This window comes from Rhipicephalus sanguineus, chromosome 4 (genome assembly GCF_013339695.2).
Source record: "Rhipicephalus sanguineus isolate Rsan-2018 chromosome 4, BIME_Rsan_1.4, whole genome shotgun sequence".
NCBI classification, from domain to species: domain Eukaryota; kingdom Metazoa; phylum Arthropoda; class Arachnida; order Ixodida; family Ixodidae; genus Rhipicephalus; species Rhipicephalus sanguineus.
The window spans coordinates 114,915,787-114,987,875 of NC_051179.1; the positions used below are offsets into that span (position 1 = coordinate 114,915,787).

At 46.3% G+C, this 72,089-nt stretch overlaps 1 protein-coding gene and 1 non-coding gene across 2 annotated transcripts; one reads left to right on the top strand and one right to left on the bottom strand.

Moving 5' to 3' along the window:
* Positions 1-20,451: 20,451 nt before the first annotated feature.
* On the top strand, positions 20,452-51,803 carry LOC125756242 (uncharacterized). The gene is made up of 5 exons (XM_049414875.1): positions 20,452-20,548; positions 29,611-29,673; positions 29,753-29,827; positions 47,836-47,889; positions 51,693-51,803. Exons 1-5 carry the CDS (start codon positions 20,471-20,473, stop codon positions 51,774-51,776), a joined length of 354 nt encoding a protein of 117 aa, XP_049270832.1. The 5' UTR covers positions 20,452-20,470; the 3' UTR covers positions 51,777-51,803.
* Positions 51,804-64,276: 12,473 nt separating this feature from the next.
* Trnat-ugu (transfer RNA threonine (anticodon UGU)) lies at positions 64,277-64,349 on the bottom strand. Its single transcript has one exon. It is a non-coding gene; the product is annotated as a tRNA-Thr (tRNA).
* Between the last annotated feature and the right edge of the window lie 7,740 nt (positions 64,350-72,089).

The window sequence follows — 72,089 nt, forward strand, 5'->3', positions numbered from 1 at the left end:
TACGCCCCTGGAGTGCAGCCTCGTGTTGGGGCAACGCCAACTGTCTTGGAAGTTTTGGCTATCCGCAGTTGTAGCAATGTAACATTCGTAAGAGAAACTGCCAGCGCTCGAATGCTAGGCACACCGCTCTGTGCATTGCATGCCTCGCGAGCCAAGCGAAACGCCGAAAGCCTCGTTACGACAAGCGAAGCCTGCCGCAGTGCACGTGCCGGCCCTGCACGCGCACGAGCTCCGACCGAGGGGCCAGTGCGCATGACGGAGGAAGAAAGCGAGTTTAGAGGCGAGTGGTTCGTTATATCGACATACTCCGGGTTCGCTCACTTTCGTCCTCGTTCGCTTAGAAGAATGGACTGTTGGGCGAGTTGGTATTCCGTCATCATGAAAACTAGTGCTGTTCTTGTCTCCCTTCTTCCACGCTTTTCGCGCAGTTTTCATGATAACGTTCGCTCTATCGGTTACGTCAAGGACGCCAGCCAACGGCGACGCCGCACAACGCAGGAACGGGCGCCTAAGAGCAGCGCTGTAAAAGCAGTAGGTCATCCACGCCCACTCCATGTTTCGCTTGCCCCCATCTGCCCGATAGATTTTATAGCGCGTTTTTTAGGGGCGAAGCTCCTTAAGGCGGCACCCGTTCGTCCCTCGTAGTTGTCGCAGTCGTAGTGCGTAACCAGTCGTAACGCTAGTACCAGATCTTGACCTCCAAGGTGGTGCCGGTGAGAGATTTTTCCTGTGCGTTGTTGAACAATAAAAAAATCGCAGCGTGCGCGTTAACTAATAGCCGAATTCTTCTGTCTCTCATTCCCCATTAGCAGCCATTGGCATGTTCCAGTAGGAAACGTTAGTAGAAGTAGAAATGTAAGTGTTAGCTAAAAGCCGACTTCTTCTGTCTCTTATTCCCATTAGCAGCCATTGTTTACCTCCAAGGTAGTGCCTGGTGAGATTTCTCCTGTGCGTGATTAAACAATAAAAATTTTGTTCTAAACGCCGTTGATTGATGAAATAAACCAACGAAAGACGCCAGATGTTTTCTAAAAGCAAAACGAAAGAACGCCAGATGTTTCTAAAGCAAAACGAAAAGACGCCAGCTGCTTAACGAAAGACGCCAGATGTTTTCTAAAGCAGTGGTTTTCTAAATAATGAAAATTCACAGCGTACATGTAAAATTAAAGTGAGCTGCAAGTCGTCATAACTCATCGAACCTTTAGTATAAACGCGCCCGATCTCACGTCGGTGATGATGTACTGGGCAGAATTCACGGAAGATTCACGGTTTACCGATGAACCTCCGCAGCTTCGCCCACTCATCATCATTCACTCCGTGGATATGCTGTGATTTTTTTCCCAGGACCCTAGTGTGGAGAGCACAGCTACCTAGCCACTGGTTTGGCTCTCAAACGTAGTGTGTAGTGATATGTTATACTATACGAAGGACTTGCCAGTCAAGCAATTTTTTAACAGCAAAGCTGTTCTTAGTCTACCGTCCGCCATCGGTTGGCGGAACGCGGCCATGTCATGCACAGCAGCAGCGCTTGCAACGCTCCTCGCGTTCCACGCAGCCGTGAGGGGGTGAGTGAAATGGGTCACGGCCACACTGGAACGTTATCATAGCATTACAGTGCGCCGGCGAATGGGAATATCATCGCCTTTTAGCTTAACGAGGCGTTGGCTTAACATAGAGTGTGAAACAAAAGGGCAATGACACAACACAGAAATCCTTTGAAAAGACTTGGAAAACATACAAATACCTAGAAACACTTGTAAAAGACATAGAACGATAATAGCCTGGGTAATAGCCTGTTTTAGGTCCTGTCTTAGTTTTGGCCTACATTAATGACATCAGTTCTAATATCAGTGAATACGTCACTGTGCGTTTGTTCGCAGATGACCGCTTAATATACCGTAAGATCAATGACGTGAGTGATCAAAAATCACCGAGCGATGCCCTGGCTGCGATTGAAGCGTGGTGTGAAAAGTGGAAAATGAAAATAAACGAACAAAAACAGTTGTCTTCAGGGTATCCAAGAAAGTAAAGGACAAACTGGACCATAAATACTTTGTGAACTCCCAAATGCTCGCTACAGTTGATAGGCTCAAATACTTAAGAATAACTAACGCCACGAACCTAAGCTGGAAAACAGATATCGCAAATATCACAAGCGCTGCCGAAAATAATCTTTGGTTTCTGCGCAGAAAGTTGAAGCTTGAACCCCAATCTATCAAGCTAACCGCGTTTCTAACATATGTTAGGCCAGCTCTGGAATATGCAAGCATTATATGAGATCCCTTGCAAGTGGGCCTGATAAACGAACTCGAAAAGGTACAAAGAAGGGCTGCACGGTTTATTTTGTCTAAATATTCATCCACTGACTCGGTATCAGCGATGTTGAAACTGCCTAAACTACCACCGTTATCACAGTGGCGCCTAGTATCAAGATTAAAATTTCTATTTTTACTTCACAGAACCAATTTAACATTGATATTTCCCCCTACATAACGGCACAGCGAAACCGAATCCTCAGGAAAAAGCATGACATCATGTTCGTTGTGCCCCAACTACATATCGACGCATATGCTAACTCATTCATACCTCGAGCTACAAAAGACTGGAACGCCCTGCCATCATCAGTTGTGCAGTGCACCTCAGCAGAAACCGCAAATTGCATAATAGCGACAATAAAATCCTGAGTTCTGATGCTTTCTTATTCTTTTGCATAGTATGCATGCTTTTTCGTCTTTTTTTTTTTGCCACGCAGCATGAATTAGCTGCATCATAAACAACTCATGTTGCTGTTCAAGTACTTATTTGTTATTTCTTTTGGCTGATGGACTGACTTGCCTTTGTAATATTTGGTTCATATTTCAATAACTACTCTCTAAGTTAGGAGTATACCTGTATTTTCACGTTTGATATTGTATTGATGTAATTTGTATCGTAACACCCACTTTGTTGTTGTGAAGCCTTACAACCCAACCTGTAACGGCCGTATGGCCAACAGTACTGTGAATATATAAATAACTGAATAAAAAAACAAAGGCGGTGCATCGGCTTTGCTCTCTCGATGGCATTCACAAAGCGGAGCTGGCTGCATTTTTTTTTTTCTCATGGGAATATTTTTGTCATCTTGCAAAAGCAATGTATCACTGCACTATTCCTTTTAAATTTAAAAAGACTCATTCTTTTTCTCCTCATATGTCACTAAATATTACTACAGGTACATGAACATAAAGTAGAAATTCAGGGGAAGGTGGAAGAAAAGCCGCTTGTCGAGACGACGGCTCCAGCGCCCCCCCCCCCCCCCCCCCCGTGTTCCAAGGACGTTTCATCTCTACAGGTAAATTAGCCTTTTCACATTATATTTCCAATGACTCGCTGTTGGGTGAACAAGTTAGACGTCAATATGTAAACAATGTGGTCATGATTTTTCAATTTCTTGCTCCTTTTTGGTGTGCGAAACATAGCGAACTTGCTTAACTTAGAATATCGGAGTTGTAACCGCAATTTTCATGGCAATGTACAACCTTCTACTTCAGTTACTGTTGAACAGAGTTTACCTAGAATGCGCATGTGTCCTCGTGCCACAATGCGGGCGCTTCAAAGATACGTAAACGGGGCTCGTGGAACTCTGAGCCTTGAGCTAGTTTCGCCGGCTGTTACTGCACGATTACAACCCACCAGTAGGCGATGCGGTAGAAATCTTTGTCAAGGTCTGTGCTGCGACCCTGGAGTGCAAACATCTGGTAGCCGAAGCTACGAAGCCGGTGTTTTCTGAGGAAAAAAAAGGGTCCGCAAATTTATAGCTCGATGCACAATACAATTAGATTTCATCTGTCCTGTGAGGTCTCTTCAGCCACCTGCGCTCTATCCAAATGCCTCTTCAGGCCACGCGAACTGGGATTTCACTATTCGAATGCCACATTTGCATTCAATCGTTCCTGTAATGACAGTGTCGGTTAGCCCCTATTCTTTGTCCTGTTCGGCCGAGAACCAACATCGGCCCTAGACACATCCCTGCCGCCTACCGCAGAACCGGTCGGCGAATATGCACTTGACACCATCCCCGCAGCTTCCCAAGGACGGGAAATACACCGCACTCACATACTGACCTTTTATGAGGGTAAACTGACCACTGAATACACCAAAGCGTGGATTTTTCGCCTGGATTCTGGTACTTTTCTGGTCCCCGTACTGTCAGGGTAGCTTGTCGGAAAGCTGCAGTCTCGATAAAGGGGCCCATACTGAGGACTTCATATCGCGACTCCCGGGACATACGCAATCGTCCCCGTCGTCGCTCCGAATGCCTTATCTGCCGTGCAGTTCAGTGATATCGCATAAGCCGCATGCTTGAAGCCTCATCATCCTCGGGGTGACACCGAAATTTTGGCGCGCCGAGACGATGCTTGGGCGGCCAGGGACAATGCCACACACACACACACACACACACACACACACACACACACACACACACACACACACACACACACACACACACACACACACACACACACACACACACACACACACACACACACACACACACACACACACACACACACACACACACACACACACACACACACACACACACACACACACACACACTCACACACACACACACACACACACACACACAATTAATGTCATGCAGATTCTTCGCGTCACGGTAAAATACCACACACATATGCTGCAGTCTACAGCGGTACCGCTAGCCTCAATACATTTGTTTTTAGGGGCAGTCACCGTGTGTATTTCAATTTTATTGGGAATTCAATAAACTACACTTTTCTTTTTATATAAATAATGTTTTCTTTATTACACACGCGTAATGGAAATGGCCAAGTAAATATACAAAAAGTGAAGGCTAACTTCGAATTGGCAAACTAACTTATACGACGATTTCTACCAACCATTTGTGGCCTAAGGTGAGCATTTTCCCGTTTTCTTAATTCGTTCATTTTCAATCAACGACGCCAGTACTCTGCGCGGGTTACTAATTAGTTGATACCAAGCTGAGGAAAGGGAGTTAGGTTACCAAGGTAAGTTTATAATAATTTAGGTTACGTTTGGTTATGCAAGCGGGTGGTGCTTCAGACTTGGATCTGCTGTGCACCTGGGACGTCGAGGCTATAGTGTACTTACGGCTTAGATTAAGAACTTGCCTTACAGGCATTTTTATATCGTACGGAAGGCCATGTTCTCTGTTTTTCCGGCAAACATTATGTGCTTAAGAGTGAATTCAAAATGACGAAATGACTGTGAAAATCCAATGTTAGGAGCCATTTCAGGCTTAGGATTACACGAAGGGGCTATACCTGGCATTCGCTTTCAACAGAGTGCTGCGCCACCATTCGGTCATTTACAGACTTGCTGTTGACAGTTTTGTCGTAGATAATGCGTGAGCGATATGCGTTCTCCACAGTCGACGTCCAGATAAGCAAGTGCATCTGGAAGTCAATTTAGCGGAACACTGCCGAATGCCTTCTGAAGGATAACCTGCAGCAATTAACGCTGAGTTACATTGTACGGGCCACAGTATTTGAGGACGAATAGTGTCACTTGTCAACCTGTCATGATTACCATGCCCTCTATATAACACGCTTGAGATGGGAGCAAGAAAAAACAAACAAACTAAAGCTAATTCTAATTTGTGTACTCAAGCAGAACGTGCCAAAATGAAAAACAATATGCAAATTATAAAGTGACATTTTGAACAATCGCGTGCGGCAGACATTACTAAAGCGGAGAGACTCCTGTAAATGGAAGTGAACAAAAATGACGCATGGCGCACTTGAGCTCTGAAAACGCCTAGCGTCCCTTTCAGAGCCCTGTCCTCCACAGTTATGTACCAATAGACTCACGCACATGCGTTTCAACGACATAGTTCAGAAAGAGAATTGTGCATACTATTATATTCAATAGTAGAGCAAGCAGCGGAAACTATCACCAGGCGCAAATTCAATAATAACTTAAGCATTTGTCATGGCCGTTGCTCTTGTCTTCGAATGCATTCAGTGAGCAGTGCGCTAATAGAACCATAAATTAAAGATTTCCAACATCCATGCTACTCGGCCTACGTGCGCAAGTGTATTAACGTAGTAATTTGATGCCACTATAATACGCACGAGCTGTATGGATTAAGCAGCGAGTAACCTTTGTTAGCTTATAAAACGTGTAAATTGAACTCACAGAAAGCTCCGGACGACGTGGTTTTTAGCGGAAGCAGTACAGCACGACCACTGTTTCTTTCGGATTGGAGAGAGGATTTCGCGGTAGCTGCGGGTTCATTGGACGAGTTTTCCCTCTCCTATCAATGCGCGAACCACATTTCGCTCGTGGTGCTGCGGCAAGCTGCGCGCAGGTGTTTGTCGGCTGTCTAAGCACTTGCCAGCCACTGGCTGTAAGGCGCACCATAACACAGCAAACGGCCTCCCATAAAGCATTCAAAAAGCTACCTTGCGCCTGCAGAGAGCGTCTGATATAAAGTGCTCGTAAAGTTTAACGGTAGGCAGCCGCTGCCGTTATCGCACGCTTAGCGTTCGCGTGGTTTTGAATGAGAGCCAGAAATAAGCGATGAAAGGGCTATATGGCGTACGTGTCTTGAGCTGGGTTAAACTTGATGCCAGCGTAGCTAGGAGGGCGTATGGAGGTGGGGCAGGTTTCAAACTCCCACGTTAACATTAACATTCGTTTATGTATACATATTACACGCACACGCAGCTGGCTGCACACTAATGAGGGGCAGAAGAATTCTTGAAACAAAGTACCGACTACGCCCCGGGAACAGACTAAGCCTTTGATAATTATTTGACGCTGTTGTATTTATTTTATTTTATTTATTACCTGCCGCAGACAGCAATTCGGTCCTTGCAAGAAGGGCACGCGTATTGTGTACAAGCAAAGAAATACAATAGAAACATTGCAATAGAGTTAGTACATAAAAATAGAAATATTTCAATAACAAGAATTGTTGGAGGTTAACGTACCAAAATCACGATATGATTATGAGGGACGCCATGGTGGAGGGCTCCGGAAATTTCGACCACCTGGGGTTCTTTAACGTGCACCTAAATCTGAGTACAGGGGCCTCACGCATTTTCCGCTCCATCGAAAATGCGGCCGCCGCGGCCTGGATTTGATTCCGCCACCTTCGGGGAAATGTAAATATTGTGGGCATTTATCAGGCACTTATTTCTTCATAATCTTAACATTATCATCATCACACGGTGTTCTTCATAATCTTCGCTCCTAGGGGCACATCTCGATATTGTTCTGTGCCTCCCATGCGATCGGTTCACCAAGTCTTCAAAGCATATTAAAGGCGTATCGACTGCTACGTCACAGTATTTCAAAGCACAACAGAGAACATAGGTAACGTGTTTGTTTGGAACCGTTGATTTATTACGTGTCTGTCGTTGCGCTCCGACATTGTTCTAGAGAAGAAGGAAAATGTGGACGTATTTGTCCTGGAGAAATGAAGGGCTAATGCATATGTGTGATCCTGACGTGTGCTCCTTGTGGACAAAAGAGGTACATATAACGCGAGGTCTAAGGATAGGACCCGCAGCTCGCGGCATCGAATCCTGACAGCGGCGGCCGTATTTCCGGTGGAGGCGAAAATGCTTGAGTCCCCTGTACGTAGATTTCGGTGTACGTTAAACAGCCCCAGGTAGTCGAGATTTCCGGACCCTTCCACTACGGCGCCTCTCATAATCCCGTCGTGGTTTGCTACGTTAAACGCCAACAATTATTATTATTAGGTCTTGGATTACTTCATGATTAATTAACGACTGTAGGATATTGAGGCGATGCGTCTGCCTACGAGTTTCGAGGAGGGGAATGTTACTTTCCATCCTTAGCTGTGTGAAGCAAGAGAAGAACAGTAGCGATGTAATGCCAAGTTCACGCTTAGAGGACACGAAAATCGGGATATTTTGCAAAAATGCTTTCTTGCCTCTATACCTCTCTCTTTTCTAAATGTCCTTGAAGAAGGAAACAGCACGGGGCATTTTGCTGCCTATCTGAAAAGGCTAGATCAGCGTGCAACTAACGAGTTCCTCATCCTCCTACATTTCTGAAGAAAATAGCATTGCATTCATGAGGCTAGCCATATTGTGCCTATACACATTCTGAACGTTCCCTAGAGAATCTGTCAGCAAGGGTGAAGTCATGAGCAGTAGTTTCCAATAGGACTCTAATATTACTTTAAGGAGCATGTTTGTGGTAGCAACGAGGTGCTATAGTAATCTTGCCACAGTAGTCACTGTGGCGAGTCGCCTCGAATAGTGCCCCCGATAGACGCCCCCTCCCTCCCACCCCGCTTATTTTCAGACAACATCCTCATCCCTTGTTTTTCAACAGGACTAAAAACACGTTAAATTTTCAACTCGACTGATGCCTTGATTCTTTTCTGCTTAAACATACTGAAAGGATACGGTTCATCTCATCGTTCTTCTCAAGACACTCAGCATTGAACAGGTCTTATATCCTCAAAGAAAAAAAAAAGAATGCCAGTTTTTTTTTAATTGCGACGAATCTAGATACGTGATACAACTGGCGAACGGCCAGTAACATGGAATGATCACTGATTCGGCACAAAAGCAAGAGCACCACTGCTCATTTACTAGGAGGGATGGTAATGCGACGGTGACGATGATCGATTCATTGATGACACCCGTCCTCTAGAAGGATGGGCCAACAAGGGGGTGGCAGGAGGTTTGCGATAAGGAGCTTTTAAGTTAAGAGAAACTGGGCATTATTATAATTAAAATCAAACATCGAATAATTGAAAATAGTGAACGAGCAAGCGGTCAGACTAGTCGAACGGGCACGGAGCCTGAATGGCAACAGGGCGGACATAATTCACTGAACGCAAGAAACGTACCGATGTCGATGTCTCGTTGATGTCTCGTCGAAAGCAGAGAAGAGCCGCAGCGCCACAGCAGTGGTCGCGAGGTTAAAAGGGCGAGCGTACAGAGCATACAGCGCTCGCTTGTGCTCGCGTTTCTCGCACGCTTGCGCGAGCCTGCATTCCCCTATTCTGCCCCTTCCCTTACCCTCAAGTGCCGCGCTGACAAAGGTTACTGTGCACACATAGCGCAATTCCTCATATCTTCAAGAATCACTCTTCGTCCCTTTTGGAATCACGCGAAGTCGCGAACAGCCCGAAGAGGATCGCGGGAGACGCAAGCATGGGGTGTCAAAGCCTCGCGGTGTGAAAGTCTACACGTTGATGTTTGAAGTTGCGCTGCCTGTACTGCGATAAGGACGCGTGTAAAAGTGGTCGCCTGCGTTCGTGAGCCACGCTTTATGGCCGCGACACCGAACAGAAGGATAACACCGGAGGACCGTATATTCGCGTGCTTTGTCTTTTCACGTGCGCTTGTACAATCTGGGCTGAGCGCCCGTAGTAAGCGCTGCCGCGGTCATCGGAACATTAGCAGAGGTTATTCAGGTCCGCAATATTAAGACAACCCACCCGGAGGTTATCTTTCTTCCTGAGGGCTCACTCGAGCTCCAACTCATCACAATCTCTCCTCGGTCGGGCTCTGATCTGTTATCAAGGTGACTTGTAATCTCTCCTCAGCCGGGCAATCTCATCTGTTATCGAGGTGACTTGTAATTTCACGTTGCCATATTTCATTGCTGCCTGAAGGTGAACGCATGACCGTCGTTGTTGCCTGTAGCGACTGAAGTGTTGCGCTGCTAAGCACATGGATGACCAACTCCCGGGTAAGAGGAAGGAAACCGTTAGGAGGGATCATTGGGCAATACGAAAGAAATAAATAGAGAAAGAAAAGTAGTACGTCAGGCACGCATACGCCGAGCTTCGCTTGCTGCCATTTTCGCGATAGCGCAAGGTATCCTGAATTTCATGCCAAATTATTTCATTCTCGCGAGCAGTAACGAATCACAAGTGCCATCACATTCATTGGGCAGTGTTGCGACCGGTCTTAGCAGGCACCGGAGACTCGGGAGGAAGATGCAAAGGCAGCGTGAAGAGACTGAAGGGAAACTTAACGTGGTTTATGTACATTATTTACATGGCGAGCATTTCCTTACATGACGAATATCTCGTCTTACATGATGAAGATTTCCTGTCGAGTAAGCCCGCCAGTGCTGGGCAATATTGAAGATACATGTATCTTCGATACTATCTTAGATACTCTTTGGGTATCTTGTATCTGTATCGCGATACGTCTCGCAGGACTTGTATCGGTATCTGTATTTCTGTTACGTTGAAGAATGTATCGTGTATCTTAAGATACAAGATACTGCGATCGCAGCACCGCTGTGCGAAACAATAAACGTTGGCTGAACTCCGCTTCTGAAGCTGATACTGCTCCCACTAAGCCACCAGATTAAAACTAAAGACAATGACATTATTTTATCTTTCCGTCAGAATTTTCCGGCAAGGGCAGGTGATGAGCTCTGAGCCTCTCTATTGAGGGACAGAGTCACGTGGTGGCGCTCGCGTCGTCCTGACAAACGCGCGAACGTATACGCCCAGACGACATTTTGTTTTCACGGTTTCTTTCTTTTGTTCTTTTTCGTTGTGTCAGTGCTATGACTCTTGGCTCTTAGCTACTATCCTGTGCCACGTACGCCAATGCGCGCGGTGTCTTTTTCACAAATTGTGATGCCGCTGTAGTGTCGTAATCGAAGTTTCTCTTGCATTGTGCGTCGTTACGAAGTCTGAAGAATGCAAGAAAAGGGGTTGCTTTGCGTCTCGTGGCCTTCACACATCGGCGATTTGAACGACTTCGTCGATGCAAATAAGACTCTGACAGCTATAGCACCACCGGTACCGATGCTGGATTTAACAGAACAAGTATTCACTTAACAGAAGCTATCTTGGCATACGTGTGCTTGTCTTTTATTCAATGCGTTTTCAAAACCATAATTGTATTGTTAGCACAAGTTCTTCCTAAGGTGTGCTTTTTCATCCCAGGCGTCCCCTATCTCTTTGCATTGCCCTTTTCGGGTCTGCTTACGGCAAGATGTCTTTAATGTGCTGGCAACGTAAGCTCTCTTCATTATTCTTACTTTTAGCTGTCTGCAATATTTCTGCTACTGTTTACAGACCTATATTCTACTTAAGTTTACTGTTATGTCAAGGCGACGAGAACATATATATAATAATCTGCGCGTGCTTGGAGCTTACAGTAAGAAAAGTTCTGCTTACTGCTTAGTAAAATAGCGAAATTTTTCATGACAACGTAAATTATTAGGAGCCATCTCAAAGATGTTAGCAAAGGAATTGGAGAAACATTGTTATACAAAATGCTCCGTTTTTTTTAATGAGCGTCTCAACGAGTCGGTTTACGCTATTTTACATAGGCACTCAATTTTCTGTGGTCTTGCCTTAAATGCCTAATTGTCACGGCTGTTAGGGGTTAGCCGCCACGGTGGTCTAATCGTTGTGGTGCTTGACTGCTAACCCGTAGGTCGCGGCTGCTGCAATTCGATGCCCGTGTGCTTATATTTAAGTTTTATAGCACCACGTGGTCGAAATTTCCGGAGCCCTCCACTATGGCGTCTGTCATTATATCGTGGTTCTGTGGGACGTTAAATTCAACAATTATGATTAGCTCTTGGGAGTGCCGCCTGTATCGTGTTCCGATACTTATTCTCTGTGTTCGACACAGAACCGCGTTTCTATTTTACTTAGGTATATTTGTTTTTCTTTCTTAGTCTTCTCTAAATATTTTTACTGTTACTTATCACCAGGTAATCGGAGCATAAGTGGCAATAAAGTGTGAATAGCGGCGGTGTCATCCGGCACTTCAAGCAACTATAGAACGCATCTGACATGTTTTCTGGGCTGCAGATGTCCTCTCATAAATGAAAAATTGTTCGAAGATCGCGCATTACTAAGTACGTCGCTAACGAACACTTTACGGCAGCAGATAAGTAGAATATAAAAGTAATTGCAGTTTTATGTCATCTACGTAAACAAGATGCGTCGCAAAGAATGTCGCTGCCCGCGTTCTCACTGATGTACATCTGTCCGGTGATCGGGTATTGCGAAAACCGTCATACCGTTACGGGAAAGGTAGAACTTAACTGTATTTGCACCATTGTGCCGAGGCATCTTCTTGAAGATGGCAGCCCGCTAGCTGGTCAGCAAGCAGAGCATAGACTCCACCCAATTAAAAAAGCGTCAAGCAAAAACCGGTTTTAGCGAAGTCTACAAAGTGCTGTCACGGTAAGCAGCTAAAGCAACCCCAATAAGTTATTTGGGAACAAAAGTAATATACCTTCATCAAGAAATACGAATTGGAGATACTAACAGACATTTCATTTAAATGAAAGAAAATGGGTCGCAGTTATTAAACTTTCAAGCGAACATTTTCTGCATCGGCGTTTAGTGCTACATTACCGTATATACAGATATACATATAATAACAAATTTCCGAATGTACCAAAGTATCTTAAGATACAATTGGAATGTATCGTATCGGATACAATCGGCGTTGTGGTATCTTGTATCTGTATCTCAAATACTTCTTGCCTGACTACGTTGTATCGTATCGCGATACAATTTGAAAGTATCTTTGCCCAGCCCTGGAGCCCGCGGGGTTCATTTTAAAGAGTCTCTTTTCCCCAGATTCCTAGATGGCAGAACTGCTCCAAGTTGGGACGGTCAATCACGTCACACACAGCACTAATCAGGGCACCGCCCACACCCGCCCAGGTCAACGTTTTCCACTGGGGCGTGGCCACAGCACTCTGCACATGTGGCACCAAGGGCGTCCTTCCTTGCCATGCGAAGGCCGTAAGGCAATGGGTCACGCGCTCGGACCACCGGGTGCATCAACAGGTCCACCGCTCCGAAGTACCTTAGCATTCAATTAGCGGGACGGGTTGTCATCCGCGCTGACGCCGCTGTCTCTTCAAGGAAGATGTCGCGACCGGAGACCATTACAGTTGTCTGGTATCTACCTGGTGTGTCGGGCTGCATGGCGCTTCAGTTCCCGTCTAGGGAGGATAATTCAAGCGCCTGAACGGCTGTCAGCAGGCAAGCAGCCCATCGATGCCTTGTTCGAAGAACAGGGGACGCCGCTTCCTGTTCGGCGCAGGTGTCGATCGTAACAGCAGGCATCCTTCCTTATAACACGCGCAGTCTCTGGCTGTTCGGAAAACGTTGCATGGCCAGTATTACAAAATTTGTCATTAATATATCCCCATTGGGTGACGGCCTTCATTATTTTTCGTATATTTATCAATATTCGTCAATGGTGATGGAAATGGGGCGGTCTTTCTTCGAAGAACTTATCGTGGCAATGTCTGTCGCACTGACTTCATGAAGGTAATCGGACAGAGTTGATCACTACCTGGCGTTGTGCGTGCCGCCGGACACTTGCTTCGAAAGACGCTGCCAAGTGGTTCATCACCTGGTGCTGTGGAATCCCTGCTTCACAGAAAACTGGTGCATGAGCGATCACTCATACATCAACCAGTTTGGCTGATGCATCAATGGCCGCTAAGAACAAACCCTTTCAATAAATAACGGAGCAGGGTCATATTGGCCGTTAAGATCAGAGTTTATCCGATCAATCCGAATTGTCAAAAATTTGACCGGCGAGTGTACATCGGATTTTTTTTTGTCGGTTTTATCCGAAAACACGGATGGTGTGTCCAGATAAGATCGAAGACGAGGTTCCGGTCACCATGCCCGATTTTGGTGAAATTTTTACTGTAGGCCTAGGCATTGACACAGAAAAATGGTTTCGAAGTTCGTTCTGTGAAAAAAAATTTGTTCGTCTGAAAAAAAAAATATCAATTTTGGCCGCAAAAGCCACTTTTCCGCCAATTTCACGATTTCTGAAAGTTGAGCACACCGAGGGAAAAAACGATGCACATCTTGGTCATAATATTTAATCCCTCGAAGAACAAATGAAATAAAATCTTATGAGTTTAATATTTTCCTTACCTGTTGCTGTACTTCTGAAGAAAAAAAAAACACAAATTTGGCAAATCGCACAAAATTCCTATATTCCAGGAATTTACTGCTGCAAACAAGTTAAACTGAGGATTTTTAAAAATCGATACATATTAACATTGATATTTCCGCTCTTTTCAACAAAATTTCCGTGGTTTTATCGCGATCCATATCAAACCATAATTGTGCCGAAACGTAAGTGGTTTACCAAAAACGCCGAAGTTTGAATATAGTTTTCACAAAAAGGCCATTTTTCATTTTTTCAAAATCCCTCTGATCGAAGTCAAGGACGTCGTCTTCAATTCTGCGTAAAAGAAACGTTGCATTGTTTTGGTTGCTAACAAGTTATATTGCGTCACGTGTGACGAAGTCAGCCTAGCGGCCACCCCGTTCATTATGTGTGGAAAATCGAATACAAGTTGTTCAAAGTAATAATACGGGACATAATCACAAAACAGCAGCTCCACAATAAACAAATTTGCAGCCAGGTGTCATGGCTCAGCAAGCTTTGTGTTGCGATCAGCCGCTTGACAAACGCGCAGCAGCGGCCGCTCACATTACATGAGTGCCGCGTCGACAGCGGGCGAGCTCCGCTTGCGCGCCTAACTATGCTCATAGGACGAAAGAGATAAGGAATGCATCACGGTGAAAGTTAAAGGCAGAGTTTCGTTGTATGATATGCCTTTGTTGGCACTTAACAGCCTTGAGCTTTCACAGTCACGCATTCCTTATCTCGTTCGTCCTATGAGCGTAGTATGGCGCGCAAGCGGAGCTAACCCGCAGTCAAAGCGGCACTCATGCAATGTGAGCGGCCGCTGCTGCGCGTTTGTCAAGCGGATGATCGCAACACAAAGCTTGCTGAGCCATGACACCTGGCTGCAAATTTGTTTATTGTGGAGCTGCTGTTTTGTGATTATGTCCCGCATAATTACTTTGAACAACTTATATTCGATTTTCCACAAATAACGAACGGGGTGGCTGGTAGGCTGACTTCGTCACATGCGACGTAATATAACTTGTTAGCAACCAAAATAATGCAATGTTTTTTTACGCAGGATGGTAGATGACGTCCTTGACTTGAATCAGAGGGATTCTAAAAAAATGAAAAATGGCCTTTTTCAGAAAGCTATTTTCAATCTTCGGCGTTTTTTGTAAAGCACTTACGTTTCGGCACAATTATGGAGTGAAATGTAGCGCGATGAAATAACGGAAATTATTTTGCAAAGAGCGCAAATATCAAAGTTAATATGTACAGATTTTCATAAATCTTTTGTTTAACTTGTTTGCAACAATAAATTCCTGAAAAACAGGTATTTTGTGCGATTTGCCAAGTTTGCGATTTTTTCCTTCAGAATTGCTTCAACAGGTAAAGAAAATTATAAACTAATAGGATTGTATTTCACTTGCTCTATGAGTGTAATAAATATTATGACCAAGAAGTGCATCGTTTCTTCCCTAGGTGCGCTCAAAATTCAGAAATCGCGAAATTGGCGAGCAAGTGGTTTATGCGGTCAAAATTAATATATACTTTTTTATATATACAAAATTTCTTTCACAAAACTAACTTCGAGACCATTTTTTCTGGGTCTAATGCCCTGGCCTACAGTAAATTTCATCAAAATCGGGAATGGTGACCGGGACCTCGTATTCGGTCTTATCTGGACAAACCCTACAGTGAATATGAACTGCGTGTATGCTGTTATGAGACTGGGCACTTTCGAGGTTTTCTTTGCACTACCACACCAAGTAGACCGCGGTTCCCCATCACCCGAAAGATTTCGGCCAAACTCGGAACGCAGGCGGGAAACCGAAATAGAAATAATTGAACAGGTAGACCTGCGTTACACCTACCCTGGTTTCCTGGTACAGATGGCAGGTTTCTTGCGCTGAAAACGACGTAAGGATGTAGTGTGAGTATGTTTGTCTTTTATTTGAGGCTACCTAAATCTTGTCACACGAGGACCTTGCCAAGAATTTCTTTGTGGTACTTTAGGTTTCTGCGTTCTTGGTTCACATAATGCATCGGTATTTTCACTTGAATCACCCATGGCCAGTTCGTGTTTCTGTTTTGGTTCAAGACGTGCTGACCACACTGAGAATTAGAAAAAGAATTCGCTCTTTGTCATGGCAAATTCGAATAAGTTTGTTTTTATTCATACTAAAACGTAAAACAATCACTTTTTGAAGCCTTATTGTCTAATGAACACCATCAAAAAGCGTGCTCTTAGTCTGTAACGTTTTTTTTTTAAAACTACGAGTTTTAAAACTCGTAGTTTTAAACTCGTAGTTTTAAACGCCCACAACACAGCGCAGCACTTAAAAAGGAACAACATATAGAGAACTTTATTAGTTACGCGATGCAAAAGGACGCCAATTTCGTGTGTATACATTTTAACGTTTGTTGATAACACTATATTTTGGTTACCAAAACGCGGACGTCCAGATACAGTTGCGCACCGTATATGGACACGATTTAATGCAAAAAATATCGGGATGCTGGATTCTTCCAAGTTATTTTTCTGCATACCAGTTATAAGCAAATGTATTTAGGAGCAGTTTTTTTTTATGAGGTATTCCGAGAAAGGAGGTTCTCCTGCGAAAGAGCGCGACGCCATACGTGCACACGTTCAGTCAACACCACCGTTCGCTGCGTGCTGTGTGTGAAGGCGCCTGCTTGACACGAGAGAGACGCGTGTCCAAATATTTCAGCACTCAGACGTGCGAGAAGAAGACGGATTTCGGAGTATCAGCTGCGCTTGAACAAACAGATGAGCGATCAAAGTTACCTATGCACTGAGTAAATGCACTCATTCAAAGCGGGTCTGTCGTGAATAGAAAAAAAAATAGGCGTTGCTGTGAAACTGAAACTTCGAAGAGTAACATCTAGTCGCGCAATAACTACTCGTGTAGGGTTCCTAAATATATTGCCACGCCCGCTTCTTCTTTTATTTTGATGTGTTCGAGTTTGACCAGCAAGGACGGTTATCAACGCTCGACGCCGGCCGCGAAGCAGTGTTCGAGAAGCTTCTCGAACACTGCTTCGCGGCCGGCGTCGAGAAGCTTCTCGAACACTGCTTCGCGGCCGGCGTCGAGCGTTGATAACCGTCCTTGCTGGTCAAACTCGAACACATCAAAATAAAAGAAGCGGGCGTGGCAATATCTTGCGCGCTGTGTTTGAGTTACGCGTGGAAGTGGGAATTGCAGTACGTCCCAAAGAATGAAGTCCGCGTCGGCCTTGGTGGTGGTTCTCGCAATATGTCACGCGGCACGTCGGACGGAAGAAGAATTTCGTTGGTGCGGCGTAAAGTTGAGTGGGTAGTTATCAGCTGTATTATTTAGATCGGGGCATTGCGTCTAAAACAATGCGCCGGCACATCGCTTTAAACTGAGCCGACTGTGCGGAATATGAGGAAGTGTGCTGTTTACTTAAACATGTAGAAATATTTGCGCCCTGGATAGGGTAGATCTACAAATGTAATGGTTAATTTCTTGTAACTTGGTTATATTTCAGCTTCATAATTTCAATTAATAAGGGAGGCGCACAGAAAAAACAGCGCACTGTCGCTTGGATCGTAGGTTTAAAGCGGCGACGTAAATTTGCCTTAACTTTCCCCAGACGCAGCGAAACGATTAATAAGTATTAAAATATTTTAAATCAGGCGCCCGCCTGTACTACCATATCGTGGACCCTTTGTGATTATTCGCACAGACGATTGCTTCGCGCTGTAGAGGTCTAACCACAAGTGCCAAGCATCTATGGTTACACAGTGCGGCTCGCAATTAAAGAGGATATGATGATAATGGAACTTATTGGCAGCACGTTTTGAAACGGGGTGGCGGCAGACATTAACCGAGACTTTCTTCCATATTCAAAGCCTGCGCAGCCGCAGACGGCTGACCACGTCGTGTGCGCTTTCTCTGATCGTTATTTGAGTGATGCGGGAGGTAACGCGATACGTTGCTTCTCTTTATTTCTTTTTTCTGGACCTAATCACGCCGAAGTTAAAAAAAAAACCAGTGTTGGCGGTCATCCAGTGTGACGTTATCACTTTTGCGCACGCGCACAGGACACCAAGCAGTTTGATTTCATCAGCAAGCGAATGTTTAATGCAACGTATAACGCCGCAAGAAAGTACAGACCAACTTTTGTATAGCTCTGTGCAATGCACACGGCAATCGATATTTCGGCTTGACAACTCTCTGAGTTGAAGCCCCATTGTGCTCTTTCTTTCATGGATGGTAGATTTCCGGTTTTGCTTCATCGTCAAATTACATTGAAGGATGTTGGCAGGGTTTTTATTCCATTCTTGCGTACGTCAGTGTAGATCGCTTCAATAAGCTTATGAGTAACTGCTGTTGAACTTATATGAGTACACATTCCGCGAGTAAAAATCGCAATTATCTATTTTTCTGTAAATTGATAACGCCCATTTGTATTGCTATACTGCCGTTCTCTGAAAATCTCTTCCAGTGCCTGCTAGTAGATCTACGTGAAGCGCTTATATCAGCCCAAAGATAACAAGCCCTGTGATCACAACTTTATGGTCACAGGCATTCTCTTTTGCATACTTTGTCAAAAATATACGTCAGATAAATGAGAGCAGAACTCACATGTTCAAGTTGTTTTTTAAGCAAACGTTCTATGCGTTCAACAAGAAGCCTGAACTGCTGTGGAAGATTCTGTTCTCGATTAACTTCTGCCCGGGCACTGTATTTCAGAACAATATAGCAAGTTTTTGTATCTACATCGGCAGCTCAATTTTATGGCTTCCATTAACGCTTTTTTTAATACTGTCGACGTAGCTATACAAGCTCCGCAGGTTTGACGCTCTGGTAGCATGCTTGCTGCATTTTCTGAGAATACCGCTGGAGGGAAGTTGCAGAGAAAGTATAGACAACGACGAAGTGCTAGTGCAGTGCGTGCCGTGGACAGTGCTTGGGCTGGACTCACGGGGGGACGCTCCCAGCCATGGCAGGCGCGGTCATCTCCCACAATTTATGTGAGACACGATGAGCCGCAATGAGCAATACATGTGCTCCATCACCACAAAATTCAAGACATCGCATTTGACGTCATCGACGGCTGCAGAACTCGCCGCCATCCTTGCAGCACTAGAGTTTGTAGTTCAAGAATCCCCGCGAGCTTGGTCCATCTTCTCTGACTCCAAGGCAGATTTTCAATGTCTTATGTCGCCATTTCGTTATGGACCCTTGCTGATATAAGGCTCCTTAGCCACCATACAATCGTGAAACAACGATACCGGGTCATTGTAGTTATTCGGTAACGACCGTGCGAATGAGGCCGCCCGATCTGCACATGATGTTGCCCACAGCGCAGATATACCGTTCTCCAGAACCGACGCATCTACAAAGCTTCGCTCGCTGGGACGTGAACTCATACTTGCACAGTGGAACTCGGCGGAATTCACCAACGCTCGTCTACACAGATTGGATGCCAATCTCCAGCTCGGTCTTCCGTCAGGAATATCTCGAGCTCAGGAGACGCCTCTGTGCCGGCTGCGAATTGGTGTGGCGTTCACGAATAACTACTCCTGTCTGGTTGGAATAGCCAACGACTCTACATGCAAGAAATGCAGCTGCGAAGAAACGATCGCCCATGTTCTGTGTGAGTGTGCCCGTTTCAATGCGCCAAGACAAGAATTTTCCCATGAGTTAGAGAGACTTGGTAATCGCCCTTTGTCGGAACATAGGGTCCTGGAACACTGGCCGAGTCCGTCCTCAGCACAGAAGGCTCTGAAAGCAATATTGCGTTTCTTGCGGACAACCGGTCTTAGAGACAGACCCTAAGCAGTGTCGTATTCTCTTTTCCTTTTTTCTTTTTCATTTTCTTGCTCTTTTTTTGTACTATCGCATTTCTATTACCGTCATCCCCCTTGCGCCTTCCCCCAGCACAGGGTAGTTAGCGGGTCTAAGAACTGGCTGACCTCCCTGTCTTTCCGCTTGTTTCTTCCTTCCTTCCTTCCTCGGCATTGCAGTGGAGCCTTTGAACGCCTTATGCAAGCGCCATTTCGTGTTGTGCATGTATTTACGTCTTTTGCTTGTAGCACCTGTCATTGTTCGGTTGTCGCTTCCGTAGTTCGGGATCTCCTCGCCTTGGGCATCGTGCTAGTGGAGACGCAGAAGCAGGCACAGGGACACGCGTTACTTCCGCAGTGACATGCTTGCGAAGCCGCCCGGCCAGCCTCGTGCACGTTCATTCTCCGTCACTTGCATCGTCGCCGCCGACTAGAGCCGCTGACAACAGCCGACACCACCGCAACTGCGGCTGGTTTGGCCTAAATGCGCCGTGCACGCGCGTCCACGTTTCTAAAAAAAAATAAAAGATTTTCTATATGATTATAAACAAGGTATCTTGAATATTGCAGGATTTTGTGATCACAAGATGGGGTTTAAAATACGCAGGCATGAGTACAGCTGGAGAACTTGGAAACAAGCTCTCCCGCAGTGAGAATTTGAAACTGCGTAAGAACTAGATTTTTCGTTACAGATCCGCTGGAGTACGCAAAAGCCATGCGCATGGCTACAAACACCATGATGTCATGCAAGGACGAAATCATCAGAATGAATGTGAAACCAACCGCAGTAAACGTAAGTCACCTAAGATGTTCATTTAGACGCTTCAACGTGGTCGTAGATATTAATTGTTGGAGTTTTTACGTCCCAAAACTATATATTACTATGAGAGACGCTGTAGTGGAGTTCCCCGGCAATTTCGATCATCTAGGATTCTTTAACGTGCACCTAAATCTACGTACACGGGCCTCTAGCATTTCGCTTCCATCAAAATGCGGCTGCAGTGGCCGGAATTCAATCCCGCGACCTTGGAGTCAGCAGTCAAACATTGTAATGACGACACCACGGCGGCGAGTCGTCACCGTGGTGATAGAATAAGCATTGATAATTACGAACAATACGAAAGTTGTCGCATTTTATTACTGTTATGGACCATACGGAGGCTGGCACAGGCCAGTGTCCCACAGGCAAGCGCCTTCAACTACGCTTCTTTTTCGTCCTTCATTATTAAAGGCAATTTAGTTTGGCCCTTTCAGAAAGTATCGACTGTCCGATGATCTTACATGGCGGTGGCATATGACCAGCAACAAATTAACGCACCTTCTGCTCAATATGAAAATCGCTGTGAGTAATACACTTCAGAGAACCTAAGGCAAAACTGCACATGTAGGCATGAAGCGTGCCACTGTTTTATCGCAACAATAATGAGCGGTATTCTGGAGCGATCAGCTGGAGCGATACCTTAAGTAGATACGCAATGTGAGATTTTTTTCGCGTCTCTTTCTTAACGCGCCATAGTAGACGAAAGAGTCAGAAACGCTGTCAGCCGGAATAACGCCTCCTATAAAACAATGCCTGTATGACGTGAGTCGCGAACGCCCTTCCCTCGTCTCTTCTCCTCCTTTTTGGTACAGTGGTCAACGCCTCTAGCGGCGTTCTCTCGCAAACACGCACAGCTCTCACAGCTGCATCCGAGCAGATGCCAGCGTTATGTCACGTAAGTAGGTGGTACGGTAGCGAGCGGTATCTCACGGCGCCTGATCGTAACACGCGGCAGGAGGCGTGGTCTCCGCGATTGGTGCGGGCAGGAGGCTCTCTAGGAAAAAAGAGCGACGTTCCAGGTCATGCATGGAGGTTAATGTTTTCAAAACCTCCTTGTTCCAGCTATATATTTAGAGGATGCTTTGACTGGACCCTAATGCTGCTTCTGTTGCAACCGAGAAGTCATCGAGACAATGATGGCGTAAGACGCGGCGGAAAGCATCTGTCTCGAGAGACTGTTCTCGAGACAGAAACACATAGCCGCGGCTGGCGAAGAGCGCGCCGCGTTAAAAAGTGAAATGTGTAAAATATTCGTGCGCAGTGGGAAAACAATGGCGCGATCGTGTGCGCTTGCTTAAAACGAACGGAGGTGGTCCGTTCTATCCAGCCGCACGTGAATGGTCATTGTGAACCGTTAAAGACGTCACGGCCCTACATTGACCAATCACGTGCGGTGGATGAAACGGACCGGCTCCGTTCGTTTTAAGAACGCGTTCAAGATCGCGCCACAGGTAGGCCTTCCATTAAGCGAGGGATGCCTCTTGGGCGTAGCGCTGCTGTCGATCACCACTTGCGTAGCGGAAATGTCGCGAAGAGGCTCTATGCCACGCGCTCGCGTGGTCCGTAAAGTTTTGTAGCCGACTGTACGTACGCGACGCTACCTCTGAAACCACGGCGTGTTGAACGAAACTGTCCGCTCTAGAGGTGACATGCAGATTGTCCAATGCTGACTAAAACTTTCAGCTCGTTACATTTTAACGTATGATTCATTGCTGCGAACGCTGAAGAAAAATATCGTTAAAAAATGCGACACGTGCGTTCGTTTCCACGCACTGATGCCACGACGCCTGTGAATAAGTACGAAATGTTGCTAGTTGAAGTCAACTCTGCACTTCACAGCACTGACATTAGGTACGATGTGTAACGTGAAATGAAATGTCTTGTGAGTAGTTCCATTGGAGTGCAGCACAACGGACTTATGCGCTGCTCGTTCTAGTATATTGGTATGTGTTGGTTGCGACACAGACACCGCAGTGCATCCAAATATATGCGCAATTCCGTTAAATTTCCGTTATTATGATACATTTGCTGCAGATTTTCAATTATTGTTTAGTTTGCATACTTTTCGCGTTACCTTTTGCGTAAACGTCATTGAAAAGATCGCGTTAGGTAATTTACCACTTCTGCGTGAGATGTGCCCATTTTTTTTTATTCTTGCGCACGCTATGTGAAACATGCCAGTGTCACATAGCACGTATTTTATGTCCGACGTTCGAAGTAGGCGGTGAGCGCTCATCCTGGGTGTTTCTCTTCTCTCTCTGGTTCAACTTGTCACGCTGTGCTCTACCCATGTCCTACGGTATTCTAACATGCGTACTATGCATTGTATGGAGATAACACTACCTAACATTAAGTTCAACTTTTGTGGACTTGGGGGTCGTGTTAACTGAATTGTCAACAAAGCTTTGTTCCTGGCAGCATGTCTGGGCAGAGAACTTTGTTTCCATTTTATGCTTTAGACGAGGCTCATTGAAGGTTCCATAAGAAAATTAAGATATGCAAAGGTCCTGCTATCGAAGTCCAAATTGTGTAAGCAGTCACCGCCTTAAGGGGGACAGACTGTGCATACTACTGAGAGCTTGCTTCGCTTACGGCAGCTACACCAATGATGTAAGTACGCCTCGTCGGTGCTTTTCATATCTGCCAGCGTTGTCCTGTGAAGTGACACACGTAATTAGGAGCCTTACTGAGCTGAATGAACAAAGTGGTATATGTCTACCCTTTAGGTTGAATTTCGGCAGCCGACATCAAAGTTCGACAAAAAAAGAAAGTGGGGGGAGGCGGCATGATAACCACTATCCCTTTCGGTGAAATATATGGCGTAATTATTGCGTCTCTAAATTTTTCTCAGTAGTAGCTCACCAGCGTTGTAGTCTCTGGCAGCGTTTCAAATTGACCAGTATTACGCGAAAAACGTTTTAAGTATTCTATTTAATTACAGGTAGTTGAAATACACGATGAAATTGTTGTACATCGCGAAAACCGGTCTTTATTTGTACTATAAAGACGTTTATTAGCGGGCACTCGGCGACGATAAACGACTGCGACAGTCAAGGCGGGGTGCCGACTCTGAGCGCGAGGAGCGTGCTGTCCCAGAAGAGCGGAAGAGGACGACCCACTAGTAAGCGCTCGAGAGGGCGACCCATTACAGGCTTCCAACGCTTCGCTACAATTACCCCGGGTACGAAAAGGGAGCCGCCTGGCGACCTAACTGCTAGTCACTATGAGCGGGTCATGGTAGGGTTTCAGACGCTCAACGTTGACAATGTCGCGCCCTCGACGGCGCATGTCCGAAGATGGTTCAAGGGGTTCGATACGTAGTTGACCGGGGACGTGCGTTCGACGACACGGTAGGGGCCGTCGTATTTCGGCAGTAGTTTTGAAGAGAGGCCAGGTGCAGTGGTAGGGACCGAGAGCCATACGAGTGCTCCAGGGAGGAACGTGGGCGCAGAAGTGGTGGTGTCACCGCGAATGCTCTTCTGCCGCTCTTGGTCATTCATAGTAAATGTCTTGGCAAGCTCCCGACACTCCTCAGCGAGTCTTGCTGTGGCAGAAATAGGCGCACACTCAGACGGGTCCGGCTTGTAGGGAAGGATTGTGTCGATCGTGTGCGACGGGTGCCTGCCGTACAATAAGAAAAAGGGCGAGAAACCAGTAGTGCTCTGCGGGGCGGTATTATAGGCGTAGGTGACAAAAGGCAGAATGGCATCCCAATTTGTGTGATCGGCGGCGACGTACATCGAGAGCATGTCGCCGAGCGTGCGGTTAAAGCGTTCGGTGAGGCCATTCGTCTGCGGGTGGTAAGCAGTAGTTTTCCGGTGAACAACGTTGCACTCTTTGAGAATGGCTTCGACGACTTCGGACAAGAAGACACGACCTCGATCGCTGAGCAGCTCCTGGGGTGGACCGTGGCGCAGCATGAATCGGTGCAGCAGGAAGGAGGCAACATCGCGCGCTGTAGCCGCTGGGAGGGCGGCAGTTTCGGCGTATCGCGTAAGGTGGTCAACAGCGACGATGGCCCAGCGGTTACCAGCCGACGTTAGAGGAAGCGGTCCATACAAATCGATGCCAACGCGCCCAAACGGCCGGTCAGGGCAAGGTAGAGGTTGCAGACCTGCCGGCGACAGGTGCGTTGAAGTTTTGCGGCGCTGACAATCGATGCAGGAGCGAACGAACTTCTGCACGTAGCGGTACATCCCTCGCCAAAAGTACCGTTGGCGAATGCGGTGGTAGGTTTTCGATACCCCAGAGTGTGCACACTGCGGGTCAGAGTGGAACGACTCGCATATGTCAGAACGCAGACTGCGGGGTATTACGAGTAGCCACTGGCGGCCGTCGCCGTAATTGCGTCGGTGGAGGAGGTCGTCGCGAACGGCGAAATGGTGCGCTTGACGACGCAATGCGCGAGTGGATGGTGTCGCCGATGGATCACTCAGCAAGGCTATCAGTGAGGCAATCCAGTGATCCTTGCGCTGTTCAGTGGCGATGGTTTGAATGTCGATAGACGAAACGGCATTGTGAGACACTGAGCTGGAAGCATTGTCGTCAGGCAAGGGGGAGCGCGAGAGTGCGTCGGCGTCAGCATGCTGGCGTCCGTTGCGGTACAGCACGCGGATATCGTAGTCCTGTAGGCGAAGTGCCCAGCGGGCGAGGCGGCCTGAGGGATCCTTCAATGACGACAACCAGCATAGTGCATGATGGTCGGTGATTACATCAAATGGGCGACCATACAAATAAGGTCGGAATTTCGTAAGGGCCCAGATGATCGCCAGGCATTCCTTTTCGGTGACGGTGTAATTGGTCTCGGCTTTAGTAAGCGTACGACTTGCATATGCCACGACATATTCAGGGAACCCTGGTTTGCGCTGCGCAAGGACAGCGCCAAGGCCAACACCGCTAGCGTCTGTGTGTACCTCTGTAGGGGCCGCAGGGTCGTAGTGGCGTAGTATGGGAGGCGACGTCAACAAACGACGGAGCTTTGCGAAAGCGTCGTCGCACTCCGACGACCACGAATGGAGGGGCCCGTTACTTCCGAGAAGCTTCGTCAGTGGCGATATGATAGTCGCGAAATTTCGAATGAAGCGCCGAAAGTAGGAACACAGTCCTACGAAACTGCGCAGCTCTTTGACGGACGTAGGTTTGGGGAACTCAGTCACGGCCCGAAGCTTGGCGGGATCAGGAAGAATTCCGTCCTTGGACACGACGTAGCCGAGGATTGTCAGCTGCCGTGCTGCAAACCGGCACTTCTTTAAATTCAGTTGCAGACCGGCGTCGCTCAAACGCGTCAAAACATGCCGTAGGCGTTGAAGATGCGTGGAGAAGTCCGGAGCAAACACGACGACGTCGTCGAGGTAGCACAAGCACGTGTGCCATTTCAGGTTGCGCAGAACGGTATCCATCATGCGCTCAAAGGTGGCGGGCGCATTACACAGCCCAAACGGCATGACGTTAAATTCGTACAGGCCGTCGGGCGTGACAAAGGCGGTCTTCGGTCGAGCGTCATCAGCCATAGGTACTTGCCAGTACCCTGAGCGCAAATCGAGAGATGAAAAGAATTCGGCGCCTTGCAAGCTGTCAATCGCGTCGTCTATTCGTGGCAGTGGATACACGTCCTTACGAGTGATCTTGTTGAGTCGTCTGTAGTCCACACAGAACCGCACAGAACCGTCCTTCTTCGCAACAAGAACGACAGGAGACGCCCAGGGGCTGTTAGAGGGTCGAATGACATCACGTCGAAGCATGTCGTCGACTTGCTCGGTGATTACACGGCGTTCGGCGGGAGATACGCGATATGGACGTTGCCGCAGTGGCAGGTGGTCGCCAGTGTCGATGCCATGCGTAACGGCTGACGTGCGGCCGAGAGAAGTTTGAGCGACATCGAAAGAAGGGTGAAATTCTTCCAACAGGTCCAAAAGCTGGGAACGCTGGACCTGCGTAAGGTTGTCAGCTATGGAGGAACCAAATACGTCAGCGTGTGATGAACCAGACGTCGAAACAGCACTGAGCGTGCTCGAACTTCGGCCGTGCGAATCATCGGGCTCGTCCATAACTTGTGCGTCTTCGAGGGATTCTACGCTGCCCAGACATTCCCCTCGCACCAACGTAACACTGTACGGGGAGGGGTTGATTACATAAATAGAGGTGCTGCCCTGGGTGACTTGAACAGTCGCGAAAGGCACCAGCAAGCCTTTCCTCGTGCAAACACGGTCATATGGCGAGAGGAGTGCAACGGTGTCGGATAGGCTGGCGCAGTAAACTGACACCGCCGTTGACGAGTTTGCAGGCACTTTTATGTCGTCTTTGACGAGTATCTTGCTCGCAGCCGATGGACTGTCTGCCGGCGTCAAATTAGAGAATGGCGAGAGCTCTATTTCGGCAGGTGCGCAATGAATTACGGCGTCGTGGCGGGAGAGAAAATCCCATCCGAGGATGACGTCGTGAGAGCATGCAGGAATTATGATCAATTCGACGGCGTACATAGCGTCCTTAATCATGACTCGGGCTGTGCATACCGCTGTAGGGTGAATGCTTTGGGCGCTGGCTGTACGGAGGGAGAGCCCGGAAAGTGGCGTCGTCACTTTTCGCAGTATTCGGCTGAGCTTTGCGTCCATAACGGATACGGCGGCTCCAGTGTCGATAAGGGCAGATGCACGAACACCGTCCACAAACACGTCTATCACGTTCGATGGGCTTCGCTGAGGGCTTTCGCAGTTCGACAGCATCGCAGCCCTTGCCTCGTGGACTGCGACGACTAGTTTTCCTGGTCTCGTGGGACCAGACGTGGCCGCATCGGTGACAGCGAGCGGCGTCGTGGTGACGGGGAACGGCGGGTAGATGGAGCGGGGCGAGACGTCGGCGACAGTGGCGTAGGTGGGTCGTAATATGGGCGGTTCGCCGGGCTGGTGGCAGGCGACGCGACTCTAGGCGGCTGCACGCGGTTGCAATACCGCGCCACGTGGCCGGCGTAACCGCATGCGAAGCATATGGGACGGTTGTCAGGTGTGCGCCATCGGTTCGCTGGGGCAGGGCCCGCCCATGGTGCAGGACGGGATTGACGGGGCGGCAACTGATAGGACTGGACGGTGGGCTGCAGTCGTGGCCTGTGCGTGACGTCGGCGCAGGTTACCGGCACATCCGCTTCGAAAGAATGAGGTCGAGCGGAGGCTTCGGCGTAAATGTGTGGGGCAGCCGTAGGGATTGCTGGGGGCGTTCTTGCGACCACTTGGGCGTAACTCAAGGGTGCAGGAGCCGTATGGTGCTGGTGGTACTCGGGCATGACCTCTGCGATTTCTTGCTCAATTGCTCGACGGAGCGGAGGCAGAAGGGTGGTCGACGGCTGTTGGACGTACTGCGGGCGAGCAAATTCCAGCAGAGAGAATTGGCGCGCGATTTCCTCGCGCACGAATGTCTTCATCTCTGCGAGCAACGCGGAGTGGTCGGATATGGTCGACAAGCCAGCGAGCTCGGCGTCGCGTGAAGGAGAGCGACGGGTCATCGATCGCTGCCGGCGCAGCTCCTCATAGCTTTGGCAGAGCGTTATGACCTCAGCCACTGTGCTGGGGTTCTTGGCGAGCAGCATGGTGAAGGCGTCGTCGTCGATGCCTTTCATGATGTGCCGGATCTTGTCTGATTCGGACATGGTGGCGTCGGCTTTCTTACAGAAATCGAGGACGTCTTCAATGTAACTGGTGAATGATTCACCGGCCTGCTGAGCGCGTTCACGTAAGCGCTGTTCGGCCTGCAGCTTACGAACGGCAGGGCGGCCAAACACATTGATAATGGCGGTCTTGAAGTCGGACCACGTTGTAAAATCTGATGCGTGGTTGTTGTACCACAAGCCCGCCACACCCGCGACGTAGAAAACGAGGTTAGTCAGCTTTCCTGCCTCGTCCCATTTATTCGGGACACTCACGCGCTCGTAAATCGCGAGCCAGTCCTCCACGTCGGTGCCATCTGCGCCAGTGAAGACCGGAGGGTCGCGGATACGAGGCACACCTGGGCAGGAGGTCGGTGTAGGCGGGGCCGTTTGCTGGGAGGCGTCTTGAGGCATCGTAGGCGGCAGGGTACGGGATCGAAGAGCCAGGGGCATCGAATGAGGGCCGAAGTTGTTGTGAATACCCAGCACCCTACCAAATTATAAAGACGTTTATTAGCGGGCACTCGGCGACGATAAACGACTGCGACAGTCAAGGCGGGGTGCCGACTCTGAGCGCGAGGAGCGTGCTGTCCCAGAAGAGCGGAAGAGGACGACCCACTAGTAAGCGCTCGAGAGGGCGACCCATTACAGGCTTCCAACGCTTCGCTACAGTACATTTAATTGTGCATGTTCTTGGGCAAGCTATCGAATTAAGAAAATGCTCTTAAGGGAAGAGCATCACTGAAGATTGGATTGGTATTGTGCAAGGGCGAACATATTTTTTTCAGAATTAGTGTTGCGTTCAGTGACTATGCCAAGTTGCCGTAATGACTAGCCAATACTTTGCGGCGATGCAGACTTCTGGGCAGATTTCGAAATGAAAAAAAAAAACGCATTGCCCGCTGAAGAATGACGATTCGAATGTAAATTACCAAAAATGCACAAATTACGTTTGTACATAAGAAACTTGTGGCGATCTAGATCCTGTTCTGTGCAATCAAATAGACATCCTACATTGGTCTATATTTCATGCTACCATTACATTAGACTACCAGCGAAAAAAAAAAACAAGTGCTCGCATGAACACACGCTTCCGAAAATTTACATGTAAACTATGGAGGACAGCAAGGCGGCTGCATTCTTTTCGAAGTAGATGCAGAAAAGGTATTGCATTGCATAGTGGCAGTGCTTAAATAACACCACATATTCATATTTACTGTGAAGCCATCAAAGAAGCAGCTCTTCGATATCTCATGCGTTGCTTCACGCTTAAAATTCCAGATCAAATCGATCTGTCCTTGTCGTGCCTATAATAAAGTTAGAAGACGAACGTTTGCTTGGTTCTTGGCCTGCTGCGAGTGTAAATGGTGGTCTCTCCGCCGATTTATTTCCTGTACAGGACATGGACAGACTGTGCACACTACTGAGAGCTTGCTTCGCTTACGGCAGCTACACCAATGATGTCAGTACGCCTCGTCGGTGCTTTTCATATCTGTCAGTGTTGTCCTGTGAAATGATAAATACGATGTTCGGTGTTTCAGACGGTCGACCAGTTCAGACAATCCTACATGCACTGCATTGACAAGATACTTCACATGGCCCAAGTCTTGAATCCGGTGAGAACACATAGTGGCATGCAGTGTTTGTATCATGTGCCTTACTCCAAAAAAAAAAACGAATATTAACGAATCCTAAGCGCTCTCCTGATGGGAATTTGCCGACTACACAATAATTTTTGTGAACACCCTGTGAACACCCATTGTGGACATAGCTCATTGCGAAAGGTGACTCAGGGAAAAACGCACTTTTGGACCGACAATCTGCAACGCTAAAAAAAGTCCTTTGACCCCCTTTTTTTAGTTCTGGCTTACTACATATATGACCCTCTTTAAAAAATTGGCCGCGTATCTGCGTGCTTCGCTGCAAATGTCGTGTAAAGACGATAGAAGAGGCGCTGTGTGAGATATGGACGCCATCTGGCAATACGTCGGGAAACATGAGTGCTGTGTTGCGTGCTGGTAGTCCCGGCGCAGCAGCAGGCGAAGACCGGCGGTGACCAACGCGACCGGCGGGGACGCCAGCCAGCCCAAAAACGCGGTTTGGCGCGAAGCGCTGAAGCAGAGAAACGTCCGCACTCAACGAGTACTCTCCACACACTCTTTTATTTACACGTCGCCTGGGTAAAACAGGAACGCCAGAGCGGCGCCCACAACCGGCAGCCTGAAGGCAGCCCACAACGCTGCTTTTTCATTTTTTAAATATTTTTTTTCACCTTCTTGGCCTTCTCAAAACTAAAGTTTTTCAACACCAACCCATGGAATTCGTACAGTGCAATACAGAAGCGAAACCGAAACACAACAATGAGCTCGTGCGAAGGGCACGGAGGAAGGCAAATTTCAGCGCAGTCGCATTTTCAGCTTTGTTGAAACAGCGCTCACTAGACGACGACGAAGTAAAAGAAGGCACAGGACAGGCAGCGCCTGTCCTGTGCCTTCTTTTACTTCGTCGTCGTCTAGTGAGCGCTGTTTCAACAAAGATGAACGCATACCAACTCGCTCAAGCTTCCATTATGCATTTTCAGCGCAGCTTAAGAAACTAGGGTCCTTAAAATTACGTATGTATGCATTTTCTATTAAAGGAACACGCCACCTCATACTTACCTAGTGATGTTGCACCTCAGATATGCATGATATTTACTTTTTGATCGGCAACGTTCACAAGTATGAACAGCCATACCAGTTCAAGACGGCTGGCCCTTGGGCAAGTGGTTCAACTTTGGCCGAGTGGCTGAATCGAGGGACGTGCCGACAAACAGAAAGACAGAAAGACAGACCAAAATTTCTGCGTTTAAGTTCCCCAAGAAAGACTATCGTCTTTAAAAGACACGTTAACTCCCTCTTGGAGAGGCGTGCGCTTCACCATCTCCGAAAGGAGCATAATAATCTCCAAAGAGAGTTCACGTGTCTCCTTAAAGAGAGTCATATATTGCCACCGAGTATTTTGTGCCAGTAAACCGTGGCCCACAAGAACAACGAAGAAGACGAAGACGAGGAGCCCGCGCCAGCCGGAGAATGTTCTTTCGGATGACAGTCGCGTCTGCTTATGTTCCTGCCCTAGCGTAGGAGAAAGTGGGGTAAGTAAGTGCTGGGTAACCAATGCACCGAACCCCTCTGAGTACAAGAAGCTCCAGCCCCGTACCGGTGGTTACGCCTGTGCACCGCGCTAGCAGAAGGATCCGCGGACTAGCCCCTGAGCTTGGACTTTTCCCGGAGAAAACAACGCTTCCAACCATCCCCAGCAGCAACATCCCAACCGATATGGAAAGTAAAACGCCAATTCTGTGTCCGCTGCTCAATCTGCGAACGCCGAATCCCTTTCGCGGCGCTGTTCATGAGGATGTTGAGGATTGGCTGGTCCGCTATTAATGTGTTGCCGCTCATGCCAAGTGGTACGACGCAGAAAAACTGAGATATGTCTATTTCAGTGTGAATAACGGCGCACGTTTTCGGTACGAAAGCCGTGCAGATGTGTTACCATCCTGGGAGGACTTCAAACGCCGCCTTCTCCAAACGTATGCAAGTCTCGATCGCCGAGCATGAGCTGAACGCGATCTCCAGTACCGTATCGAAATGCCAAGCGAAGGTGTCGCAATGTATGTTGAGGACATGACGCGTCTTTTCCGTCGAGCCGACCCTAACATGCCGGAAGATAAGAGGGCACGGTACCTGATGCGTGGAGTGAAAGAGCAGCTGTCAGGTGGTCTTGTGCGCAGTCCACCGAAGACTCTGTCAGAATTTCTTACTGAAGCCGTGACAATAAAAAGCGCTCTTCGGCAACGGGCCCATTCATACGAACGCCAACTCAACTTCGCCTCAGCTATTAACTAGTTGGAAAATTCTGGCGGCCTCGCCGACTTCTTCCGAGAGCTCATACGCTCTGCAGAAGCTGTCGGTGCCCTCGTCGCCTACAATCAGCTCTTTGTCCAGCGTCGTCCGAGACGAAATTCAGCAGGCAGTAAGAGAGCGCCTTTTCAGACGGAACTTCAACCGCTAAATGACGTCGCTCACACGCGCTCAGACTTTGCGGCAACCATCTCCAACTTCGACTTCCCTTCCACCGTGGTCCCGACCATGCTTCAGGCAGTCCAAGCGGCCCCGTGTTACAACGACCACCGACCCGCTCCGCGCATATCAGATGTGTGGCGTGCACCCGATCGACGTCCGCTTTGCTTTCACTGTGGTGAAGCTGGACTTGTCTACCTTCAGTGCACATACCGAGAGCTTGGTCTACGGAGATTTTCGGCAAGCGCTCCCCCACCTAGGTTTTGCCAGCGGCCTCCGCAAATTCACGACTACGTTGTCCAGCAGCGCGGATCCACGACATCTCGACACCATTCACGTCCCCCATCACCGCGGCAGTTTTAGCCTAGTCGTCGCACCTATTCGAGCGTGGTCCATGGCCGGTCGCCCAGCCCGCGCCGGAAAAACTGGTCACAGCGACCTTCGGGGGTAAGGCCTCTCAGACTGGAGAGCGAGAGAGAGAAATATAATGCTGAAATGCAGGGAGGTTAACCAGAAAACATATCTGCTTTGCTACCCTGCGTTGGGGAAGGGGTAACATGCCCAAGGTCCCTGATCGACGCGGACCGACGATACGTCGACGATGACATCATCAGCTGATTCGGGAAGAGTTTCGTGGGATTCCCGTACTGGTAGACGGACGTGAAGTCGCTGCTTTAGTGGACACAAGTGCGAACTTTTCGATAATTTGCGAACAAATGGCCGCCCTTCTGAAGAAAGTAAAAACGCCCTAGAACCGAACGCTAACTCGTACAGGTGGCAGGCATATCGTCAAGCCACTGTGTATCTGCACGGCACGATTACAAATCCGCGGTTGTGGTTTTCTCACCGGTTTGAGCGTTCTCCTTCAGTGTTCTCGAGACCAGATCATTGGTATGGGTTTCTCATTGAGCATGGCGCTATACGTTGGTGCTATACGACAACGCCTCGTCACGACCTCGACAAAAAGCGCCGCAGCAGCGAATACGGACCTCAGCCACCCACAAGCGTTGTGGTTGGAAGTTGAAACATCAGTTGGAAGTAGCGCTCTGTGTGTCGTCTTCTTGTTCCCGTCTTTGTGCGCTTAATGGTTTCGTAATGTCAGTGTACCAACCAGCTCGGACCCAGCCTCTGATTCAGTCATCGACGACGCTGTCACGTTACCACCGCGTGCAGGAGTTGTGGTTAAAGCGGCGTGTGCCGTAGTAATAGGCGGTGAAGCGGTAATCAGAGGACTGCCAGCCGGATAACGTTCTTTCGTGCCCGACATTTTAACGCCATGGCGTTAAAGAGCGCGTTTCGTGGAAATTCGGGTGTCAGTGTCGGCGTCGTCGAATATGAGCGAAAAATCAGCATTGTCAGTGAGCGAAAATTCGAGGTAGATGCAAATAAATAACAGAAAAGTTTCTGTTCGAGTGGTACCGGGGATTGGAACCCGCGACCCTTCGCTCCGTGTCGCGATGCGTTTAGCCACTGGGCCACAACGCATACATCCTCTGACATACTAACGGTGGCCTATTTATATACACCATTTACCGTTGGTAGTACGCGCATCTAGGAGGTGCTTCAGCGTGGCAGCGGCTTGACTATCACCCGCGAAATGGCGCAAAGGGCCCACGGCTGCGCTTTCAACGGGATCGCCCACCGTGTTTGATCGCGCCGCATGCATGGATATAGGAGCCGTAGGGCGTCCGCACATTGGCTTGCTTTGCAGCACGTTTTAGGTCTCCACAGAGAAGCGAAGCCAGGCTAGCAATGGGGACGGCGATACGAACAGGGTCCGATTACCCTATCGTATACTACTCTTGAAAGCGAAGCTCAATCGTCCTCCAAGTTTTTGACAATCGCGTCTGCTTGTACTTTTATTCTTGCCTTAGCGCGTGCGAATACGCAAAAAGTCAGGAGTCGCAAAAAAGAGTCAAAGGACTCTTTTTCAACAGTGAAGCTGTTGAAGCTGGCGGCAAAGCGGATGACCACAAGAAACTATCACCATCATTAACGGGTAAGTGCCACTGAAATTGGGCAAATCCCACTACTCACCGCTGGTCCACTAAAAATGAAGAAGGCAACTAAAGACATAAATAGAACAAAAGAGAAAGAAAGGGAAGAAAGACAGAAAGAGAAAGAAATAGAACAAGACAGAGAATCAAAGAAAAAAAAACATATAGCATAAAAAGACAGAGAAAGAGAGAAATCGACAGAAAGAAAAGAAAGAAAAGCAAAAAGAGAAAGGAAAAGAGAAATCGACAAAAAGAAATGGAAGAAAAACAGAAAAGGGAAAAAAAGAGAAAAAGACAGAGAATCAAACAAAGAGGGAGAAAGAACTAAACAGTAACAGAGAAAAAATATACAATGAAATAACCAGAGAAAGATGGAGATTCAAAGAAAGAGAGAGAGAGAGAAACAAATTACGCCATCAACCGCTATAGGGGACCATGAGGCGATGCGAAGCCGGAGCACGATCGCGTTCCGTTGGCATTCGTTGGGCATGCTACCGACCTCGCGTCGTGGAACGCGAAGAGGAACACTACGCCTGTCATGTCTTCCCTCTAGCCTGGCCGTTAATTTTCACAGGGCGAGCGGGGAACGCGGTCGACAGGCTTGCTAGAGGGGGGCAGCGTAGGAGAGGAGAGAGAGGGGCAGGGGACGCGCATGGGCTGGCACTCATCGCGGCGTTGCGCAGGAGAGAATTTCAGCATGTCGAGCCCGCATTTCAGAGGAGTCAACCGAAGCAGGCGCTGGACAACGCGCGCAGCGCTCTACCACTTGAAGGAGAGGAGACTAGAGGAGGAGAGTAGCGCATGCACCGCGACAGCAGGAGCGAGAACGCAGGAGAAGCGCAAGCAGGGGGAGCGACTAAAAAGCCACCAAAACATGCCCGTGTTGCCAGACCACTTTTTGGTGCTGTCCCTAGGAAATTTCAAGCGAGATGTACCTAGGGCTCTACGTGCGTGCGAGACGTTGATGATGCGATTTAACCATGGAAATGCTGGTGGCTCGATTTAATGGACGCACGAATAAAGGTGCATCCTTGCTGCTTTCTTTGGAAAGGGCCACTTTTGACTAAGGGGCAAGCAGTTCGCAAGGAGGGGGAATCAGTTTTGTTTCACTTCAATGAGATGACTGCGCAGGCATAGCCGCAGGTTTCATTTTTGTGTTAACCTCGCTGGCGTATCAAGAGCATTAGTTTACGAAGCTGGTTCCTTTTGGACGACGAAGTTTGAGACATGATCGGAACAGCTAGCATGCTATGTATTCATATGAGCTGCTGTTTGGGCCTTGTTTTGTGGTTCCAGAAAAGCCAGCTTTTCCCAAAAGGTGCCTTGGAAAAACGTTTAGCTCCAATATTCCGTGATAGTCATCGAATAATCAATATTGCTTGCTTTAAGCAAATGCTTGTGGCGATCGAGCCACCACGCGAACGAGTGTCACGCCGAAGCCGGCCTCCCTACTTGGAGCACAGTATATGTGTGTACTAGGAGGCGCAGCGATGCAGATTGCTTATTTTCTCATCAGATTAGTGGAGTTCCCGGTGCCTACCGAATACATCGTGATGATGGATCTAGGCCATCCTCAACCGATATATGTCGCATATGCATACATGGCTCCCATCGCATGCGTGCTGTATCAAGCAGATATATGAAACACCATTGTGAATAACTTTTTTCTGTTAATTGTATACGGACTTATATGAACTCTGCCTAGCTGTTCTTTATAAAATATATTTTTTCATTGCTGTGCTTTTCACATATCCTATCATCAGTGAAAAGGAATGGCCGGTGACAGAAGCAGTATCTCTTAAATATCATATAATAAAAAGAGTATTTGTTTACGCCAGGAAAATCAATGCTCCTCACCACATAATGCTTCGCTGAACCGACCAATGTGTTACGAATGCACACTGTCGGCTAAGTGTATATAAACTCGTATACATCGGAATCAAAGGGCATCGCTAAATAGCTCGATTACCTGTAATTAAAAATGCATAAAATGCCTGTCTGAAGCTTAAATATAGTTGGTACATGTCTTGATACATACTGAGTATAAGCAACCTCGCGATACTCTTTCCGGCAGAGGCGTAGCCAAGGGGGGGGGGGGTCAACCCCCCCCCCTCAAATTTTTTAGTTTTGCTTGCGTATATATACACGCACACATACAAACGCACGCACGAACGCACATAAAGTATGGTTGAACCCCCCCCCCCCCCCGAAAAAAATTTCTGGCTACGCCCCTGCTTTCCGGCAACTAATTCAGCCACAGGTAGCAAGCTTCACAGCGTGGCATTTAGTTTTCGTCGCATTACACCCCTGTGTAGCGGTAAAACTTACAAAGCAATTCCTGCGTTGTGGAACGCAAAGAAATCAGATCTGTGCTGCGCACGCCGCCCATATTTTGACTCGTACCCTGCTTGTTTACGCCATGCTTGCACTGCCCCTTGGATTCAATGCACTATATATTTACATTATATATACGAGCTACAAGATGACAGATTCACTGTAGTCAGCTTTATGGCATTGCAGCTGTGTTATGCCACAAAGCATGCACTGTGCATCGACGATTCATTGTGCAGCGAAGCCCACCAGCAGAGAAATCTGCCACGTACGTTACCTGATGCTTTGTCTTCTTTGATTACAAAAAAGGACGCAGTCTCCAGTCACCGTACGAGCACCCAAACGTCTAATAAATGCGCAAGTGCATAGCAAAGGTTTCTTCAATTCTTCTACCTGCAGCAACCATTTACATTAGATCTACAGACCAAGCCACTTCTTGGAATAGTGTCATGGAGAAACTTAATTATGCCAACAGAGATTATTACAAGATACCAATGAAGCAGGTGGCCTGAAGCGAGATCGCATAGTGAACTTGCTGCACAATTAATTGCGACGAGGCGCCGCTACGGATGCCTACTTCAAACGCCAGCTGCTACATTTCAGGTCAAATGAATGCGCAGATGACGGATTTCTTAGCGCTGCTGATAGTCTTAACAATCTGTATAAATTCAAGCGAACACTCGCGAGGTAACATAAAGCACACAGACATTTTAACGCAACGCGCGCTCTCGAGTGCCTCAGGCTTCACCTCACTTGACGACAGTCGGACACATCGGATTCGAAGGGGATCGCGAAATAGTTCATGTCCATTATTACAAATGGAAAGTACGCCTGTATGCTCTAACATTCACACGTCTCGGGCGGTCTCATGAGATGACTGATTCCTTTAAGTTGCTTCGAAGCCGTAAATGTTTTATCAACCACTTTGCGGCAGCGAACCCTTCTCGGCCACGAAGGGCTAGAGCTTCACAGCGTGACGCTTAGTTTTCTTCGCATAACGCCACTGTGCAGCGGTGAAGCTTAACAAGGCAAATCCCTCATTCTGGAGCGCACTGAGTTATACCATGCGCTTACATCGGAACACCACTGATACCTTGAAGAGTGAACTTGTTGGCTAGTTGGCTCAACATAACTTAAGGGAGCAGCGCGAAAGACAGGGACAGAAAGGCACACATACACCCACACGTAGCGCAGTATGTGTGGTTGTATGTGTGCCTTTTCTGTCCCCGTCTTTCGCGCTTCATCCAAGCTGACAGCAGAGTCGATGACGTCGTAATTGAGGCTGCTGGTAGTCTTAGCAATCTCAGTCACCCATAAGCGAACACTCGCGAGGTAACACAACAAATTATGACACAGATACACAAAATCTTTAAAGAAGACACGCCATCAAGTGCCTCTAACTTCAAGTTTCAACTCGGCCTCTCGTTGCTCTCGTCAATTTGACTAGGGAATTTCTGGGTACACCACGGCGCTAGTTTTGGTCGGCAGCACAAGGTAGCCAACTTGAAACATGCTTACACCGTTAACATTGGGCGATGTTTAGGTGGCTTTTTAGTCTCGTGCCAAGCAGGTGCTGGTAGAGAAGTGGAGAGAGTAACGCGCAGCTGTTGGAGAGAGGGAAAGAGGAGAGTTGCGCACGCGTAGTGTGAGTGCAGACTAGCACGCTGCGGACTACCATGCCGCGGGACATACCCCCGAGCAAGAGATGCTTTCGCATGTAAAAAGATAGAAAGCAGCCGGAATTAGCCAGAAGACTTGAGGATTGACCAGCTACGCTGTGCCAAGCATAGCGCGACTTAGTGCGAACTTCGCCCACTTTTTTTCTTTTAGAGTGTATGCAGAGAAAGCACAGTAAAACAAGTCGCTGAGGAGACTTTTCGACGAAGTTTTGCCCAAGCTTGTGGAGCTCCGAAATAATGCGACACTATAACGTAATGCGATTCCGTCGCGGTGGGATTTAATTTCATGACGTCAGATTTCAGTAAATTCTGAAGCTAGTGTGGCCTGAAAACCTCAGCGCGACAACCAAATCAAGCACCGAATCCGGTGGCCAGATTTTGTTTAGTTTTAAAAAGCCAGTAATGGCACCTGCCGCAACATTATTATTTTTGTTACCTTATTGGATGACAATAGCCAAGGGACGCGTAGAAGTGCAGATACGCTTAGCTGGGAGCGATAAAATGCTCATGAACGGATCCAGCTATTGCCACCAGCGAGTATTCTTTCCCTTGCTTATCTTGCGGTCGCTCATCAACGATCGTGGCTTGCTCGCACCGCGATGATAGAAACAATAGCTCCTCGGCAGGGAATAGCTTCCACAGCGGTGCTTCAATTCACTCCATGAAGGCTCGACCACGTTATAGTGGCACGAAAAATATTCCTTACAGTCAAAGAAGCCTACTCTCGCCGCGGCAATGCGAGTGACCAGGGAAGCTACCTTTTACACTACCTTTTACAAAACGTATTATTGTTTTTGTTTGCCGTCCAAGTTATATTATATTATAAACTTGTATCCCCATCCTGCGAAAATCCCGTAACGGGATTGCAGTATTTGTAAATAAATAATAAAATAATACACGTTCTGTGATAGAAAGGAACCAAGCATCACGAAAGGACGAGAGAGAGCCGCACGGCATTCGTCGAGGCTCGTCTGACGGTCAGGCGTGAGAATAGCAACCAGAAACGACAATGCTGTCAATCATTTTGGCAAAGAACGGATACAGAACGGTCTCCGGACCACTTGGATGGAATCGAAACGTGAGCGGAGAATCGAATCAGCCAGCTTTGTTTCTTGCTTGCTCCAATTCCGCGCCGATAGTTTGCGAACATCGCAACAAGTCCCCGGCCACCGAACGTCTCGTTCAGTTGTGACACCGCCTAGCACTCAATCGAGACATCGGGCCCGTAGCCAGGGGGGGGGGGGGGGCTAGGGGTCCGGGCCTCTCCGAAATCTCGGTGAAGTATGTGTTTTTACTAAAAATAAATAATGAAAATAGGTGTTTTTCTCAGAAAATCAAGGTTTTCAGCAAGTGCACCCCCCCCCCCCCCGGAAAAAAATTCCTGGCTAGGGGCCTGCAAGACAGTAACACAAATAAATTGTTGTAGTCATCGCACTCTTTAGTTTCAAGATTTGGAAAACAATGCCTGCCAATACTGATGTTCAGCTATGATAATTCTGTACTTCTTCATGCGTTAAAAAACATTTCTGAATTCCCTCAGCTCGCCTGTTTCGTGACGTTTCGTTCCGTTCTGTCACAGAACGCGTACAAGATAGCTCCCCGGAGCGAGCGTCCATTCCTTAGGAATGGGCCCTCGCCTGTTATAAAAAAAACGTAAACACACATTTGTTCGGCGTAGTGATGCATACTTAGCCGGTGCGCGTCACATAAATCGGCAAGTTTTCACTTCACAATTGACGTCGTACATCCTTGTGCGTGTAGGGCCCAAATACTGACCAATAACGCAGGACTAATGCCGCCAAAGGCCTAGTATTGCAAGGAATATAGCTTCTTTTATTCTGGCTAATAATGCCGAAGCATGCAAGTAAATGTCGTTTTCGGAGCGGTCGTCTTCGCAGCTTTCGTTACATCGTGGGGCAGACAGGTTAGCTGGGAATTTAAAACGACCTGAATCCGGGCTTGTTGGCATTGCTTCATTCAGGGAAACAGCACGAGAATGAACGGGACACTTGAAAAGACGACGAAGAGCCCGGACTACCAACATCTGCGTGTTGGTAGTCCGGGCATACCCGAAACGCATACCCGAAAAAAGCTAAGGGGCGTGGGTGGGGGGTGCGGTGGCGTGTATAAATTGGGAATGGCCGGAATGACGCGGAATTGCTAGGAATGGCTCTCATGCATTGCTAATGATGGAGTTGTAATCTAAACAAATTGGAATAATTTTACGTTAGAGCGACCCTCGTGTGCCGTTTCGTGTAACCTATGTCCTCGCTGATCTGTGCCGCTTGTCTCCACTTGCTGGAGCTGCTCATCAAAAGTGCTTGTGTTATTAGTAGTACGTGTGGAACACTATCTGTTGACGCTTAGTGAACACGTAGCCTTCAATCGAGGCTATCTGAATAAACCGAAAGTTTATTCTAACGAGAACAGTAAACGATATCTCGCGTATCGCACTTTTTTTTTATGCGTGGCCTGCAAATAACAAGACGACGTACCTATAAGGCTTCTGCGACCGTATGTATGGTTGCATGCACCTGTCGCGCTTCGCGAGGCATCGCTGTGTGCCGAGCTGGAGCCGAAGCTTTCATTTAACAAGTTGCTTACAGTATTGGCCAGCCGCCGTGCTTAATGATATGCCCCGGCTCACAATTGGGTAAAAATTTGCGAGGAGAGTTGCAACTCTCCTTGCAAAGTTGACCTGTTTCAGTTTGAGACAGGTGCTAGTTGGCGACAGAAGTGAACACACAGCAACAGAGGGCAGGAACAAACAGCCGTTTTGAAGTAACACAGTTGTTATTTCGCGCTACCCTGTTGTGTGTTCAGATCCGTGCGTGTGCGTTACTGTGTGATTATCGAACAGAAGCTCCTTATAGCGGCACCCGTTTGTCCCCTGTATGTAGTGTGTAACCAGTCTTAACGCTAGTACCAGATCTTGATCTCCAAGGTGGTGCCGGTGGGAGGTTTCTCCTGTGCGTTTTTGAACAATAAAAAATTCGCAGCGTGCGCGTTAACTGAAAGCCGACTTCTGCTGTCTCTCATTCCCCATTAGCAGCCATTGGCATGTTCCAGTAGGAAACGTTAGTAGAAGTGTAAGTGTTAGCTAAAAGCCGACTTCTTCTGTCTCTCATTCCCATTAGCAGCCATTGTTTACCTCCAAGGTAGTGCCTGGTGAGATTTCTCCTGTGCGTGATTAAACAATAAAAATTCACAGCGTACATGTAAAATTAAAGTGAGCTGTAAGTCGCCATGACTCTCATCGACCCTTTAGTATAAACCGGCCCGACCTCACGTCGTTGATGATGTACTGGGCGTGAAGCTGCGCGACGCCGCCGCCAAGATCCTGCCGTACGAGAGCTTCACCCCACTCATCATCATTCACCCCGTGGATATGCTGTGGAATTTTTTTCCTTATGTACAATTCCACCTTAAAGCGTTTTGAAGAATACGGGCCCTGATTTAGAGCGCGCTAAAATTTGCCCTCTAGATGTCGCTTGTATCTGTCGACGATTTATACGCAGGACAAAGCTAGTCCATTCCACATAAAGGCTTCTTATCTTTATTGTTGAACAGCGACATAACACATTGCCACTTTTTTGCCACATTCATAGGGCAGCAAGATATCGTGAGAACGATGTGGCAAAGGGCAGCGCGCGTGTCCTTGCCCCTTCGCATAGAGCGGACGAACTACGAGCTTGCGAACACCGCGGTGGAAGCGTGTAGACGGAGAAGCATGCCAACAGAGTCAACGAAGGATGAGATAACGAGTAACAAGGCCATTTGTATGTGGAAGCCACCGAAAAAAAAAGCCGTTTGTGCAAGATTAGTACCGAAAACTAGTGTTTACAGAAACTAAGTGTACAGAAACTAGAAACTAAAACTAGTACAGAAAACTAGTCTGAAAAGTACAGATAACATATACAGCGCCACTGCATGTATACCTACATATCAATGGCAGCGACGACTCCATTAGGCACCGATGAGATCTTGTGACAGGTTAGAAGTGGCTTATTGCTATACACGTGCAGGAAGATTTTATTCGAGAGCATATCCGCTGAGGGTAGTACCTTATCGTGGAAACAAGACATAAAGCTCCTTAGAGATTACGCACTGCAATGACATTCGCTGTGTGTGGACGAAGCTAGCAATAAATGTGGACATGCAATACGTAGAAGGAAACATAATGAGAGAAAGATGCAGATTGTTTCGGCGCGATTTCAAGAGCACCGGATGCGTTTGTTAACACTGGCGATGCTTCGTTTATTGTACTTAGTGTAATGCTTCGATGTCATTACAATAAGAAGCATTACAATACCATTATTATTTTCTGGTACAATAGGGACATTTGTGCGGTAGAAATTAGGTACTTTTGCTGCGCGCGCATATTTTTATCATTATTTACTCAAAAAAAAGCAACACACGACATGGTCCGTCGACTTCTGACACTGTGCTCTGGCATGCACTAGTGCGCAAATTTCTCTGGGTAGTGTGAACGGTATAGTACATAACACAACGCAAAATTATTGTCCTGATTTCTGTGGTATGTATACATTAGACAGTGTTACACGACAGATATCATTACAGTAAAAGAGGTTGTATGGATGGAGTTTGGTCTTACGGCATTCAACCGCAACGCAAAGGCTTCGGTACAGAGAGCATTCGCGGAGTGCATTGATCAGCATAGCTGTTTTCCTTCCTCTGCATATGTATTCTTTGTATAATAATTATCAGTATTATTATTGGATGGTCCTCTTTGTAAGTGAAGCAAGCTAGGGCTTATGACTAATATGTAATAATACTAATATTACTGGGAGCTCGCTGCAGCGAATGAAGCAGTTACGTGTGATTTCTTTCCGTATGTGCATCTCCAATGAAGAGGGAGGAGGAAAAAGAAAAGGAAAGGGGGAAAGCAGGGAGGTTAACCAGGCACCTGTGCGGTTGCCTCCTACGGGCCTGCGTGCACGCCTTCCACTACTGTACAGCGCTACCACGACATGCGCGTCTGCGCATTTATGGATCAATTCCTGCCGTCGTTCCCTCCTCTTTCTACTCCCCTTTCCCACTCTAATGGAGAGGCAGTATCATTACTCCTATTGCCCTAAGTAGTGCGAACGCACAAAAATTTCCACGCTAATATACATCATCACCACCATCATCATCATCATCATCATCAGCCTCTCTACGCCCACTGCAGGGCAAAGGCCTCTCCCATGTTCGGCTAATCACCCGGTCCTGTGCTTTCTGCTGCCACGTTGTACCTGCAAACTTCTTAATCTCATCTACCAACCTAATTTTGTGTCTCCCCCTCACGCGTTTGCCATCTCTTAGAATGCAGTCAGTTACCCTTAATGACCACCGGTTATCCTGCCGACGTGCTACGTGCCCGGCCCATATCCATTTCTTCTTCTTGAGTTCAACTATGATATCCTTAACCCCCGTTTGTTCCCTGACCCATTCTGCTCTCTTCCTGTTTCTTAAGGTTACACCTATCATTTTCCTTTCCATCGCTCGCTGCGTCGTCCTCAACTTAAGTTGAACCCTCTTTGTAAGTCTCGAGGCTTCTGCTCCGTAGGTAAGTACCGGTAAGATGCAGCTGTTATATACCTTCCTCTTGAGGGATAGTGGTAGACTACCATTCATGATTTGATAATGCTTGCCGAATGAGCCCCATCCCATCCTTATTCTTCTAGTTATTTCACTCTCATGGTTCGGCTACGTGGTTACTACCTCTCCTAAGTAGACGTACTCCTTTACAACTTCCAGTGTCTCGCCACCTATCGCAAAGCGCTGTTCTCTGCCAAGATTGTTCCACATTACTTTAGTTTTGTGCATATTAATTTTCAGACCTACTCTTCTACTTTCCGTATCCAGTTCAGTAATCATGAGCTGTAATTGTTCTCTCGCGTTACTCATCAATGCAATTTCATCACCGAGTCGCAGGTTACTCAGATACTCTCCATGAACTCTTACCCCTAATTCTTCCCAATCAAGGGCCCTGCAAACCTCCTGTAAACACGCGGTGAATAACATTGGAGAGATTGTGTCTCCCTGCCGTACGCCCTTCATTATTGGGATCCTGTTGCTTTCTTTATGGAGGACTATAGTGGCTGTGGATCCGCTGTAGGTTTCTTCCATTATATTTATATAGGCTTCGTCGACGCCCTGATTCCGCAGTGCCTGCATGACTGCTGATGTCTCCACCGAATCAAATGCCTTCTCGTAATCTATGAAGGCTATGTATAGGGGTTGGTTGTATTCCGGGCATTTCTCTATCCCCTGATTGATAGTATGAGTACGGTCTATTGTTGAGAAGCCTATACGAAATCCTGGCTGGTCCTTCGGTTGATTGAACTCTAATGTCGTATTAATTCTGTTAGCAATTACTTTTTTAAATAGCTTGTAGACAAGGGACAGTAAGCTGATGGGCCTGTAATGTTTCAGGTCCTTGACGTCCCCTTTCTTATGGATCGAGATGATATTGGCATTCTTCCAAGATTGTGGTATCCTCCCCGTCGAGAGACACTTCGTATACAGGGTGGCCAGTTTTTCTAACATAATCTCTCCACCGTCTTTCAACAGGTCTGATGTTACGTGATCCTCACCAGCTGATTTACCTCTTTCCATTCCCTTTAGGGCTTTCTTCTCCTGTCAATACTGGTGGGATGTCAGATCCCTCTGGGCAATTACTGCTTCTTACGTTATCATCCTGACTGTCTCGGCTGCTGTACAGATCTCTGTAGAACTCTTCCTCTACCTCAACTATTCTATCCATACTCGTTGTGACCTTGCCTTCCTTGTCCCGTAATGCATATATCTGATTTTTACCTATGCACAGTTTTGTCATCATAGATTTGAGGCTTCTTTCGTTCTTTATAGCATGCTCAATTCTCTCCATATTATACTGTGTTACGTCGGCTACTTTACGCCTATTGATAAACTTCGAAAGGTCCGCCAGCTCTATTTTGTCTGTTGCATTTGAGGCATTTGAGTCCATGTATCATACATACATGGTCTCGTAAATTTAGTTCGACAGACAGCATATTTTGTCGAACGAGCGAGCATGCAACAGGTGTTTTTGCACTATTTACTTCCTTCTTAGAAAGGAAACAAGATAATGTCGAAGGTTTATCGTCAAGAGAAGTTCGAAACTAAAGAAAAAATACACGAACCCGTGTGTCCACCTCTCATTGAGGGAGCGCTTCGCTCCCTGACACGGTGGAAGGAAAAAAAGAATGCAAAAGCAAGTCCAAGGCCGTGTCGAGCGCCAACGTGACGTGCATGTGGAGACTAACGGCCTTGCGAAACCACCTGCGTAGCTTCCAGCGCGCTAGTTTACAGAGAGGGCCAAAATCGGGCCGGTGGTGCGGTACTGAACTCTATTTACTCTTTGCATTCAAATTTTCTTTATATCTTTGCAGAACACTTCGTGATGTGGTGTATTGCAATAGCGAGATCACTCTATGATTAATCAGAAGGATGTTTAAAAATGGCAAATGAACGGTCCGTTACTATTTTCGTGCTAGAAACGCTGGCTTTGGCATGATTCGTCGTTGCATGACTTCACATCATTTCGAGCCTCGAAGTTTCGTTAACAACTGTCCTGTGCAAATATTTCGACTTACCGTTAGGGAGCAGCTCATCTAACTGGAATATACGTGTACGAAACACGTGCTTCTTTACGGCGTAAGCATAACGACGCTCCTTGTAATGTTAGACTGTTTTCATGTATTATTCTGATCAGGTCAAGCTGCAGTATGCTTCCTGAATATGAGACCCATATCCTAAGTCTCACAGTAAGCACAGTGAAAAACTCTAATGAAAAGCTAGCTAATTCACAAGTTCCTCATTTTATGAAGGGTCGTTCATTGGATATCATGTAACGGTGGGGCGCCGTAAATCTCGTAGGAGTTATAAGGGGGCCGCTGTGTCATTTTATGTCGCAGGAACATGTAAGCCTGAGAAATGAAAAAGTGCCGTGCATGCACCCTACATTAACTGGAACTGACACACTACAACTTCATTCTTTCCGTAATATATACATTTCAGCCTTGGCATAGCACACGCCCATGCCTGCACTTTTGTGACGCCAGTATGTGCCATTCCTACTGCATATGGGTTTTCGCTCCCGGAGTGAAAATAAATGGTAGCCGCACGATCTGTAGTGAATGGCTACCTATCCCTGCGTGTTCAATGCTCTGCTCAACTTACCACAACATAATCTGTGTTCTGCGACGCGCTCGCTCCATTAAATCTTGTGGACGCAACAGTGAATAAATAAGCAAATAAATAAATAAATGAGTGAATGAATGATTTTCGAAGCATTCTTTTCGCTCACTGCAAACACACATTTTGTTTTTTTGCTGCTGTGGCTACAAGAAAAATACGGCGGTGATAGAACAGATATCTCCTACCCCTGCTATTAGAAAGCTATTTTCAATGATATTTTTCCAGAAATTTGAAAGAGGTCGAAGGATTTATCATTATCGGAGTCAATTGCCTCACAAATCGAAAAAAGCGCGTCAGATCGAAACGCCGCTACTGATTTATATCAGCTATTAGCCAATAGCTGCAACCTGTTATTTGACGACATATAGCTGGCGCCCCGCCCACCAAAATGAGTGAGACCGGGACCTCTGCATGGAAAGGGCTCTTGAAAAGCGGCAATTTCGCGCTCCGTTTGTCAAGTCTGCGTACCGCGCGTGCCTACAAAAGTTCACCAAGCTGCTCGCAGAATCTGTTTTTTTTTAACAAGCCCGAGGGCTGGTTCAGGATTACTTGAACACCATTCTTATTACTTCTAAAGAGACAGGGCGTGCAAACAAGGACACAAGAAAGAAGTCAGGACACCACAAACGCCGACTAACAACTGAAGAGACGCACAACGGCTGAAAAGAAAGAAGGCACGAAAACTTATCTGCGCATGCCCATGCAACAGGCGAACCTATCAATATAGCATGGGCATGCGCAGATAAGTTTTCGTGCCTTCTTTCTTTTCAGGCGTTGTGCGTCTCTTCAGTTGTTAGTCGGCGTTTGTGGTGTCCTGACTTCTTTCTTGTGTCCTTGTTTGCACGCCCTGTCTCTTTAGAATGAATACTTACCAACTAGCTCAGCTCTCTGTTATTCTAAGATTCTTATTACCTCTGGCATCTTTATCTTACAGGCGTTGCGACGGGGAGTTTGTGCACAACTGATGGGCAAATATATTGACATTATAATTTCACTTTTTCTCACAAAAAGCGCGAGCCATATGTCACATCGTAATATCCCGGAACCAGTTGTACTCTATCACCATAAAGAGATCATTAGGTCTTCGTTAACATCGTGCAACATGAGATATTTTCTTCTTTTTTGTAATGGATATCCCGGTCTTGTCGACGAAATGTGTGCGCACGAAAGCTTAAACTTTCTCGTTAAACCGGTGCTTATGTTTTCACCTAACGTATGAAAATTTAAACGCTCAATTTGTGCAAATGTATGCGCGAATAGTGACGCGCAGTTCCTTTTCTCTTACTGGTCGCCTACTCGTTGCCTAACTATTACCCTTTTATTTATTTAACAGCGATTCTTTGGAACCCACAGCGTAAATGCTACAGCTATTGTTGAAGCCTTCACAGTAACTTATTTGTTTGCTTCTATTTACCACAGCAGAATGAGCGTCGCATGGAAATTGCTTTATGATTATTCGACGATTATTGCATCAAGTATCGGAAGCATAGTGAGCTTATAAACTATTATACGCCCTCAGGAAAGCAGACAATGACGGCGTTAGCACCGTTGTCGGTCGTTTGTCCTGCAATAATGAAAATGTGTATTAAATCTTACAGCAAATGGAATTGCATGACAGTGTGCAATATTGCTTCTTGTAGCACTGAAATGCAGTTATCACAGAGACCTTTATAACATCATAAAGATCATCACCACGGATAAATGTGGGATATGCAGAACAGCTTGATTCTGTTTTGCTCATTTTCTAACACACTTGTTGTGATCGCAGCGCGAAGCTCCCAGAAAATTGCCGCAAATGATTGTCTGAGGCTCATTTCCAGGAGTAATTAGTCAGAGTTCCCAATTCAGCTTTGAACAACAGTGCTACAAAACGCAGCTGGACACGTTTTCGCTTCACGATAATGTGCGCGCACGTCATTGCAGTTTTTCTAATGCTGACATAGTCCTGACCTTGATACGATTATATGTTTCTCTAGAGTAGCCTTCTTAGACAAATAGCTCGGGCTTAGAAAATATAATAACTCCGTGTCGTGCTCGATAATATCTTCGTAAGATTTTTTCTTTGTTTCTCTGTAAAAGTCCATAGGCATTTTAATTTACGCACATTACATGCAATCCGGCACCCTTCTTTGGGGTTATTTTTGAAGACATTTCGTCCATGCTTGTGCTTCTATTTATTGTACGCTTGAATGCCAGGTCTCGAGCACTTTTACGCCAATGAGTATTGGGACTAGCTGCTCATTTTTAATCATATGACGCCGCTATTTGTTCTGCAAAGTACCTTTGCTTCGAGCTTTCTATCCTGAAAAGATGCTGAGGTCGTTTAACCCTACCTTCCTTAATTATTTCTGGTTTTACAAGATAGACCTATGATATTTCTGAAGTGGCAACAGTATTGGTAGAACAAGAGATGCCGCTTGAACCAACCAGTGTTGCGGAATGGGCGCCTCCATTGAATTCCAATTCCATTCCGGGGAATTAGAACTTGCCGCAATTCCATTCCTTTCAATTCCTCGGAATGAAAAAACTTAGCCCATTCCCACTCCGGAAATGGCCGGGCAGTTCAATTCCATTCCTGTAATTCCTTAACGCAGGAAAGGCATCTTGATAGTTTTATCAAGTTAAGAATAAACGCCCCATAAAGCTCTTGTCAACAGATGCCTTACGAACTGCAAAAGTACGCAACATACATTACCAAGGTCGAGGGATAGTAGCTTGGTGAGACATCTCGTTCAGTACAACCACCCTATTTATTCCCATAGGGGCAGTTCTTCCGCTACCTGTAGTATTTGCATGGTCAGCATGTTTCAACAAATTGTGATGTTTTAATATTGTTTAAGCTTAAATGTGTTAATGCTAAAATGACGACATAGCATATTTTTATGCAGACAAAAGTAGCGTTCAAGAAGAATAAGCAGTTTTGCCACGCGTCTGGAGCGGTCGTAAATATGGAGAAAACTAAGATTTGGTTAATGGGGAAGAAAACCCCCTAGATCTGCTGGTATTAGTCGGAACAGTGCACCACTCGAGCACCTTGTGCCATTGTATCGAATACGGAACACTGGGCCGCACTGCTCGTCAGCACTAACGCTTGTCAAGCGCGCCTCGCAAGCATGGATGGGGTGAGGAGAACTTTCTGTGTTTGCCTGTGCGCAGGTATGCACTTTCTTCCTTGTCGCAAATGTTCTTTACGCGTGTCAGGTACTTAACTGCTCGTGAGATAAAGATCAGGCTGTCCATAGAGTATTCGCCACTTCCGTGTGTGGGCATCAATGGGAACCAACGCGCAGGGATAATTTGTTTCTCCCTTCAGTATCTGCTGGGATAATGCATTTGTTTGTACACTAACTTATGCCTCGGTTTATAGTAGGCGCGTTGCTTATAAATGTACCGTGCTTCTAATCAGCCAAGTCACTTTAAAAATACTGCTTTATTGTTAAATTCGAGGCTCTGACTTACTAACGTTTTAAGGTTGAAAAACAGCGCGCAGACGAAAACATGCTCTATTTTCGGAAAAAGACGTCATTCCATTCTCATTCCATTCCGTACAAAAGGCGTTTAATTACATTCCCATTCCATTCCTCCAAGAGTTGTCCCCATTAAATTCCGGGGTCGCGAAAATGTGGAATGATTCCGGATTCATTCCAATTCCGGAGTGGTTACTCCGCAGCACTGGAACCAACGTGTGCATCGAACGTAATGCAAGCTGTTACAAATACACTGCAGGGTGATTCTTTCAACTGGCCTCTTTCACTGGGCTGTAGTATTGTTTAAAATGCTTCGATTTCAATGCGGTTTGCTGTAAAATATTCCGGAGGTGCGCAAATTCAGTGAACCTTACCATTCTTTGTTGTGAACCTGCTAGATGGTCTAGTGGTTAACGTGCTCGACTGCTGGCCCGCAGGTCGCGGCATCGAATCCCGGCTGCGGTGGCCGCATTTTCGGTGAAGGCGAAAATGCTCGAGGCCCACGTACTTAGATTTAGGCGCACGTTAAAGAACCCCATGTGGTCGATATTACCGGAGCCCTCCACTACGGCGTCTCTCATAATCTTATCGTGGTTTGGGACATTAAGCCCCAACAATTATTGTTATTATTATTATTCTTTATTGTGCAACGCAGAAACAAAACAGAATAAATAGGAAATATCGAAAACCGCGACATGCCGCGAAATTCCGTGCAAGTGGGACTGCATACTGTTGAAGTCAGAACAGATTGACTTTTCGGGTGTTCATATCGACATCGGCTGTAGTGTAAGTGATTATAAACCTTCATAACATTTACAAACCTGTACTAGTCACGTTTGGTGTGCTGCTTTGCAGTAAGAGTTTTTGCAACGGTTTATAGGTTCAAGCCTTTCCTCCTTGTACAACCTCTCGCGTTTTTTGTTATTTGTCGTGTATTTTTTTTCGGCGTCCCACATATAAAAACGGCACGGGCCATTCATTCATTCATTCATTCATTCATTCATTCATTCATTCATTCATTCATTCATTCATTCATTCATTCATTCATTTCTTTGTTTTTGCACAGCACCAAAGAGATGCGGTCGCTACAAGTGTCACCGATTTATCGGATTCATGTTTTTCATCTTGAGGGATTTATTTTTCTGCCGGTGGCCAGCCAAGGACGTAATGTGATTCCTTCGCAAAAGTTAAGAGGCTTTCTTGAAAAAAAAAATTAATTCTTATTTCAATAAAAACAGTGGTTTTCGAGGTTCTGAAAATCAACTTTTTAAACGGGATGGGTTTACACGCATGACACCTGGCGTATTGATATTATCGAAACATCTTGTGGTATTCTCGGTTATTTATTTATTTATTTATTTATTTATTTATTTATTTATTTATTTATTTATTTATTTATTTATTCAAAATGCCTTACAGGCCCATTCAAGGGCATTGAATAATGGGGGCATATCAGTATTTAAAAAACAACAATGAAGAAAAATACAGACAATTTTCCCTATTCATGCAATAAGTTAGGAAAAACATCCTTCTTTCTAGCAAAAGCTTTTCCAATAAATTGCCAAATTTTTCCTGGAAAGAAGGATGCTTTTCCTAATTTTTTGTAGGAATAGGTTTTTAGGCATAGGTTTTAACAATTTCAATAGATCGTCACAAAATATTTGTAATAGTACACTTGCAGAAAGACATGTCAAATAACTTTTGTTATCTTTCTTTATTCCAGAGGTGCAGCTACAACCTAATCCCTGTTGAATTAAAGTACTCACTCGCCGCCGTCTCATTCTTTAAGGACTTTGTTTCTGGGTGAACGATTGTGTGGTAAATAAACCGAGGCATCTGTAGTCAGCAGCAATCGAACGCAATGTTGTTCCCTGCTTCACTGATCATCGGCCTTGGCACTAAATGATCAGCGATTACCTGGATTTCACAGCGCTGAAAAAGGTGCGTATACTTAAACCCCGATAAATGCAGGAGCGCAGAAATGAAGAGTCCTGTACTCTGCGCGAATAGCAATGAAAGTTGCGGTTATGCACAAGAGATGACGTTAAGTTCCTGTTCCGGGAAGGTTCCGGATGTTTTATCGCCATAGCGTGCAAGGTGTAACACTGTCCGAGCTGACGAACGTCCATATTCCTCCATATTGCTCGTCTCAATATCTGGACTTACGCACTTCGGAAGGACGCAGCTCAATGCTGCTCTTAGCAACACTCCTTCTTAACACCCTGCATGCTCACTTTCAATCTTGTCGTTGCATCCCACTGCTTATTAAACCTAGACTATATGACGGATTCACGAAACTGCAGAGTTATTGGGCTCACTAAGCATAACAAAACATGTGCATACTGTCACTAGTGAAGCATGTTCTAGCCTCATCGTGGCAAGAATCAAGAACCTTTCTCAAGAGGCAAGAAAACGTGTCTTGAACATGAGATATTCTTATACAATGGCGTCGTACCTGCGCCAGTTATGTTTCTCTGATGCTACGTACTAATTCAACCTATTGACAACTTCAAGGATTAGCTTATTGTGAAGATCAAGCACGGCAGTACAGCTGTGTTCACTGTATCCGCCTAGATCGCCCGCGCTTGTGATTCATCTCATTCGCTGCTATCGCCTGGCTCACATTCCTGAAGTCGTAATGTATCGCTCTATGTCGACAATTGATTTTTTTTTGCTTTTTTTCTTCACCATCATTGACTGTCTATGCATTAGTGTGTGCCAGCCAAATATAGTTTTCTTTAACATGGAACACTTGTTCAGATAAATTGCTTTCAAATCATATTTTCCACTTCGTCAACTCATACCTTAACAAAATATTTATAACGCAAACAGAGAATCACGGAAAAAAAACAAACAAGAAGGGTAGGTTGCCGCCTGCCCTGTCTTTTTGTTTGTGTGGCGCCCACCTGTCGTGTCTCTTCGTTTTACAGCGAAAGGTGTTATGAGATCATTTCACCGGCCGTTTTTGCCGCCGTAGTTGTACGCCGCCGCCGCCGCCGCCGCCGCCGGCGTCCGTAACCAGTATCGCTCGAAATAAGATAAAAAAAAACGAAATAAGGAAAAATTTCATGATGGAACGAGGTTCCAACCTGAGCCCTCTGCGTGGGAGCCCAGTATTCAACCTCTGAGCCATGCCGGTGCTTGAAAGTGCTTTGCAAAAAGGTCCTCTACAGGCTTCATGTCGGGAAGGAACCACATTAGCATATGCAATATAGCGTGGTAGAAGAGTAAAATAAGCACCAAGCGTCGCACAACGGAATTCTGTAACCAGGCGTCACACAATGCGAATTGCGCAACGAGTAGGTTGTTGAATGCTTCGAACCCATTACAAAGGGCTCTGCCATAATTCTTCATCGTCATCAGGCACAGCATCAACAAAGTGCGCTTAATGCCTTACATGCGTTTAGCAGGTACCAACGCTCTCCGTAGAATGACGAAAAATGGCACAGTGCCTGCTGCCCTACTTCTCAAAAATTACAATGATTTATAGCGTAGTGGGTTCCTCGCAAGTGCACTTGTATTTGTTGCCAAGGAAGCCCATAAGCGCATGATCTACTTCCTCGGGGTCTCAGTGAAATTACAATGATTTATAGCGTAGTGGGTTTCTCGCAAGTGCACTTGTATTGGTTGCCAAGGAAGCCCATAAGCGCATGATCCATTTCCTCGGGGTCTCAGTAAAGTTCTTCGCCCCCCCCCTCCGTCTCTCTTCCACGTCAACGTATGTTATACAGCATGACGGGAGAGGGAAATAGCGACCGGGCGTCACCCAATGTAAATTACATAACTGGTGGGCCGTTTAGAGATTCCAACCCATTACAAAGGGCTGAGCCATAATTCTTCATCGTCATCAGTCGTCGCGTCAACAAAGTGCACATAATGCGTTACAGACGTGTAGCTGGCGCCTCGCTCTCCGCAGAATGACCAATAATGGCTTAGTAGGTACTTCCCAACTACTCAAAAATTGTGCTTTATGGCGTAGTGGGTACCTTTCTAGTGTACTTGTATTGTAGCCCCAAGAGAGCTTAACGGGCTCTAGAAACGCCGCTTTTCCAGCTTTCGCTGTGACTGTGCTGCGGTTTCAGCGCAGGCCTGGCGTTTTTCTCCTTGTCCCCCCCCCCCCCCCCTTGATTCTCAGTTTGAGCCGCAGATATTTGCTCGCCCGAAGTAATACTTTGCTAAACTCAATTCAAACCTCGTCTAAAGAATGTGGGACGCGGTATCGTCTGTCTATAGCCTGTGTCCCTGTCTTCTTACGTCATTCTACAATGCTGCCGATTGTTTACTTCAAAAATGGCACGTAGGAGCTTGCGTAGCACCATTTAACATTTATTATTGTCTTACAGGATCGCGCATGAGATGTTACTGCGATATGCTCTTAATTATCCGCGCAGCCACTTTGTTTCATAGGATGTACAGCAAGTGATTTTTATGAAAAGGCTATAAGGTGCGAAAATGGTGTAGTTATACTTGAGCACTTCGCTGACTCTTTTTTTTCTTATATCTTTCACCAAAGCTCGTAGCTGTTTGCAAAATATACTATCTGATCTCATACGTGATCGCCTACTTCCTTGAATGAAGATTAGGGTTGTATTAAATGCGAAGCATTTCTTAGCGAACCTTTCGCACTTTGAGCGTTTCTATCTACGCATCCATCCATCTATCTAGCCGCCTACGTCTGGGTGCTCTATGAGCGCCTCCTTAACAGGGTGTAGACCAATATTGGCATAGGAGGGTAAGTGGATTCAACGAATATGACTGTCCGGCCATGACATGAACAACGTGAAAATCCTGTCGCATATTTCGTCAAACCCTTTCCTCCAGACACTTGTGGCACATACCCGTTTACCACGGCCCGCGGTGTACGGGTATGCGCCACAGGTGATTGACACAACCAACAAACTTTATATCTACACAGGAACGGCGAGAACAGACATTGACAAATTAAATAATAGAGCATTAAGAAAAAAAACACAACACCTCCCCGAAGGGAATCGTGAGGAAATGCGAATGCATTTCTTGCGCCGAGAGTACACAGCGCAGTAATTTTAATGGCGTAAATTAATGACGAGACGAGGATTTGTACCGTAACCATTTATTTACACATTCATCAGAACCTGTTTATGTTGTCATTGTACCTGACGGCCATAATCTCAGCCTTGTGGTCGCCGTTGGCGTTTCACAGCGGCGTCTCGAGCACACATTTCGAGAGGCGCCCAGCCAGCGGACGGGAGAGTGGGGCGCAGGGAGGAGAGAGAGCGAACGGCGAGAGAAGGAGCGGCGAAGCACTGCACCCAATGCCACCTAGAAGGGCGGTGCGGAGCAACGCCAGTGCGGAGCCGGCGCGCGCCCGCGCAAACCGCGGTGAGGAGGCGGAGCGCGCGAAGTCACGTGGGGTGTGACGTCGCTGCGCCGTTGCTACAGACGCTCCTCTCCTTTCCTCGCGCCGTTGCTATGGGACGGCGGATTCAGGGTCGCTTATAAAGTGCATTCGCACTTAAAACCGACATCGGCAGCATTGACCCGATGAATGGAAAGAATAAAGATTAAGAGTCAGCAGTAATCGAACCCAAGCATTCTGCGCGGCAATCAGATATTCTACCACAAAGCCACGCGAGGTCTATAAACTGGTTTGAAAAAAACAGCCTATGCAGGATTAATGTCGGTGCAACGTCAGTTCTGTTTGTGGCGCTGGCTATCTAATTTTACAAGAAAGCAATAAGCACTACATATGTACTCCTACGATACAGGCGTCATATCAGATTAACGTGTGTTATTTCAGTGTTGACTCCACTTTTATAGCAGTCTAATAAGCATTACATTTGTATTCCTACGATTCAGCAAGCTATATTGAAGTATTGCTCTACCCCGGTGGAATACATTAACAAAGGTACGTGTGATATTCCCACGATTGCACCATAAAGTGCACTTATATTCGATAATAGTGACGTATGTACTCTAACGTGGGTGCTGACGCTACGTCACACCACAAGTTACTCTTTAAACGCCAGTGTTGTAAACATGCCTGGTAAGCCCACGATGTGCACATAGCTACTGCACTTACAAAAACACGTCGATCCGCCTCGTAACGCTTGGCTCAAACTTATGAAGTGCAGCATAGAAGTACTTGCTGACTGCTTCGCATGAAACCGATTCCCACAACGTGTGGGATCTGCCGATTTTTTATGATTACAGTAGGATCAGGACAGTGCTGGGCAGTATCGAAGATACATCTATCTTAGATACTATCTTAGATACACTTTGGGTATCTTGTATCTGTATCGCGATACGTCTCGAAAGACGAGTATCTGTATCTGTATTTCCGATACATTCGATAATGTATCGTGTATATTAAGATAGAAGATACTTCTATCGCAACACAGCCATGCGAAACAATAATCGCTGGCCAAACTCCGCTTCTCAAGCTGGTACTGGTGCCACTAAGTGATCTGAATAAGTCTAAGGGCAGTGACGTTATTTTTACGCCAGAGTCCTCCAGTGACGTACCTCCAGCCCACGTACCTTTTGTTTTCTCGATTTCTTTTCTTTTTAGTTGCTCCAATGCCGCTACACTTGCTCATAGCCACTGTCCTGCGCCACGTACTCCACTGCGTGCGGCATCTATCGCGCAAATTTAGATGTTGTTACAGTGTCGTTATTGCAGATTCTGTTGCGTCTTGATCCGTAACGAAATGTGATTCGTGCAAGAATGGGGTTGCTTTGCGTCGCGTGTATTTTACATATTAGCGATTTAAAAGATCTCGAGGATATAAGTTTGACTTGCATGCAATGAAATAACTTATATGCAAATAAGATTCTAACAACTTTAGCACCACAGGTACTGATGCTAGATCTAATAGAGCAAGCGTTTACCTAACAGAAAATATCTTGGCGTACGATATTTCTCACTTCCATCTGCATATATTCAAAGAATTTATGAAATCATAATTTGATTATTAGCACAAGGCACAAGTGCTTTCTTAGCTGTAATTTTGCGTCACATACATTACCTAGGTCTCTGCACTGTTTTTCCGGTCTGGTCACTGCGGTATGTCTTTTGTAACGCGCTCCCAAAAAAAGATTGCTGCTTTATTCTTCTGTCTGCTTTATTTCTACTACTATTTACACATTTACACGTTGCCAAGGCTATTTTGAAACCAAATATATTACTTTGTGGGCGTGCCTTGGGCATACAGTACAAAATATTCTACTTACCGCTTACGAAAATAGCGAAATTTAGTTTGCATTATAAAAATGGAAGAGGCATCTTAAAGATGTTAGGAAGGGGATTCCAGAAACGTTGTTTTACTGAATGCTCCGTTTTACTCATGAGCGTCCCAACGAGCCGTTTCAGGCAATTTTCCATAGGCACTGAATTTCACGTTGTCTCAACCAAGCCCTTAGCCGGGGGGGGGGGGGCGGCTAAGGGCGTGGTTGGGGGGGGGGGGAGTGGCCCGGGCCACTCCCCCCCCCGCAATTTTGGTGAAGTAGGTGGTTATACCAAAAATAAATAATGAAAATAGGTGTTTTTCTCGAATAGTCAAGGTTTTCAGCAGGTGCCCTCCTCCCCCCTCCCGAAAAAATTTTTGGCTACGGGCCTGGTCTCAACAGGTAAGCTGACGATACTTCGTGAGCATAGCTGTTAAGGGCGCCGTCTGTATCGTGTTTCTGTACTCATTCAGTGTGAATGTTTCATAAACAACCACCTCTCTATTTTACTTATATTTGTTTTCCGGTTTTAGGCCTCTTTAAATATTTTTCTTATTACTAATCGCTACGTAAAGGGAGCTATAAGCGGCAATAGCGCGAATAGCGGCGGTGTCCTGCGATGCTTCGTGCAGCTACGCAATACGTTTGAGACATTTCTGTGTTGCACATGTTCTTTCGTTCAAGAAAGATTGCTAAAAAGTTGCACGTTAGTGAGTATATCAACAAAGAATCCCTTACGCCAGCAGCTAAGTAAAACATGGAAATTCATTGCAGGTTTACGTCATCTACATATACAACAGGGGTCTCAAACTCAGCTTATAGTCGGCGGGCCGCAGTCGCGAAATTTAGCTCCAAAGGCCCGGGGACAGTGAAGATGGTGGGGTCGGAGAGAGCTTGAACAAAATGGCGTTGCTATTTGAAAGGAGGCCTTTGACATATGTCATATATAGGTCATTCCTGAAGGGGATTTTGAGTCCGGGTTCCAGAAACAACGATACGGATGTACATAACGAGTGAAATCTGCACGCGGATTGAAATATAGAGTTTTTGTCCCACGGTTATGTTTCAGCATATGGTGACCACGTGTTCCTCACGAAAGAAATGCTTGAGACCAGTCATGTCTGTGTAGCTCACTAACATACTTATTTAGAAAACAAAAACAAGTGGAACGGAGACGGTCATGTGTGCCGGCTGGGCCGCTAGCGAACGGTCGCAAGCCCCGTACACATCATGCGCTCCCCGCGCCACTCCCCCCTTCCCCCCCCCCCCCCCCCAAGGAAGAAAAAAAGTCGCTATTAGCGTTGTTGCTGCTGTACACCTGTCCGGATATACGGTATTGTGCAAACTGTCTTTTACGGACAAGGTAAAATTCCATACCGGTATTTGCGCCGTCGTGCGAAGGCTTCTTATTGACGTTATTGTGATTACATGGCAACCCGCTAGCTGGTCGGCAAGCTGAGCAGCGACTCCCATCAATTACAAAAATGACAAGCAAGAACCGCTGTCAGCGAAGTGTATAAATAGTTGTCCTGTGAAGAAGCTAAAACAAGCCCCAATAAGTTGTTTTGGAAGGAAACTAATGTACTTTGAGCAAGAAGGGCGAAACTTTTGAGATACTAACAGACATTTCATGCAAGTGAAACTAAATAGGTCACAGTTCAGAAATTTCCAAGGAGACATCTTTCTGTATAGGCGTTTGCTTCTACATTGCATAGATCTATAATAACAAATTTGAGAATGTATCGAAGTATCTTAAGATACATTTGCCAAGTATCGTATCGGATACAATTAGTGCGGCAGTATCTTGTATCTGTATCTCCAATACTTTTTGCCTGAGTATCTTGTATCGTATCGCGATACAATTTCAAAGTATCTTTGCCCAGCCCTGGATCAGGAACTGGTATTTGATGGCGCCAACTTCCACTGTAAAATATTCTTTAAAAAATAGAGAAATATTCTGGCAGCTTTTCTTGCTAGAAGAACTCCTAATCACTATCATTTCTTTTCATATTTGAGCTATTTATTCATTTCTTCGTTTTTTGTTTAAGCGAAACTTTCAGTATTAAAGATATTTTCCAGTTGTGCAACATACAGAAAAAGTTATGTTTTATTTCGCAAATTATTTTCTGCTAAAAACAAGTGCTTCATTTGAAGTCGCCGAAAGAATTCTGCTATCCGTTTTCGTTCTTACTTCACTTCCCAATATTGCTTACGTTACAAAAGTTCTACGTTAAAAATTTCTTCTGATTCTTAATAAGTCTCATGCACCAACCGCAAGAAATGATGTAAAAAAATAAAAATTCACTGAACATAGCAGCATGAGCACGCCACTCCACAAAGCGATAAAATACGCCTATTATTGTAACACTGACTTATGTAACACAGCCGGCATTCTATACTTTTATTCAGTTCACCTTGCCAATTCCACTGTTCCCTCTCTGCATATCAATATATCTGTACTATTGTCGCCCTAGCTTGTCTCACATATTCTGTTACTCTCACATTGCCCAGTGTATTTGTGTTTTTGTAATTACCTGATATTTTACGTGTCTTTATTTCCCAACATATGTGTCCTGAGACCCTTAATGAAAAACAAAGCAAACAAAATTAGCAATATTTTAAGGAGAAGTGTCGCTGGGGCCAGTGTTTCTACAAGGGTATTTCTCTTGGAAATGGATCTGGCGAAAAGTCGAAACATGCTCGTCAGTTACGATCAGTCGCACATAAAAATTTCAAAAGCTTTGTCCCAGCCTGTTTCAATTTAATGTTCATTTTCTTTTAGAAATATGGATCCGAGTGCTAGATAGAGTTGCGTCTGACGCTGAGGTGGTAGTAGCATTAGCACAAATACTGCTATAAAAGTGCCAAACTAGAAACCATTTCATATGAAAATACAGTTCTTTCTTTCAGTAAGGACAAATTGTGCTTACTAAATAAGCCGCTTCAAAACAAGGCAGACAGGGCATGTTTTGTCACTCTACAGGACAACCGGCTTACATAAAAAGTTATTATGGAACAGGCAGATTGTGGAAAAGCGTTATTTTCAGCGCCGATCATAGCAACTTATACCTTCGCATTGGTGCTCCTAATAAATGCAGGGATGGCGGTACTGCTTATCGGTCGGGTGCGCACACGTCTCCCTGCATTGAGTGTTCCGCATTAATGTAGGGCCTAATGTAAGCTTAGAAAGGCTTACTGAGCTGTGCATAATCATGCAGCTGACATATGTCCAGTAAGAGTTTAAGAAAGCCTCACTGTTATGTTTTCAAGGCAACTCCTCAACACTAAAACCAGAGAGAAAGAGGAACAAAGGTCGAGCTCACAAGGAAACAGCACTGCGCTGCACCAAACGTTGTCTCTCCATGATGGGGTGCCTCACAGATTAATGACCGAAGCGAGGAAGCTTGTGCTTGCTCAGCATCGCACACACGCCTTTGTCTCGACACTTTAGTGCCTGCTGTATTCGCGCATTCGCGCTATCTTCGTTCACTGACAGGCGTCGCGCAAACAAGAAAAAAATGTTTCGCGGGCGCAGAAACAAAGAGATATCGTGCATCTTCGGGAGTGTAGAGCGCCGCGGGTGGAATTGACAAGGTCACAAAGAAGAGACGTGGACGGGCGCTGATCTGTGGCTCGATAAAAGAAGTCAGTAAGAGCCAGACGTTAGGAAATATTAAACACTATACTGGGAACGTTGCTAAAAGAAGAATCGCTATCGCAGTGCGCACATGTGTACCGCAAGAAATTTGACCTCGTTATCAGACAGAGCGATAAATGGCTTACTCGCACAATCATCCTATTGTTGCGTCACTTGGGCTGCCTCCAGAATGACTCGAGTGCGTTGCTATCTGTTTTTGTGTAGCACAGCGGTGTGTTTAATGGCTGAGATACAACACTCGGCTCATTCTGGAGGCCAGCCAAATGACGCGTCAACAGGATGATTGTGTCAGTAAGCCATGTTTTCTCACGTTTACATCTTACGGCCTTCTTTAATGAAGTTCAGTGTTCGAGACAACTATACCCTCGCCTTCAATGTCTTCGATAATAAATATCAGTTGGAAGTCAGCGCCTGATCGCGTCTCTTCGTCTCTTGCAGCCGCTGCTCTGCACACATTCGCATACCCGTGATAAACTTAGCCGAAGCAGCCACCTTGGTGAACTTTGTCCTGCATAGCATAACTGCATACAGCTCAAAACACTCAAGCGCGCAGATGCGGCCATTAGACACATCACAGAGGAAACCCGCACGTGACGCGCGGATACGTGTGTTAATTAAAGAGGCCGCGTCAAATCGCTTAAAGACGATGGTTCCTGGTGATCCGAGCATTGAGCAGAATGGCGCTAAGCCACTCAATGAATTCAACTGCGGCATTAACTAGGTGTGATGGTACGCCGCTCCCAAAGAAAGATACAGTATAAGATACATTGTTTTGCATTTTTTCATAGGTTCCCAAAGCTAAATTTGCACGTGAGCTAGGTGAGGTATTCACGGCGAATGGGCGAAGCTGTAGGCGCTGCATGCGACTAAAGCGTGTGGAATTACCCTACCTTCCTCATTGATTACTCGACAAACAAAGCGCGAATTTCGAACTGGTGTTCTTGGCATGGTGTGGACGAAAACGCTGACAAGTGACGTTCAAGGTGCCGTCAGTGCCCACAACTTCCACAAAAAAGGGGATCTGGGTGTCTGGAATCACGCTTGCATACTTTACGCTTGCCTTTTTTGCAGAACTCAGGCTCCCTTAGCAGCGAAAGCACGTATTCTATACTAGGTTACAGATAGCAACGTTTACTAGGTAGTGCATGATGCGTGACAGTAAAGATATAGTTAGTCGCGGCGGAGAACGATCGGGAAAAGCAGTGGCGGTGGCGGTGTCACAACAGATGCGACGATCCTGGATGCGAACATCGTCCTGTGTGCATGCTGCGAGTGTGTTTTCACGGGTACTTATATATTGTCACGTGGTCATGACGGTGAAGAAGACTCTATCAGAACTCGGAAATGCGTAACTCTTTATTTGGCCGAACTTGTGGTCGGCAAACGGAAGTCAAACTGCAAGCAAGGCACGCTGTATAGCGGCGAACAGAGCGTCGGCCGTCGATAATCTGCCCTGCGGTAAGGCCCGTCGGCATATATACATGCAGCATCGAACATTCGAGCCTTATCGCTGGTGGCTGCGTTAGTTCGAGAATAATCTCAACTGTTCGCGTTTGCGCGCTCAAGCTTATAAGAATATTCTTAGAAAATCTGGAAGGTTCCCAGACATTAGGGAGCGGCTTGCGCAAGGTGGCGGCTGCGCGTGTAAGGGACTAGTTACATACAAAAATGAGAAAAAGGAGCCCTTGTGGCATTGCCCCCTCTGAAAAAGCATCGTCACGATGCTCATAATAGAGCATGAGAGGGGGAAAAAACAAGTGCATACACAAATAAATTACAATAACAAAGCAAAAAGTAGAGTCCACAGGTTCGCTAACGCGCAAAAAACGGCTTAAGGCGCACGACATGGACGACTTCAGGTCGTGCGCGGCTCCGCTGAAAGTTCGTGATGCCGTCCGGAATGACCTCGTAGTCTAGAGCGCCGAGACGTCGAAGAACCTTATATGGCCTAGGGATGGTAAAATCGATGAACGATTAATCTATTAAAAGAGCACCGTTAATCAATTAATCGTCATCGATTTTCGCCTTTCAGTTAATCGAATTAATCAATTAAAACTCTTCAATTAATCGATTACGGCAACACCCCCAACACCACCCCTGGCCGGTGCGCATGAGTGCGAGGCGAGAGATGCCGAGACGCAGAAGTCGAGCGCAGCTGCTCTTTTTCACTACAGCGCATATTTGCACATACACCGCGACCATGCCCCCTCCGAATTTTTTTTTTTTGTTTTGTTTTGTCATAGCATATAGAGCCCAAAATGACACTTGGTCACATCTGCCTGCCCGACCCCCATTTCAGATCAAGGAGGTGCCCCCTCCCCACCCCCCGAAATAAATTTCTGGCTACGCCCCTGGTAGAGGCCCGTGTACTTTGCAATGCAGTGCTCGTTAAAGAACACCAGATTGTCGATATTTCCGGAGCCCTCAATTTCGGCATCCCTCAATAATCATATCGTGGTTTTGGGACGTAGAACCATACGAATTATTATTATGTAACTCTGAGGTTTTATTTGCTGATTTTTTCTTGTTTAACTGCACAATACAGTAGTTCAAGAGGTGCCACATTGTAATATGCGTTGTTCACTTCTTGACTGGTTCTTATTGCCTTTATATTTACTCCTGAGCAAATAAAATATTATTGTTTACCAATGAATGAAAGAGAGAAAATATATTAAAAGACAACCGGGGAAAAATAGAGATGAAGTATGAGAGCATGGTGACAGAAAGAAGTGATCCGTGTGTGTGTGTGTATATATATATATATATATATATATATATATATATATATATATATATATATATATATATATATATATATATATATATATATATATATATATATATATATATATTAAGACAAAGGGGTCAAGGAAGCTAATAATATTTTCATTATACTATATACCAACTAGCCAAAATGTCCGCCTCATATCGTATATACACCCTTTCCATGATTGTAAAGCTAGGTTTTCTGCGATGCAGTTAGCCCAGTCCATAGCAGCTAGTCACTTCCGCAAACAGCGTGTTCAAGCGCAGTTTGCTTGCGCTATGACGCGGAAAATGTACACTCAGCAGCTCTCTTGACATAAACACGCATAATAGACAAACCCCAGCACGTGCAACTACAACCTCGTCTCCACGTAATTCACAGCAGGTGCCGCCTTTAGTTCGGCGAATATGCAGCGCAAATAAGCGCGCACGCGCATTATGAAAATAGTCTAACAGACCCTAGGGAAATGCAGCTTTCAACTAATGCTTGCACTCCCAGGTCAGCCAGTCTATAGAGACCCCCGTCTTCTGCTGTTCCACGAAAGGACGACAGTCGCGCAATAAAATGTGTTATAATGAGAACTAACAGACAAAAAAGGCAAGGAAAGTATCGGGGATGTTATTTGTAATAATTATGATGTAAGTGTGAAGAAAGTAAAGTGGACGAAAAGGCAACTTGCCGCTGGCAGGAACCGAACCTGCGACCTTCGAATAACACGTCCGATGCTCTACCAACGGAGCTACAGCGGCGGTCATCCCTCGACCCACTTTATGGGGTATATATGTTTTTCTTTGTGCTTAACAAAGAAAAACGAGGCCTTAAAGTTCTTTTTTGTTTTTATGTTCAAATGTCGGATACATTATACACGCTCACTGTTAGGGCTCCTCGGTCGTCTAGTGTTTGCGGTGCTCGACTGCTGACGCGAAGGTCGCGAATTCTGACTGCGGCGGCCGCTTTTTCGGTGGAAGCGAAAATGCTTGAGGGGCGTGTACTTAGATTTAAGTGCACATTTACGAACCCCAGGTGGTCGAAGTTTGCGGAGCCTTCTAATTAAAACGGCGTCTGTCGTAATCATGTCATGGTTTTGGGACGTAAGACACCAGATAATAATAATAATAATAATAATAATAATAATAATAATAATAATAATAATAATAATAATAATAATAATAATAATAATAATCAATCAATCAATGATTTATTTAACGTGCCCAGGAACAACCGTAAGCTCTTTGTGCTGGCGCACGCAAAAAAAAACAATAAAAATAAACAATACAATACAGACAGTTTTCAGAAATAAAAAGAGCAAAAACACGTAGACAAAGAGAAATGAACACAAAAGGGGAGGAGTAAAATAAGACAACACGAGAAATATTGACGGGGCATAAAAATTAGATTGCATATATACAACTATGTGGAAAGACTGAGAAGGGAAGACTTTGTACATTGTGCCACACTATGTCAAAACAGTGCAAAGCTCGGATAAAAACAATGATTGTGGGCTATGAAAAACGTCAAGATCAAGAAAATTAACATTATAGAGACTTTGTATTCTGTGAACGGTAGAGTGTTGGAAGAAGCAGGCGGGTACATGAAACGGTCTGTTCTCTCTGGTTAACTTACGCGGAATTCGAAAATTTACACAATTGAGAAGTACAGGGCAGGATATGATACCGTGGACTAGCTTGTAAAGAAATAAGAGATCAGAGGGATTTCGTCGGCAGTGAAGTGATGGCAGTGATAATAATTCAGCAGTACTTGAACGAGATCCAGAGTCATTTTTAGCAAAGCGATGGTTATATATGCTGAGGAATTTTTTCTGGACTCGTTCAATGGTGTTACCGCTGGATTGAGCAATGCCATTCCATATCACGGACGCATACTCAAGTTGCGGAAGACATATTGCCGTGTACAATTTGTGTAGGGCCATGGGAGACCTGAATTCTCGAGATATTCTACAAACACATCCGAGAGAACGAAGGCCCCGCATAGCAGCACGCTTAACGTGAGAAGAAAAGTTTAACGCGCTGTCAACAACAACACCAAGATCACTGATTTCATAAACCTTGCATAACGGCACAGAATTGACAGAGTATTGAAATGACGATAGACATGAATTTTGTCTTCGAGGTATTCAGAGAAAGGTTATTACCGTCGCACCATTCGGAAAAAGAGCGGAAGTCTGACTGCAGCAAGCGACAGTCGTTAACTGAATGAATTTCCTTAAAAATCTTGATGTCATCGGCATACAAGAGGAAAGAAGAATTACGAATGGCAAAAGAAACATCATTAACGTAAATTAAAAATAGGAGTGGGCCTAATACTGACCCTTGAGGGACCCCACTAGTCACTTTATACAAAGAAGACGTTTGGCCATTTACGGCAACATAACAATATCTATTGAGCAGATAGCTCTGCAGGAGATTCACAACTGACAAGTCAACATCAAAGTGCGCAAGTTTAACCATAATCAGCGTGTGGCTGACTACGTCAAAAGCCTTGCTCAAATCACAGTAAATTACGTCAACCTGTCCTCTCTGAGAAATAGGTGTGGAGATCTGCGTCATGAAACTAGCAAGATTTGTGGTAGTTGAGCGGCCAGCGAGAAAACCATGTTGATTAGGAATCAATGAGTTTTTCACACTAAAAGACAATATGTCGTGAAGAGCCAGCTCGAAGATCTTTTATGTGGCACATAGTAGAGAAATCGGGCGATAATTAGAAGCATCTGTTTTAGAGCCCGACTTAAATACTGGAAAAACACGAGCAGTTTTCCACATGCTTGGAAATGTGGAAGTGTCCAGGCAGTTATTAAATATCGTAGTTACTACTGGGAAAAATATACTACCATAAGCTTTTAGTATGGCGGAGGGGATGCCATCTGGCCCACATGATAAGGATGGTTTTAAGCGCTTAATGCATTCGCAGATAAGATTTTCATCCAGCGACAAAGCACTGGATGAGCTAACCGCCTTGGGCTGTTGTCTGATATCAGTGCTAGAGTCTGAGGCCTTATAAACGGATGAGAAATGCGTGGCAAAACAGTCAGCGACGGCATGCACTTCTACCCCATTTGAGTCCAGTAGTCTGAAGGACTCTCCGCTTTTGCTGGACCGTTTACGTACATACTTCCAAAACTTTTTTCTAAGAATTCTATATACGAACTATGATCCCGTTTATATAGGCGTTTAGAGAGAGTTCGAAGGAAGCTGAACTCTTCCTTCCACTGGCTGGATGGAGAACATTTAGATTTCCTGTGTACGTGATCTTTATGCTTCAGTGCACTGATAAGTTCAGATGAGAACCAGTGGGGATATTTACGTTCTTTAGGTGTATATTGGGGAATAAAATTACGCATGCTGCTCAGTACAAGCTCCGTAAACCGATCAACCTGCTCATCAACATTTGGTTTGTCAGTAACCTGTGACCACTCAACGGTAGACAAGTGATGATAGAGGCCCGTGTAATCACCTCGCTTGAAGGCAAATCTCGGAGATTTGTTTACGCAACTGCTGAAGCTCGTTGTTTCGGCTGATGCGGATAATCTTACGTTAAGTGGTGGGTGGAATTTGTCCGGACGTACAAGAGAGATGCCGGAGCGGGAAACTTCAAGGGGTTGATCGTTTGACACACACAGGTCTAAGACGTTGCCACTGGAATTGACGACTGAGTTATGTTGCAGTAGGGAATTAAACGCCAGAAAGTCCAAGAGCAGGCTGCACTTTTTCTCTATGAAATTATTGTAATGAGAAAAAGTAAGCGTGCTCCAGTCAATTCCAGGTGCATTGAAATCCCCAAGAACAATAATTCTGTGCCCACTATGAGAAGATACCACAACTTCAATGGAAGACATGACATCATGAAACGAGGCAGGGGACATGCTGGGCGGTAGATAGAAACATCCAATCAACAATTTTTCACTGCGCTCAAGGTTGGTTTCTAGCCAAATGGATTCTTCGATAGTTTCTAGGTCTTTCCGTCTAACGGATTTCAGTGAATTGTCAATGGCAATCAGTACGCCACCGCCTTTCTGCTTGGTTTCACTGAAATCTCGGTCACTGCGGAAGGTGGTGTAGGTCGGGGGAAGAAAGTCAGATGAGGGAATTTCAGCGCCTAGCCAGGTTTCAGAAATAGCAATAACAGGAAAAGAAGACGAAAGAACATTAGAGAAAAACTCTCGTGTCTTGGTACGTAGACCACGAGCATTTTGGTAGAATATGTCTACGTTACACGGCACTTTCGATTCCAGTCACTTGCTCAGAGGGATGAAGCATGTCATCGCGCAGCTCCCCACGAAATGGCTTGAAGAGGCATCCGAGGGGCCACATCGAAGGGTCATTCAGGCGTTGTAGTGTTTCCTTGTCGACTTCGATGTAGAACGAAGAATAGGACTGAAATTTGGTTTGAAGTCGCCGGCAGGAGATGGGAGACAGATCGAATGAAGCAATATGTTTTTTGATGTCAGCAACAGCGGTGTCCGGGCTCAGCTTCGTAACAAAAATGGCCTTTGGCCGTTGTGGCCGTTGTGGCCGTTGAGCTACAGATATATTCGATGTTGTCATAGCTCCAAAAGAGGCGGGTTTCTTCTTTCTTTCCCCCTCAGTCACCGCTGCATAAGAGGCTGTCGCAGGCATCACACTGCCACGCTCGGACGTGTCTACGTCAGCTGGCGGCGAATTCGAAGATGAAAGAGTTTTGGAGAGAGGTGGTTCAGAGCAGGCAGCTTGCTCGGAAGTCACTGATCGCTCAACGATCACATGCGCTGGGGGGATCACAGGTTCCTTCACTGCCACTCCGGCCGTGCGGCGCGTCAGCTCCTCACGCAGGAAGCGGACCTCTGCACGAAGGGAGGCGACCACGCGGGCTTGTTGTTCAACACCGCCGGAGTGATCCTTACGGAGGCGCTCGTTGTCTTCGCGTAGTTGGGATACCTCGTCGCTGAGGAACGAGATTCCCTCCAAAGCGTCGAGGAGAAGGCGGCGCAGCCCGGCGAGATCGCCATCCGGAGGGGTGCACGTGGAGAGGGAACCGGTTTGAGAGCTGCAATGCTCATCGATGCACGCCGCCGAGTTGTCTTCGCTAGGCTTACCAGCAGCACGGCTCAGATCACATAAACTGCAGCAAAACGAGCGCGATCCAGACATCAGGAGTTGCAGCTCTTCATCAGGCCAGGTTACACACTTCGCATGAACACGTTTAGAGCAATTTTCACAGCGGAAAAACTGCTGCTTACCGAAAAACGGGCAGGAGCATAGCAAGCATGCGTCCCGACTGGGAGCCATGGTGCGGGACTATAATAATAATAATAATAATAATAATAATAATAATAATAATAATAATAATAATAATAATAATAATAATAATAATAATAATAATAATAATAATAATGAAGACGGCAGATATCACGCAATGTGGGAATCGAAGTAATGCGAAGCAGCAAGCAAAGAGCTGCACATATCGTCTTCTTTGTCATTGAGGCAAACGCAGTCATTCATGTCGTGACATCTAGTTTACTATATATCGCAAGTTTGCCATGAATGCATGCATGTACAATCTGGTATATGCCATGCTAATGAAACGTGCGTTCTGGTACATATATACGATTCGTGATCTACAATTTATATTCGACACGCCCTCAGTTCATGCCACACTGATTTTGGTATATATCCAGCTAACAAAACGGCCGCGAGCGCACCATGAGCGTGACGTTTAATCATGCCCTACATGACATGCGCGTCATGATTGTCATATTAAATCCTGTTATATATGGTCGTCAGACAGTCGACTCTTCGCGCATTACCACTTTTGGTGTGTATCAAGCTAGCGAAACGTCCACCAGCGCACCATGAGCGTGGCACGTAAGTCATGTTATACATGACATGCGTTTCATGATTTTCATATTAACTCCTGCTATTTATGTTCGTCACACAGTGAGGTCGCGCAATGCCAATTTTGGTGTATATCAAGCTAGCGAAACGTCCGCGAGCGCACCATGAGCGGGGCACGTAAGTCATGTTATACATGACATGCGTGTCATGATTTTCATTTTAACTCCTGCTATTTATGTTCTTCGCACAGTGAGGTTGCGCAATACCACTTTTGGTGTATATCAAGCTAGCGAAACGTCCGCGAGCGCACCATGAGCGGGGCACGTAAGTCATGTTATAGATGACATGCGTGTCATGATTTTCATTTTAACTCCTGCTATTTATGTTCGTCGCACAGTGAGGTCGCGCAATACCAATTTTGGTGTATATCAAGCTAGCGAAACGTCCGCCAGCGCACCATGAGCGTGGCACGTGAGTTATGCTGCGCATGACATGCGTGTCATGATTTTCATATAAACTTCTGTTATTCATGTTCACCATACACTCTTTTCAAGCCATGCCAGTTTTGGTATATATCAAATTAACGAAACGGCCGCAAGAGCACCAAGACTGCGGCATGTAAATCATGCTGTACATGACAGGCATGTCATGATTTTCATGTTATGACCAGTCATTTATGTTCGTCATACAGTCATCTTATGGCATACCAATTTTGGTATACACCCCATGAACAAAACGGCCAGGAGAGCACAAAGTCGTAGGCGGCTAGACAGATAGATAGATAGACAGATAGATAGATAGATACGCTCAAAGTCGTAGAAGTTCGCTAAGAAATGCTTCGCATTTAATAAGTTGTCTGTTTGAGGTCAGTATGCTGCTGTATAATCTCGCATGGGTGACCTCAAAAAAGAGATCACGTCAGTCTGCAATTATAGTATTATCGAGGGCTTCCACTATATCTAACGTACAAACGGAGGAAAGATGGCGTCCCTACGAGTGCGAGCGTCTTATTTACTTCCTCTTCCTCCTCGTCTCTGCTTTGCCTTTCGCGGGATTTCTCCACGCTGCATGTTTCCGGTGCGTCTTTTCGACCAGTGTGGTAGCCGACAACGCCTCCGATTTCGGTGAGCTCGAGGAGGCAAGCTTCGAGGGAATACGACCTGCGGCCGAATCGTCCATAGATGATGGACACAGATCCTTGAATCCGTGACATCACCCAAAGACGACGGGCTCTCTGTAACCATTGGGCGAAAGTGCGAATTCTCACGAAGGCGCAAATGCGCACATGTGGTCTCTAGCGCGTCTGATAGAAAGACTTCGACCGAGATCAAACACAAACAATACCTCTCAAACAATGAGATATCTTTTTTAAAGCACCCATCAGAAATGTCGGTTAATCGATTAATCGATTAAAACATCACATAGAAAGCAATTAATCGATGAAAGGATATATCGACGAACAATTAACGATTAATCAATTAAAAATTTTAATCGACCATCCCTAGTATGGCCCGAAGTATCGCCGAAGAAGTTTTTCACTAAGCCCACGTCGGCGTATCGGCGTCCAGACCCAAACACGGTCGCCGGGCTGGTATTCCATGAAGCGTCCTCGAAGATTGCAACGGCTGCTGTCGGTCGTCTGCTGATTCTTGATGCGCAGGCGGGTGAGTTGTCGGGCTTCTTCGGCGCGCTGAATGTACACAATCACGTCGAGGATTTCTTTGTCGGTGACGTTGGGTAGCATGGCGTCGAGCGACGTTGCCGGGTTTATTTCCGTATTCAAACTTGTATTGCGTCATCTGCGTCGTTCTTTCCACGGCCGTGCTTTATGCGAAGCTCACGTACGGAAGTGTGGCATCCCACGTCTTGTGTTCGACGTCGACGTACATGGCCAGCATGTCGGCGATGACCTTATTTAGACGCTCGGTGAGGCCATTGGTCTGTGCGTGGTAGGCTGTGGTCCGACGGTGGCTTGTTTAGCTGCATTTCAAGATCGCCTGTGTAAGGTCAGCAATAAAGGCCGTACCTCTATCGGTGATGAGCACTTGTGAGGCACCATGACGCAGGACGATGTTCTCAACGAAAAACTTGGCTATCTCCGCGGCACTGCCTTTGTGCAGGGCCCTTGTTTCGGCGTAGCTGGTGAGGTAGTTGGTAGCTACGACGATCCATTTGTTTCAAACAGTCGACGTCGGGAACGGCCCCAGTAAGTCCAAACCTATTAGCTGGAATTTGTCGGCGAGGTGATTCGATGGGCTGCAGAAGTCCCGCTGGCCTTGTCGGTGGTGTCTTGCGTCGCTGACAGTCCCGGCATGCCCTCACATAGCGGGCGACGTCGGCGGTAAGGCGTGGCCAGTAGTAATTTTCTTGTATCCTAGCGAGCGTGCGGGAAAAGCCGAGGTGGCCAGCCGTTGGGTCGTTGTGCAGGGCCTGCAGAACTTTTGGTCGCAGTGCCGAAGGTACAACGATAAGGTAGTTGGCCCGGGCCGGAGAGAAGTTCTTCTTTAGGAGGACGTCCTTTTCAAGAAAAATGATGCCAATCCTCACCTGAATATTTCGGAACAACGGCGGTCCGGCCTTCGAGGTATTCCACGAGGCCCCAGACTTCCGCGTCGGCTCGCTGTCGTTCAGCGAAGTCGTCGGCGCTTATGGTCCCCCAGA

Excerpts from the sequence above, each read along its gene's own strand:
- LOC125756242 (XM_049414875.1), top strand. The coding sequence starts at position 20,471 with ATGCGCATGGCTACAAACACCATGATGTCATGCAAGGACGAAATCATC. Across the intron at positions 29,674-29,752 it reads ACGGCAGCTACACCAATGAT|ACGGTCGACCAGTTCAGACA; the intron begins GTCAGTACGCCT and ends TCGGTGTTTCAG. Across the intron at positions 29,828-47,835 it reads TGGCCCAAGTCTTGAATCCG|CGATTCTTTGGAACCCACAG; the intron begins GTGAGAACACAT and ends TTTATTTAACAG.